The sequence below is a fragment of the Panthera onca genome, chromosome D2 (genome assembly GCF_046562875.1).
Source record: "Panthera onca isolate mPanOnc1 chromosome D2, mPanOnc1 haplotype 2, whole genome shotgun sequence".
In the NCBI taxonomy this organism is placed as follows: Eukaryota; Metazoa; Chordata; class Mammalia; order Carnivora; family Felidae; genus Panthera; species Panthera onca.
In genome coordinates, this window is record NC_138349.1 from 67,569,618 (window position 1) to 67,641,706 (window position 72,089).

The 72,089-nt window shown below is 37.5% G+C and overlaps 1 protein-coding gene and 1 pseudogene across 2 annotated transcripts; one reads left to right on the plus strand and one right to left on the minus strand.

Moving 5' to 3' along the window:
* The first annotated feature begins 2,817 nt into the window (after positions 1–2,817).
* Positions 2,818–17,637, plus strand: LOC132676807 (dolichyl-diphosphooligosaccharide--protein glycosyltransferase subunit TMEM258 pseudogene; annotated as a pseudogene).
* Positions 17,638–52,927: 35,290 nt separating this feature from the next.
* Positions 52,928–67,858, minus strand: TFAM (transcription factor A, mitochondrial). 2 transcript variants are annotated; one of them, XM_060642756.3, is made up of 7 exons: positions 67,365–67,858; positions 66,443–66,561; positions 64,933–65,003; positions 64,099–64,248; positions 60,446–60,541; positions 54,450–54,506; positions 52,928–53,982 (listed from the first exon to the last, which is right to left on the minus strand). In XM_060642756.3, exons 1-7 carry the CDS (start codon positions 67,463–67,465, stop codon positions 53,836–53,838), a joined length of 741 nt encoding a protein of 246 aa, XP_060498739.3. In that variant the 5' UTR covers positions 67,466–67,858; the 3' UTR covers positions 52,928–53,835. The 2 variants fall into 2 exon arrangements, with proteins under 2 accessions (XP_060498739.3, XP_081646669.1); XM_081790543.1 differs by lacking the exon at positions 64,099–64,248.
* Between the last annotated feature and the right edge of the window lie 4,231 nt (positions 67,859–72,089).

Below are 72,089 nucleotides of genomic sequence, written 5' to 3' on the forward strand. Positions count from 1 at the left end.
ATGCCTCTGTCCCATTTCTTGTCAACATTGCCCTAAGGGTCCTAGCCAAAACTATAAAGCAAAATGAAGAAATATAATGTATAAGGGTTAAACACAAAATACAACTGTCATTATTTGCAAGTGTTATGATTGTGTTCCTAGAAATACAAAAATAATCTAGTGATAATTAATTCAGTTTAGCAAGGTTGCTAGATACAACATCAATATAAAATTTATTTCTATATATGAGCAACAAACATTTAAAAAACAAAAGTTAAAATAATATGCCATTTATTATATTATCAAAATTTAAGTAATTAGGAATAATTATAGCCTAAGATTTGTAAGGCGTATATGGCAAAAGACTACGAAATTTTAATAAAGAAAGTTAAAGGAGACCTAAACAAGTACAGAGACTAAGCACATGGATTTGGGGTCTCTCTATTATTAAATAACAGTTCTCCACAAATATATCTACAATTTCAATGCAATTGAATAAAAATCTCAATAGGTCTGAAGAAATAATAACAAGCCAATTCTAATATATATATATATATAATACAAAAAAAAACTAAACCAAGACTAGAATACACAAGAAACAATTATAGTAAGGACCTTGGCTCTACCAAAAATAAAGATATTACAGTACAGCACTTAAAAGAAGGTAGTGGAGAAAGAATGAAATCTGGCCGTTTGTAGCAATGTGGATGGAACTGGAGAGTGTTATGCTAAGTGAAATAAGTCAGAGAAAGACAGATAACATATGTTTTCACTCATATGCGGATCCTAAGAAACTTAACAGAAAACCATGGGGGAGGGGAAGGGGGAAAAAAAAGTTACAGAGAGGGAAGGAGGCAAACCATAAGAGACTTTTAAATACTGAGAACAAACAGGGTTGATGGGGGGTACAGGGGAGGGGAAAGTGGGTGATGGACATTGAGGAAGGCACCTGTTGGGATGAGCACTGGCTGTTGTATGGAAATCAATTTGACAATACATTATATTTTTAAAAACAAAAATAAATAAATAAAATAAAAGAAGGTAGTGGTGCAAGGACAGGTCAATAGACAAATCAAATAAAATATGTGTGCTCCAGAAACTGACCTACACGTATATGGGTACTTGACTTATGACAAGTCATAATAATAAGGTAGAGTAGTTAGAAGTGGGTGGTCTTTTCAGTACATAATGACAGGAATGTTGAGCATCCTTTTGGGGAAAAATGATATTGGAACACTTACTATGCAACGAAATCAAAATCAATTCCACCTAGCTCACGGCACTGAATAGGAAAGGCAAAATAATAAACCCTTTTAGAAGATAATATAGGTGAATATTTTCAGAACTTCAGGGTAAGGATATAGTCCCAAACAAAACACACAAAAAAATATAAGGCTAATATTAATAAAAATATTAATAAATTTGACAAAATTTGAACTAAATACTTCTGTTCATGAAATTACACCACCAAAATAAACAATGACACTCCAGGAGTAATGAATGCCCTTTGTATCTAGATTGTAATCTCATTATACTATTTCTCCAAAAAGAGAACCAGAGCACCTTTTAGTGATGGCAGTTCCAAATCTGTAACACCAAATGTACAGGATGAATCAGAGATATCTTGTCCAGCCTGAAAGCAAGAAAGTTATCAATGGCTACTAGTATCATACTGAAAGAACACAGGAGCCAATTAGAAGGGGCTCATACTGACCAAAGATGGGACAACTTAATCATCTAAAAAAATAATGGCTCCAATGAATTGAAGTATATCAAATATATACAAATCCATTTTTCATAATGATAGTCCAAAAATAAAAACTCAATTATCACTTTTAGAAGTTGCTACAGCAAGAAATCCTTATCCTAAAAATGATAAAAGGAAAGAATCAAGTTTTTATACTGCTTTCCCTGTACATTGCACTGCAGGTTAACAAAATAAATGACTAAGGAAATGTCTTCTTTATAAAAGAATCACAGGTAGTAAATTCAAGATTGATAGCATTAGAAAATCACCAGTTTACATCCCCCTAATGAAATAATTCATTTACGCAACATTAGTGGTTCAGAAATACTAACTGAAAGGTTGAAGGAGAACTTTTTAATGGAAAGATCATGTTGGTACTATCTCAACTCAAATCTAAGAATTACTATGAGTGGGAAAAACTGGCATTATGTGCCTCCAGACATGATGGAGAGGAACTATATAGCATTACACATATATACTGACAACAGAGATTTGGAAATTGACATTAAAGAGGATTACCACTTATGACAGCAACAAAAATAACAAATACTTATGGTGACCTTGGGTTAAGCAAAGATTTCTTAGATATGATGCCAAAAACAATTCATAACAAATTCATAAATTGGACTTAAACAAAATTTAAAACTTTTGCTCTGTAAAAATACACCATTTTTCTTTAAATGAAAGAATGAAAATTAAATAAAAGAATGAGAATGAAAAGGCAAGCGACATACTGGGAAAAATCTTTGCAAAGCATATATCTGATAAAAGACTTGTATCCAGATTATATAAAGAACACTCAAAGCTCAGTCATAAGAGAAAAAAACAAGACAATTAAAAATTAGGTAAAAGATTTAATCAGATATTTCACCAAAGAAGATCTATAAAGGGCACATGAAAATGAGTTCAATATCATTGGTCATTAGGGAAATGCAAATTAAAAGCACAATGAGGTACCACTAGAATGGCTAAAATTTAAAAGACAGACTTTATGAGTGTGGGTGGGATGTAGAAAACTGAAACTTTCCTACACTGCTGGTCTGCATGTAAAATGGCACAACCACATTGAAAAACATTTTGGCAGTTTCTTTAAAAGTTAAACATATACCGCTTCTGCCAATGTGTTATTCTGGTGGTGGTGGTGGATCACCCTTTGCCTGGCAAAATGGACACTGAGGCCATGAGCAGATACACCAACCCAATGAACTTTGGTTGTCCTCTCCCATCTGACTGTGGTGCTGTTGACCATTGGCATGTTCTTCATTGCCTGGTTCTTCATTTATGAGGTTACCTCCACTAAGTACATTTATCTACAAACAGCTTCTCATCTACTTGGTGGCCTTGCTTTTCATGGGCTTTGGAGTCCTCTTCCTGTTGCTCTGGGTTGTCATCTATGTATGGGCTCCCAATGGTTCCAACCAGGTGGCTTCACTGAATATCTTTTGCAAATTAATTTTTTTACTATTGCTGGAAGTGTCCCATTTGCTGCTCACAATAAAGGCAGATGTGTGACCAAAAAAAAAAGTTAAACTATACCTATAATATTATCCAGTCATTTAATTCCTAGGTATTTACCCAAGAGAAAGGGAGATACATGTCCACACAAAGACTTGCACATGAAGCATATGGCTTTATTTTTAATAGCCAAAAAGTGGAAACAACTCAAATGTCTATCAGCAGATGAATAGATAAATTGTGGTATATCCATACAATGGAAGGCTCAGCAATAACAGGGCAGGAACTAGTGATATAACAACATGAATGAATCTTAAATTACTTATGCTGAATGAAAGAGTATACACTGTGTGATTCCATTTACATAAAATTCTAGAAAATTCAAACTCATTTATAGAGATACATAGAAGATCAGTGGTCACGTAGGAAGAGTAAAATGGAGGGATTAACAAGGGTCATAAGGCTGGTCACAGGCCCATTGCATGGTGTCAGAGCACCAGTAAAATGATGACAGCGTAAAAGTGGGAGAGGAACGAGCAGCAGTGATGGGATTGCATAAAAGAAATTGATCAATTGGGTAAATATGTTAAGGATAATGGAATCAGTTTCCTGTTGGGAAAAAGGGAGTAAATGTGTGGAAAGAAGGAAAACTAGAATGAACCTTCTGGTGCTAAAATAAAATTAGAGTTGTCACTGTAGATTCATAGTTTTCAACACATAGATTGATAGGTAAATATAGATGTAAATGTGTATTGTTATATGTGAATATATTTTATTTTATTATTTTATTTTGTTTATTTAAATCCAAATTAGTTAACATATAGTATAATAATGGTTTTAGGAGTAGAATTTAGTGATTTATCACTTACATATAACAGTGCTTATCCCAAGTGCCCTTCTTAATGTCCATCACCCATTTAACCCATCCCCCCATCTAACACCCCTCCAGCAACCATCAGTTTGTTCTCTGTATTTAAGAGTCTCTTAGGGTTTCTCTCTCTGTTTTATGATATGTTAAATAAGCCAGTCAGAGAAAGACAAATATCATATGATTTCACTCATATGTAGAATTTAAGAAACTAAACAGATGAACATAGGGGAAGGGAAGGGAAGGGAAAATAAGATAAAAACAGAGAATGAATATTATATATATATGATATATATGATATATATGCATATATACATACATATATACATATAAATGTATACATACACATACATATATTCTCTAGCTATGTCCGCTAAGAGAACATGTGAGCAGTAATACCTTCAAAAGCAATAAGCACATCTAGTATCCAGATCTTATTCTCTAAATCCACTAAGTGGAATCTTGGAATTAAATTTCTTGGAGAAATAGTCAGTTTCAAGATAAGGTCAGGAAAAGTAGAACATGATCCTGGAATATTCTTTCTTTTTGTGCCAGAAAATAAGGAATGGCTTAAAGAATGATGGTGATATGTCAAAATGGCAAAGACTTGTCTTGAAGGGACTATCCCACACGTCTGGGATGATTTAAGCATCACAGTAAATCATATGTTAAAGCACTATAATCCTTTGAATAAAATTGGAAACCATGACTCAACATAAATTTAAAAATTAATAAGCTGAGTTTCATAAGATATTTAAATGAGGTACTTCAATATCATCAAAGAATCTCCCCACAAAATATCTGTTAATTATAAAGGACAAAAGAGTAAATTTGCAGCTGAGAAGGCTAGCAAACTTAACTACCTTAATCAAGTGATCAAAACTAACAACATCAATAACAGAACAAATAGAAATTATATGCCACCTGGTAGAATGCAATGAAAAGAACATAACATCACTTTTTTTTTAATTTTTAAAAAATCTTTATTTATTTTTGAGACAGAGAGAGACAGAGTGCGAGCAGGGGAGGGGCAGAGGGAGAGGAAGACACAGAATCCGAAGCAGGCTGCAGGCTCTGAGTTGTCAGCACTGAGCTCAATGTGGGGCTTGAACCCACTAACGGGGAGATCATGACCTGAGCTGATGTCGGACGCTTAACCAACTGAGCCACCCAGGCGCCCCGTGAACATAACATCACTTTTATAATTTTCTTGGCAAAGATGCATAAAGTAAATCTAATCAAGAGTAAATATCAGATAAGCTTAAATGGAGCGACATTTTACAAAATAATTGACCTATAATCTGCAAAAGCTTCATGGTTATGACTGTCAAAGAAAATTGGAGGAACTGTTTTGAATTGAATTGAAGAAGCCTCAAGAGTGTGTGATTCTGAACTGGAGGTTTTGAATTTTGGAATTGCAAATTAGGGAGTAGGTATAAAAGACAGTATTGAGACAATGTGCAAAACTTGAATGGAATCTAAGGATTAGATGGTATGGTACCAATGCTAATTTCCTGCTTTTGATAGTTGTATTGAGGTTATACAATAGAATGTTCTTGTTTATAAGAAACACATACTAATCTACTCCTGAAATCACTGGTTCACTATATGCTAACTAATTTGGATGTAAATTTTTAAAAATAAAAAATAAAATTAAAAAAAATAAATTTTTAAAGAAAAAAAAAGAAACACATACTAAAGTATCCCAGAAGTAAGGGGCATTATGGAGAATTATATGGGACATATTAGCAGTTTATTCTCGTATAGTGTAAAAAAATTATGTACCATATTTTCAACTTTTCTATAAATTTATTTCAGAGAAATTTTATTTTTTTTTAACGTTTATTTATTTTTGAGACAGAGAGAGACAGAGCATGAACAAGGGAGGGGCAAGAGAGAGGGAGACACAGAATCTGAAACAGGCCCCAGGCTCTGAGCTGTCAGCACAGAGCCCGACGCAGGGCTCGAACTCACAGACCGTGAGATCATGACCTGAGCCGAAGTCGGACACTTAACCAACTGAGTCACCCAGGCGCCCCAATTTCAGAGAAATTTTAAATGGAAAATTAAAGTCAGGCACTATATGTATGTATGTGTATATATATATGTATATATATATATATATATATATATATATATATATATATATATTATATATATGTATATAATATAAATATATATATTGTGAGTGTGATTTAATTTATCTAAAGTTAAAAAACAGACAAAACTATTTGTTTAGGGATGTGTAATTTGGTGGCAAAACTAAAATGAAAACCAAGGAAATTAATACATAAAAGTTAGGTTAGTGGTTACCACCAATGGCATGGGAGAGGATGATGATTGAGAAGGGAAATGCTTGGAGCTTCTTGGGTGCTGGGAATCTTGTACTATTTGACCTAGGTGATAGTTAAACACACGTTCATTTTACAAATATTCATTAAATTGTACACTTATGTTTTATGCACTTTCCTGTAAGTTTGTTGTATTTCATAGTATAAAATTGTGAAAAGGAATTTTAAGAAAGAAAACAAAATGAGACAATCACTTATCTTCAAATTTTAGATTTTTTCAGATTTTAGAAATATGGTGGATATGATATATTTTCTATAACTCCCCAAGTGGATCACTTGCTATAATCACTATAATCAAACACATCAAAATTTCTTTTTTTTTTTTTATTTTTTTTTATTTTTTAATATATGAAACTTACTGTCAAATTGGTTTCCATACAACACCCAGTGCTCATCCCAAAAGGTGCCCTCCTCAATACCCATCACCCACCCTGCCCTCCCTCCCACCCCCCATCAACCCTCAGTTTGTTCTCAGTTTTTAACAGTCTCTTATGCTTTGGCTCTCTCCCACTCTAACCTCTTTTTTTTTTTTTTTTTTTTTCCCTTCCCCTCCCCCATGGGTTTCTGTTACGTTTCTCAGGATCCACATAAGAGTGAAACCATATGGTATCTGTCTTTCTCTGTATGGCTTATTTCACTTAGCATCACACTCTCCAGTTCCATCCATGTTGCTACAAAAGGCCATATTTCATTTTTTCTCATTGCCACGTAGTATTCCATTGTGTATATAAACCACAATTTCTTTATCCATTCATCAGTTGATGGACATTTAGGCTCTTTCCATAATTTGGCTATTGTTGAGAGTGCCGCTATAAACATTGGGGTACAGGTGCCCCTATGCATCAGTACTCCTGTATCCCTTGGATAAATTCCTAGCAGTGCTATTGCTGGGTCATAGGGTAGGTCTATTTTTAATTTTCTGAGGAACCTCCACACTGCTTTCCAGAGCGGCTGCACCAATTTGCATTCCCACCAACAGTGCAAGAGGGTTCCTGTTTCTCCACATCCTCTCCAGCATCTATAGTCTCCTGATTTCTTCATTTTGGCCACTCTGACTGGCGTGAGGTGGTATCTGAGTGTGGTTTTGATTTGTATTTCCCTGATAAGGAGCGACGTTGAACATCTTTTCATGTGCCTGTTGGCCATCCGGATGTCTTCTTTAGAGAAGTGTCTATTCATGTTTTCTGCCCATTTCTTCACTGGGTTATTTGTTTTTCGGGTGTGGAGTTTGATGAGCTCTTTATAGATTTTGGATACTAGCCCTTTGTCCGATATGTCATTTGCAAATATCTTTTCCCATTCCGTTGGTTGCCTTTTAGTTTTGTTGGTTGTTTCCTTTGCTGTGCAGAAGCTTTTTATCTTCATAAGGTCCCAGTAATTCACTTTTGCTTTTAATTCCCTTGCCTTTGGGGATGTGCCGAGTAAGAGATTGCTACGGCTGAGGTCAGAGAGGTCTTTTCCTGCTTTCTCCTCTAAGGTTTTGATGGTTTCCTGTCTCACATTCAGGTCCTTTATCCATTTTGAGTTTATTTTTGTGAATGGTGTGAGAAAGTGGTCTAGTTTCAACCTTCTGCATGTTGCTGTCCAGTTCTCCCAGCACCATTTGTTAAAGAGACTGTCTTTTTTCCATTGGATGTTCTTTCCTGCTTTGTCAAAGATGAGTTGGCCATACGTCTGTGGGTCTAGTTCTGGGGTTTCTATTCTATTCCATTGGTCTATGTGTCTGTTTTTATGCCAATACCATGCTGTCTTGATGATGACAGCTTTGTAGTAGAGGCTAAAGTCTGGGATTGGGATGCCTCCTGCTTTGGTCTTCTTCTTCAAAATTACTTTGGCTATTCGGGGCCTTTTGTGGTTCCATATGAATTTTAGGATTGCTTGTTCTAGTTTCGAGAAGAATGCTGGTGCAATTTTGATTGGGATTGCATTGAATGTGTAGATAGCTTTGGGTAGTATTGACATTTTGACAATATTTATTCTTCCAATCCATGAGCACGGAATGTCTTTCCATTTCTTTATATCTTCTTCAATTACCTGCATAAGCTTTCTATAGTTTTCAGCATACAGATCTTTTACATCTTTGGTTAGATTTATTCCTAGGTATTTTATGCTTCTTGGTGCAATTGTGAATGGGATCAGTTTCTTCATTTGTCTTTCTGTTGCTTCATTGTTAGTGTATAAGAATGCAACTGATTTCTGCACATTGATTTTGTATCCTGCAACTTTGCTGAATTCATGTATCAGTTCTAGCAGACTTTTGGTGGAGTCTATCGGATTTTCCATGTATAATATCATGTCATCTGCAAAAAGCGAAAGCTTGACTTCATCTTTGCCAATTTTGATGCCTTTGATTTCCTTTTGTTGTCTGATTGCTGAAACACATCAAAATTTCTTCAGCAAAGCATCTAAATAATCACACCAGGTAGCATAAGTAAGAACTATAAGTAGCCAGATATGTTCAAATCAGATGTTGCTGTCAAATGAATTTTCTGCCAATGTAAAATTTTGTTTTATTTTGTTTTGGTTTTGGTCTTCAGAGCTTTTTGAATTTTGAAATTGTAAATTAAGGATTGTAGATGTGTATTAACTTTATAAAATGTACAGAAAAGGAATAGAAATCATCATATGCTATGCAGTTTAGCTATGAAAAGCACTTATATACTAAATGACATGCATAAACAGTGAAAATCATTCAACTGAAAACAATGGTATAACCATATTGCAAGATTGTACTGGGAAGTACACATTAATAATATAACTTTTATTTCCTGAAAATAGCTAGTCTGTATGTATGTAAAGAGAGATAAATCCCTACATAGATACCGCCTAAAACTGAAAAAAGAGGCAGCAATACAGGCATTATTTAGCAACATAGAGTTAAACACCAAGACATTCTAAAAAAGGTAAAAATGATTGTTTCTACATTCTGGAAAATGGGAGAGTGGTAAGAGAGAATCATAACTCTGTTACTTTTCATAAGCCTCAACAGTTTTATTTGGCTCTTTAAATTGTGTGGAAGAAATATGTAAACCTTTTTAAAAAAGTAATTGTTAAGTACCTAGTATGTTCAGGATACTGTACATAAGTAAGATATAAAAACCATTCTCAAAGTATTCTATTTCGGGTCAGCCATGTATCCATAAATAAAATGACCAGGACTACCAAATGTATATGATAACAGTCATTGGAGGTTTAGCCAACAGCAATTCAGAAGAGGGCAGAGAATGATTATTAAAGGAGTATGCCTGAGCTGAGACTTAAAAATGGGTAGAATCAATATTTGTGCTCATGTTACACCCTTGCTAACAAAAGGGCTTCCACTCTGGTCTGAGATTTGGATATCTGAAATGAAGACTTGGGGAAATGATATTGTTGATGGGGTCTTCAATTGGCAAAGAAATGGAAATGCCATTAAATAAAAGCCAAAGGGAAGGCAAAGAATCACAACAAAACAAAAGTATATCTTCTAACATTAATTCCAGAAATAGGTGGTTTCCACTTCATTCTACTAGAGCAGTGGTTCTCAACTGGGGGCTATTTTGTTGCCTTGAGTATATCTGACAATGTCTAAAGATGTTTTTCAGTGGAGAAGTGCTACTGGCAAAGTGGGTAAAGGCCAGAGATGCTACTAAACATCCTACAATGCACAGACAGCACACACAACAGAGAATAATCCCATGCAAAATGCCTGCAATGCTGAGATTGAGAAACTTTGTCCTAGATTATCCAATTCTGTTCCCTGTGCAGAGGTGGCCTTAGAAAGGGGGGAACAGGAATTGGCACAGGTATTATATCTTAAAAGATTCCAGGAAAACCTCCTAAGCACACTTGTCTCCACGGGTTGATTACTGGTACTCTAAAGTTTACCATTAAAAGTATCCCTTTGGGTTAAAATATTGCATATCTGGAAGTTCCCAATTAAAAGGAAGAAGTAACCCACTAAAGCAGCAATATCAAATGAGTTTCATCTTAAGACTGAATCTGACCAACTGGAAGGGGTTACCAAGAATACTATGTTAAAAAGATTCTGAAGACTCATTTGGGTTCTGTAGAGGAAAGGACCATGGCTGACTCATGATATGTAAACAGACACAGGAGAATGAGTGGGGACATGTCCTACATGTTTGCCTTTAACATCTTCTATTGAGTTCAATTATCAGGTCTGTTTTTCAGCTTTGTAGGGAATCATTGGAGAAATAAAATTCTTGACTGCAAAATTAAAGACGAGTATGGTAGATTAAAGACTCTAGAAAGATGTTCATGCCCTAATTTCCAGAACCTGTGAATAAGTTACGTTACACAGCAAGAGAGTGAAGACGAAAGAAGGAATTAAGGCTGACCTCAAAACAGGGAAATTATCCTGGGTTATTCAGGTGGGCCCAAAGTGATCACAGACATAAAAATTGAAAGTAAAAGGAGGAAAGTAAGAGTCAGAGTGAAATATGATGACAAAAGCAAAGTCAGAGAGATATATAAGAGAAAGCCTCCACCAGCCACTGCTGGCTTTGAAGATGGAAGGGCCATGAGGAAAGCACAGAAAAAGCAAGAAAATGGATTCTCTCCTAAAATCTCCAGGAAGGAATGCAGCCCTGCTGACACCCTGATTTTAACCCAATGACACCATTTCAGACTTCTGACCTTCAGGACTGTCTGATAATAAATTTGTGCTGTTTTAAGCCCTAAGATTGTGGTAACTTGTTGAAACAACAGTAAACTAATGTAGTGGGGAAGCAAAAAAATTGGGGAGAATTATCATTAGCAATATTGGGCCAAATAGGGAAAACCAAAGTAGGGCTTCAATGTGGTGAACTTTGAGCCTCTAGAGGGTAGCAATATAGTTCTGAGAACTGGCAGATAGACCCCAAGGGGAAAGGGTCCTGAGCGAAAACAGTTTATGACAAACCTGACTTGTTAATTGTGTTCCTAAATGCAAGGTCCCCAGGGAAAGATGGGAGTAGAGCAGGTTTTCCTTGTAGAGTCTGGCAGGTAGATTCCTGAAGGAGGAGTAGAGACTTGCTGAATAGCCCAAGGGAATCAGGTCACTTTATTTTTCCCAACAGGCACTCTAGTTTCCCTAACATAAGCCTGGCCAGCATCTTACCTGAATTAACATGAGGGACAGCCTTCCCAACCAGCTCACGAGTTACAAATCTGGGACATTTTTGAGGTTTGACTCGAAGTTATTCCTGCAATCCTTGAATAATTGCCATCTCCACTCAAGCCCAATGCATGTTTTATTTGTGTAAAAACTCTTAGCCAGAGTCCTTTATTACTTTCAGTTATATGACTGATTACCTTAAACCACACTAGCAGTAGCACAAAGGATCAAAAACAGAAAAATCTGCTTACGCAGTCTTTGGACCTGAGAACCAAGTGGAAACATTAATACCTTAAAGCTGAAAGCAGTTACTGGATAAAACTCCTAAGGAACCTTGAACAACCTATTCAACCCAAACAACATCCTGTCCCACAAATGTTTCAATTCACGTTGTGAAATAAAACAGACATTATGTTTTTACCCTTAGAACATAAAACATGGTATTGACCTTCCAGTGCTATGAAAGAGATATACAATTTCAGAAAGTAGAATAGGTCTACAGTTTTGTTGGAAAACAGTTATGGCTTCATGTTTGTTTTTTTCAGGTTGAACCTATTGCCAGATAATTATTTCAAAATGAATCTCTTTCCCAATCCTCTGAAAAAGAATGCCTGGCATGTTTTGATTGGTCAGTGTGCCATCATGCATTTTATGAGCTCTTCACTTAATCTGATGTTAATGTATGCTTTTTAGGCAAAGGAGAAAGACTATGCCCAGAGGTTATAGTAGTAACACCTGAATTACTCAACACATATTTACTTGGTTTAATATGCCAGAGAAAGGAAGGCAACTCTGTCTTTTTTTTTGTAAATCATATTCTTCTATAAAGCCTTCCCTGACTAGCTTGAAAAGCACCATGCACTTCTCCATCATAATTCTCACTGCATATATTCAATGTCTGAATGAGTAATAACCTATTCAATGTCTTCCCTGTTATATATTGTAAGTTCCAAGAGAGTAAAGACCATGTTGGTTTTATTCTATGTCCTACTTCTATTGCCTAATACTATGCTTTTACAGTAAATTTTATTTGAACTTATTCTGTTAATAAATGAACAAGCAATTACTTCCTTCCCTAAGAGCTGAGAAGTTTAATCCCAAGACATCTAGGTGCTCTCAAAATAGCTCTTTCTAGACAAATATAAATGACATGGAAATTTTCTCAATATAGTGTTTTTTGAGGAAACATTTTACTTATTCTGCCACACTATGAAAACACTCTTATCTGGCAATCTCTTCAGCACATTTACATTTAGTGTGTATTTGGTATTTCTTCTTTTCTAACTTTTTATTATGCTTATATCTTATCAAATCATATTGTTTATGTCTTTACTTTGCATGCTCTTAGACTCCCTCTCTGCCTGCTCTAGTTTTTGGATACATCAAGTAAAGCACTTTAGCTATCCTACTTCAGGTTCAATGTTAAATACTGGCCTTAGCCCATCCCAGCCCCTCAAGAAAAGTAGGTGAATTTACAAGGGGATGACTTACTGGTTTATGTTTTCAGGTTTCAAGAAATACAGCCTCCAGAGGAAAGGTGGGTCTAAGCAGAATTATATCTGTGCTCAAATTTGTTGTTCATTTTGTACCATTTCAACTCTTTCCTTCCTCCAGTCTTCAAAAAATGTGGATTTTGGTAACTGTCAACCTTGCCTCTTACTGCAAAAAAAAAATGTTTTGCCATTTAGTGACAGGAATATAGTCTGTTAAAAAATGCTCAAGTGGTGCCAAAAGCATTATTGTGTGAGAGTTCTCAACTTTGCCTCTCTGTGACTATGTGCTTACCTCCTGGCATTGGAAGATAATAGCCTGAGGATATTTATTTTTTAATCTTAAAAAGAGAAAAAAAAACCTTCTTTGTTGGGGGGGGGGGGGAGCCATGGGGGAGGCGGGGCGTGGAGACCAGAACTCTGAGTGTATATAGGGATGATAAATAGATTTGGTGGGCTGAGAGAGTCTTTGGAAAGAACTTTAGAGTGGGTAGGGAATGGGACGAGTGATGAAGTAATTTTAAGGAGTTCTCCTAGATATTATTTTGTCATTCTTTGAGAGTCTTGGCAAATATTCGAATTACCTTCTGATTAGTCTCTATTGTCAAACTTGTATTTATTTGAATGTGATGCATCATACAGACTGTATCAAATGGGGCCCAATGTTTAAATGGGATCTTTCTCCCTTGTTCCCCTCATCTCTAATTATAGGGAAACCACTATAAGTGGGACACAACCAATCAGAATTTTCTAAGCTAATTTAACCTTTATTTTCCCAGAGGACTCATAGGAGACACAAATAAGTGAAAGAGAGTTATTCTGTTAGAACAAGAAATTCTGTTAGAACACACATACACACAACTGTTGGAGGATAGATACATTTCAATCTTTAATACTTCCTCCATCTACAGCTCTAATCTATAAAAGATGAGCACTCAGCTCAAGCTCAGAATGATGACCCTGAGATACTATTAAAATCTCACTTTTTGTACATACTAAAGAAAGAAAAATAACCAGAAGAGATTTTGACATAAGACACAATCCTTTCTAGCCCTGAGTATTGTACTTAAGGGCAGTTTGCTGCACACCTGTTTGGCAACCTTAAAGACACAAACAATTCAAAAAGGGATCAGTGACTTGTGACCATATAGATGAGAATGAAATCCCACCTTAACACACCAATAATTTTTGTTCTGTTTCTTCTTTTCAAAAGATGGGACAATATGAGCAGCACCTCAAAGAAACACACTGGAACCTCTATGTCCTGAGGAAACTCTAAACCACTGAAGGGCAAAACCAGTAAACCTTTCTCTTTCCCACTGGAAACTTTTCCTCAAAATGACAAATTTCTACCAGTTTTATTTATACTTCCTGAACAAGGACAAAGAATCAGTCCCTCACACTCGCACAGCATTTATAGGCATTACTGTGGTCAGCTTTTTTGGCCTCCTTTCAATTCTGTTGAGAAGAAAACCCTGAATTCCAACCTCTGTTGATGGCTCTCATCCCAGGCCACACAATTGGCAAAACTCTGAGTCCCGAGACCTCCCAAAAAGATGCTTAGGAATCTGAAATAGGTACCCACTGCTTATTTTAGCAATAGAGATTTGTGTTTCATTTGCCACTGTTACTTAAACAATTCTTTAGACATGACTTTCAAGTCCCTCACTTGATCTTTTTTCCATTGACATATTTACCCCAATTCTCTCCTCCTCTTCTCAGGCTTTCACTCTTGACATCTCTGCTAGTACTGATATCAACACCATGGTTGTGTTTAGTCTCCCCCTAGTGCCAGGCTCACTGATGTGGTGAGTGGAGTTCTGGAAAGTGGAGCCGAGGGGGTTGAGTCATCAGTCAGCATCTCCTGTCTCCCTGGATCTGACCACAATGACAGAGGCTCATCTCACTCAAGTGTCACTGGGAGGCCACAGCCAGAAGGAGGTGGAGGACTTCTCCCATTGGACTGGAACCACTTTAAGAAAGGATACATTTTTGGCACAGCAATGGAGAGATGTTAGTACAGAAATATCAGTGCAGCTTCCACTCCCTGTTGTCCTTCAGGCCACAGCTTAAATGTGACTGTTTTTTTAATGTTTATTTGCTTGTTTGTTGTTTTTATTTATTTTGAGAGAAGGAGAGTGTGCACAAGCAGGGGAGGGACAGAGAGAGAAAGAGGAGATGAATCCATGCTGAGCATAGAGCCCAACGTGGGGCTCAATCCCAAGACCATGAGATCATGACCTGAGCTGAAATCAAAAGTTGGATGCTTAACCAACTGAGCCACCCAGGCACCCCTAAATGTGCCTGTTTCTAAATGCATAAACCATTTTAGAAAGCAACTAAATCTAAACATATATATATATATATGCCTATTCTGTGACCCAATGTTTCCACTTCTGACTACATATGTCTAGGTATATATATAATATGTTCACATTATATATTCAGGTTATATACCATATATTCAATAAACTATATATGCATATAAGTAATATAAATTTTTTCATGTGTTCACCAAAAGATATGCATAAAAATGTTCAGAACAGCACTATTTATAATACTAAAGACAAGAACTACCTAAGTATCCATCAATAGTTTAATGGATAAATTGTGATTCTGTTACATCAATAGAATATCAAAATATTCTTTGAAAGAATACTATAAAGGACTGAGAATTTTAAAAACTATAAATATGTACAATTAGGATGAATACTACCAAATATAATAAAAAAGAAAGCATATCAAAAATAGTAAATACTGTGTGGCTTCATAAGTTAAAAAGTAGGCAAAATTTATACTCTTAAAAGTTAGGATAGAGGTTACCACTGGGGGTTATGACTGGAAACGAGTACAAGGGGGTCTTCTGTAGCACTAGTAATTTTAGATTTTTTATCTAGGTGTTGCTTACCCTGATGCGTTTAAGTGGTGAAGGAGTTATCAACTTTTCTCTTTGTATGTGATACTTCAATTAAAAATTTTTTTAGGGGAACTACTGGGACCTCATCAAAATAAAAACCTTCTACACAGCAAAGGAAACAATCAGCAAAACTAAAAGGCAACCAACAGAATGGGAGAAGATATTTGCAAATGACATACCAGATAAAGGGTTAGTATCCAAAATCTATAAAGAACTTATCAAACTCAACACCCAAAAAACAAATAATCCACTGAAGAAATGGGCGAAAGACATGAAGAGATACTTCTCCAAAGAAGACATCCAGATGGCCAACCGACACATGAAAAAATGCTCAACATCACTCATCATCAGGGAAATACAAATCAAAACCACAATGAGATACCACCTAAACCTGTCAGAATGGCTAACATTCACAACTCAGGCAACAACAGATGTTGGCGAGGATGCGGAGAAAGAGGATCTCTTTTGCATTGTTGGTGGGAATGCAAGGTGGTGCAGCCACTCTGGAAAACAGTATGGAGGTTCCTCAAAAAACTAAAAATAGAACTACCCTATGACTCAGCAATTGCACTACTAGGCATTTATCCATGGGATACAGGTGTGCTGTTTCAAAGGGACACATGCACCCCCATGTTTATAGCAGCACTATCAACAATAGCCAAAGTATGGAAAGAGCCCAAATGTCCATCTATGGATGAATGGATAAAGAAGATGTAGTATATCTATACAATGGAGTATTACTTGGCAATCAAAAAGAATGAAACCTTGCCATTTGCAACTATGTGGATGGAACTGGAGGGTATTATGCTAAGTGAAATTAGTCAATCAGAGAAAGACAAAAATCATATGGCTTCACTCACGAGGACTTTAATATACAAAACAGATGAACATAAAGGCAGGGAAACAAAAATAAAAAAAAAACAGGGAGGGGGACAAAACAGAAGAGACTCACAAATATGGAGAACAAAATGAGGGTTACTGGAGGGGTTGTGGGAGGGGGGATGGGCTAAATGGATAGGGGGATTAAGAAATCTACTGAAATCATTGTTGCACTATATGCTAACTAATTTGGATGTAAATTTTAAAAAATAGAAAATAAAACAAGTTAAAATTAAAAAAAAAATTTTAAAGCCATCTTCTCACACACGCTATGACATGGATGAAACTTGAAGACATGCTGAGTGAAATAAGCCACTCACAGAAGGACAAATATTGTATGATTTCACTTCTATGAGGTACCTAGAATTGGCAAATTCATAGTAACAGAAAGTAGAATAGCAGTTACCAGAGGCTGAAGGGATGGAGAAATGGGGAGTTATTTTTTTTAATGGGCATAGAGTTTTGTTTGTGATGGTTCTCTGAGGCTCAGACTCCTCAGGAATTAGCTTTAGGGAAAAACCAACAGACAAGTCACTGAGGCCAGAGAAGTGGTAGCTAAGGAAGGGGAGGATTTAGAACGGTCACTGGAGGACGAAAGACAATGAATATCAGCTGGAAACTGTAACTTCTTCACTAGGAATGGAGGCTCATTAGAACCCTGGAGGAGCTGCTGCCAAGAAGCATGAAGGGTGGACTGTGGCAGCCATGGATGCTGACTGCTCAGAACTCCCTTCAAGAAAGAACTTGCCAGCAGCTTCAGCTATTAATGCTTTCAGGATCTGCCTTAACTTTCAAGTTGAAGCCACATTCTTCTAAGCCATTCCCGCCAATGACAACACAACAGAGACACTAGTGCCTCACCATTAATGCATACTCTAAAAAGCAATCTTTGCTTTAGACGTCCCCACCAGGTTGGCTGATGTTTTGTCAGATCTGAGGCTCTCCCTATCCATTCCTGTTTTCCATTTCTCTTCCTTTGCAGGTGTCAGAGCTGTATCATATTCTGAAGGCTCTCCCTGCCAAATCCCACTTCTTTCCCCTTTTGCCTGTCACAGATAGTATCTCCCAATAAACCTCTTGCACTTCCAACTTTGTCTCAGGGTCTGCTTACTCTAGGACCCAACTGACACAAATGGTTTTGAGTACAACTCCAAATTTAATGCCACAAGGGCAAACACAAAAATTATAAGCATTCATTCAGGAAAGGAAAACTTATTTACAAGCATCAAAAACTCTATGTGGTGGGCTCCAGGTATGTTTTTTATTTAATGATCATAAACAATTCCTTTGAGGAATGTAAGAGAGGCCATCCAGAAATAAAATCATAGTTGAAATCCATTGAAAAGTTACTATGCACCTAACTCTTGACATACAACTTTCCACCTATTTCTCACAATGCCTTATGAAGTGTGTAGTATTTTTATTATTCCCTTATACAAATGAAAACAAATGGAGGTTAGTTTTATTGCCCAATGACATAATTAGTAAGTTAAAAAAATCAGAATTTGTACCAAGGTAAGCTTAAGCTATTAACTTCTGTACTGTTTCAGCTACCCTGCATTGATTTGTATTGTTAATGACTGAAGAATCCTAACAGATAGGAATATGGATCCGGGGATCAAATTATAGGGTAGAGAGCCATAAGAGAATTGTGCACTCATAGAAACAAATTTAGCCCCATCTGAAAGTATCATCTCTGTATCCGAGCCAAGTAGCCTCAATATCTATTTCTAAAAAGATTGCTTTTTTTTTTTTGCTAGTTGAGTTTGCCAATTCCTGTGATGTTTTCAGAAATTTCTTTTGAAATATCCAGTTGTGCACATGACCACAGGGAAAAATAGGATGTGGTCCTAGTCCCTAGTCTCCTGACAGTAGATGTAGCATGAAGGGGATTATCAGCTTCCTCCTGAAAGAGAGCTTTCAGTGCAGCAAAAAATATAGTTTCTATAAACGAGAAAGACAGAAAGGCTTCCTTATGCAATGAAATTTCAGTGGTGGTGGTGGTGGTGTGTGTATGTGTTTTAAAGAGGGATTGGTTGCTTGGAAATCTTTGATTCCTTCTTCAACTCTTATAGTAATCTCAGCCCTATAGCTATAAGAGTTAGGGATTCTTATGGCATGCTGATCATAAAAAAATAAGGAATTTTAGTTTGTCTCCTTGAAAATAAAACCCTGAGTTTGATCTTCTAGATTATAGGTTGGATTTACAGTCTTGTCAATTCTCTTATATAAAAATCCTGGACATTTATTTTTAAAGAGTTCCCTTACCAGAGACTCTATTCAATATGCCCACTAGAGTATCATGTCATTAAGAGTGGCTGGTATACTGGGAATTCATGTAAAGGAATAGTTTAAATACCCCAATAGAAGCTGTTGGAAACATGAATAAGTAGAACATATTTGTTTAGGATCTATCTTGTGAGGTCAAATGGGTTTAGATATTTCTCATGCTAGCATGTGAATAGTGTCAGGGAACATATCCAAGCTATGCCTCATACAAAAGAAACGTATATAGAATAGCTGAGGAAGTTGGCAGGCATCCTTAGATATGTGGATTCCTCAAGCCAACTATATCAGTATCCTCCAGCCAATGTGTCTTTTGAGGGCCAGGGAAGCTACACTACGCTAACGTTAGGGTGGTTAGTTCCTGATAACCCTTTCTAAACTATCTTGCTGTCATCTGCTAGATAAATGTTTATTGAGTATGGCTGTGAGCTTAATTGCCAGCATGCAATCCAAGAGATCCTCACTTCAAATCCATTATGTTAGTGGCAGCAGTAGAATCATAGTAACTTACTTTAAAAGTGGGGCAAGACACATGGGAAGAATTTTTATTCCCTAGATTTCATGGTGGTATTTCAGTTCAGTTCACTGGATGGCTACAAAGATCATAGAAATATGATTGGTACTGTACTTGAGCTGGAACTTTTGCTTACCTCTAGGCAGTGCATCATTCAGGGGTCAGTTATAGAAAACAGAAACCACATTAGCTATTTTCAGCAGAAAGGAATGTAAGAAATGCAGAGAATTGGGTGTATATAAAATATTGGAAAAGATGGGGAAACAAATTTGAGGCAGGGCCTCCAGGAATGACTCCCAGAAGACAGAACTGGCCTGCCAAGAAACCAGCTACCATGGCATAATCAAAAAGGTAGAGAATCAGGAAACTGCCATGGAATTGAAATCACAATGCCCCACTGCTATAGCTCTTGTCTCTGAAGTTACACTGCTCCTGCTTGACCAGCATCAGCAAAACCTGCATGTCCAGTATCCCATGCCTTGAGCCCAATGGAGCTAGTGACTAGATATTGTGATGCTGCTACAGAAAGCCCAACCCCTCCACACCATGCTTGCCTGCAGAAACAGAAACAACAGCACTCCTCCATACTTATATCTGTCTTCCAAATATCCCACAAGTGCATCCCACAAGTGATTGGCCAAATTTAAATCACATTTGCAGCCCTAAACAGAGATACAGTTTTTGGTTTCCCAGCCTATGAGGTACAGACTAGCATCCTAAATGTAGGGGCAAAGGATGAACCTCAGCCAGCCGGCTCTGTCCATGGAGGAAGGAGAGAGCAGTGAGTAGTGAAAAGCCACAGGTGAAGGCATTTGCTGGCTTGCAAAGAGCAGAAATGGAATCAGAAGAGAAGAGAGAAAAGCATAGCTCAATGGAACATTCAGCCAGGTTTGATGTGGAGAATTTTTTCTGTGTTTCTGGAATACCTATCAAATGCTGCCCTCTGATGTTTGTGGAATAAACTACTCTTGAGAAACACTGAAATATAACCAGATGATGGAATGCATCTAGCTGTAGTTTTCTTGGATGAGTAGCTATAGATGTCTAAACTTCTTGGAAACTGGGAAAAACCCACTGGACACCAAAACTACTTCCAAATTATTTGGCCAATTAACATCCAAATCAAACTTTGCCAAGGTGTTACTGACTCAAACTTCTAGGTATAGGTTATTTTTCCCTTTATAATCAGAATGGAGAAATTTTATTCCTTTTGGTAAATTCAATGATCAGAAAAGCAGATGATCAATTAATTTATGAATGATTTATACAAATTATGGACCAAAGTGAAGACTTCCAGTAAAATAATTTAATTTATTGTCAGTGTCATTAATTTGACATTTCTTGGTTTGTAATCTATATTTACAAGGTCTTCCCAACCACAGTTAGGAAAAGAGTGACATCATTGATTTTCAGAATTTTAATTTAATTTTAATTTATTTTTATTTTTTATTATTCTTTTATTTTAGAAAGAGAGAGGGAATGTGGGAGGAGAGGGGCAGAGGGAGAAAGAGAATCTTAAGCAAACTCCACACTCAGCACGGAGCCTGACACAGGGCTCAATCCCAAGACCCTGGTATCATGACCTGAGCTAAAATCAAGAGTCAGCTGTTCAACCAACTGAGCCACCCAGGTGCCCCATGATTTTCAGAATTTTATATGCCAGTAGGAACAAGCATATGTCAACAGATGAAAACAGAATTCTGAATAAAGTATTGTTCAGTGCATCCAAAAAATGAAGGCTACTATATTTAAAATTATTAAATCCAAAGCCACCAACTGTAATCCAAAACACTTGCCAGAATCATAAATTAAATAAATCCATGGATCAGGGGCTGTCCCTTATACACACCAAGAATGCTCCTGCCTCAGTGCCTTTACTTTCTCCCTGCTTGGAGCCTGGTTTCCTCCAATATGGCATCCATAGGAGTGTGATTCTCTCATCTTCCTTCCAAGTTGATATAGATCCAGGGTCCATGTTCACAGGAAGTAAATTGTCATAACCTCCTCACTTCCCTCTTCTTTCCTTAGGGCCTTTTTGTGGCAAACCAGAACTATGGTTCGGGATCTTTGGGTGAAGTTACATTAGAATAGGTACTACCTAAAGGAAGCTTTAGAAAACTTTAGTTGTGTATATTGGGGTTGCGGGGTCAGAAGCACATTTATCAACCATGCGTTACTTTGTATTCCTTTGCTAACCTTTCTTCCTTGTATGTCTTTCTTGGCTATTCTTTGGTAAGATTTAAATCTTCATGGGTCTCTGGCTACAGTAATTTCTAGTATCATCTCTCTCTCACTCTGATTTCTAATTGGATCCAGACTAGAAGAGCCTAGGAGATTAATGACAAAAGGCCATCATGGCTGGAGTTGTAGCACTTTTTTCTGAGAACTGTTTCTACTCCAAGACCACCATCTCTGAGAACCTCTAAATATGTGGGAACTCTTTAACAAACAGTAAGAAACCATCCAAGTTTGAGGCTAGAGCTGAACTAAAATATGACAAGCTGGAGATGCTCAGCATAAACCACTTCTTATATTGCTTCATGCAGATTAACCTTCAGTTTCCAGGTGCCAGAGCTGTCCCCATTCCCACTTCTCTCTTCAGTCCTCTGGCACTAAAGGAAAGAAGTTGTTTGCAAACAAGTCACTGCAGAGATCAGAGCCATCTGCACAGCCTGGGGGACTAGCATCTTGCTCTTCCCACTCCACTGTTTGCTTTCCCACTGGGGAAGAGATGGACTGAAGGATGCAGGGATGAAAGGCTGCAGAAAACAACAAGCTTGAAGCTGTGTGGGGTCAGGGCTGTGTGTATTTAGTCAGTAAGGGGTCCTGATCTGCTGATATGCTTCAAAGCTTTGGAATTTAACTTAAGGGATGTCATCCTGCTGGGTTCACTGAAGAAATTCCCAGAGGCTAGGGTGAGGTCTGGCCACAAAAGTGAGATGTAGATGGAGAAGCACTTTGAAAAGACTTTGTAGGGCTGTTGTTAGGATAATGACAACAATAAGCACAAGGACCCTCCCAAGGCTGTCAAATCCCCCATGTTGATTAGTTTAGTCATAGTACTACAAAATAGTGTGGCTTTGAGATCAAAATGAATGTAAGCTAGAGAAACAAGTTCAATGCTCACAAACAAAAGACAGATTAAACAAATTATGGTAATCTCTACAGTCGAATAATAAGCAGTCATTAAAAAGTTATGCAGTGCTCACATACTGCTAGGGGTATGTAATTGGCACTACTTCTGTGGAAGGCAACTTGACACCACAGATCAAAATTACAAATGCATATACCTCCAATTGGCATTTTCACTTTAAGGAATTTATCTTATATATGTTCACAGAGGTGCTAAAAACATGTGTAAACATGTACAAGACTATTTATGGCAGCATTTTTTTTTTTTTTTTTTTTTTGTAACAGCTAAAGTTGAGAAACAATCAATCATTAGGGAATCTGGTTTTGGTTTTTTGTTTTGTTTTTTTTTTTAAGTTGTGGCTATAGCCATGCAATGGAATACAGCACAGGCTTAAAAACCAAAAAAAAAAACAAAAACAAAAAAAACAAAAACAAAAACAGAAGCAGTTCTCTATGCTTCTTTTTCTTTTAGATACACTGCTAATGTAAAACAGTAATAATAACAACAAAATCAAAAACAGTATGTATATTACACTACCATTTGAGGTTAACAGATTGAGTGAGAGAGCCTGGGAAGAATATATGCTGAATGAAACACAGCCAGAGCCCAATCCAGCTTGCTTCAGCCTCTATTGCCTTCAACCTCAGCCATCTGGGCACTGAGCTGTTCCTGAACGGAGCAGCCTGAGTTGAGAAAGCATATGTATGTATGCCAATGCAGTAGATTTTAAATTTTAGTAGGCATAAGAATCATCTGGATTGCTTGCAGAAAATGAAGATCCAAGTGGTCTTTCCTCAGAGATTGTGACTCTATAGGCCTGGGATTAGGTGCTGGAATTGGTGGGGTTTTTTATTTTGTAAACAGACTATTTTTTAGAACAGTTTTAGATTCAAAATTGAGAGGAAGGTACAGAGATTTCCAATATACCTCATGCCCCCACACAGCATAGCCTCCCCATTATCAACATCCCCCATCAGAGTAATACACTTGTACAAATTATTATCACTCAAAGTCCATAGTTCACATTACAGCTCACCTTTGTTGTACATACTATGGGTTTGGACAAAGGTATAATGACATATACCTACCATTATAATATCACCCAGAGTAGTTTCACTGACCTAAAAATCCTCTATATTCCACCCTATCATCCCTCTCTCTCCACCTACCTCTGAAAACCACTTATCTTTTTACTGTCTCTATAATTTTGCCTTTTCTAGAATGCCATACATGTAGTTGTAACCTTACAGTACATAGTCTTTTCTGATTAGTTTCTTTCACTTAATAATATGTATTTAAGTTCCTCCATGTCTTTTCACAGCTTGATAGCTCATTTCTTGTTTGAGCTAAATAATATTCCATTGTCTGGTTATACCACAATTTATTTATCCATTCACCTACTGAAGCACATCGTGGTTGCTTCCAGGTTTTTTTTTTTTTAATTTTTTAATGTTTTATTATTTATTTTTGAGAGAGAGACAGAGTGTGAGTGGGGGAGGGGCAGAGAGAAGGGAGACACAGAATCCAAAGCAGATCCAGGCTCTGAGCCATCAGCACAGAGCCCAACACGGGGCTCAAACCCACAAGCTGTGAGATCATGACCTGAGCCAAAGTCGGATGCTCAACCGACTGAGCCACCCAGGCACCCCGGTTGTTTCCAGGTTTTAGCAATTATGAATAAAGTAGCTGTGAACGTTCAAGTGCAGGTTTTTGTGTGGATGTAAGTTTTTAATTCCTTGGGGTAAATATGATTAATGGATTGTATGGTAAGAGTACGTTTATTTTGTAAGAAAATGTTAAATTGTCTTCCAAAGTAGCTGTACCATTTTGCATTCCCACCAGCAATCAATGGGAGTTCCTGCTATTCCACATCCTCACCAGCATTTAGTGTTGTCCATGTTCTAGATTTTAGCCTTTCTAATAGGTAGTAGTAGTAGTATCTTATTGTTGTTTTAATTTGTATTTTATTTATAGGATGAAAAGCACCTTTTCATGTGCTTATCTGCCATCTACAAATCTTTGATGAAGTGTTTCCTAAGATCTTTGGCCCATTTGGTATCTTTTTTATCAAGCACAACAGGTGATTCTGATTCAGCAGGTCCTTGGACCAGTCTTTGAGAAACAGTGTTAGAGTAACCACAGAACTCATATCTGGGGTGAAATAAGTCTTCTCACTAAGTTGAAGTCAGATCCAGGATCTATGAGAGGGCAAACCATTCCATTTAGCAAGCTCGGCCTCAAAAGGGCCCTGAAATTTGGCTAGTGTTCATGGGCAAATTTGTTCACAGAAGCAAGAAGTCCTCCACAAATATTCATATTTTGGTACTTTTGAGCTTGAGGCTATCTATATCATTTTCTAAGAACTATAATGGAAGTACAGTAAAGGTCATTCCTGGTCATCCAGAGTTATTCACAGATGGAAAGATGGATTTATGAGCACAAAACAATTGGCTACCCAGTTGATGACTTAAGAATGTTTTATCTACTTCAATTTATATGGTGACACTTTTCTTCTCAGAGAGCAACATGAGATAGACATCCTTTAAATGATAGTTCATACAATTTTATGCAATTATATGCATTATATATACTATGTGATCATATAGTTTATTTACACACTACAAAAGTATTGTAATTTCACTGGTCTGTCAATATTCTTGTAGTCTAACTATTAGTTGTCTTTTGCCACTTATTTTTCATTTACTTCGTTATTTTTAGATGTCATTCAGGTAAAGTAGAAGTGCAAATACATGTGTAACATTCATACATTTTTCTTATACCACTATTCTTTTCATCAGCTCTGCAATATTTTTCAAATCCATCAATATTCAGTTCCATTTGCAATTTTAAAAGTTTACTCAAGAAATTTCTAAATTTACGTTTTTTTCAGGAAGGTACAACATAACATTTGTTACATACTAGATGGGTGAGAACTTAGGCACTGTATTTTCACAGAATTATGTTCCATTATAAGACACATCTCCTGATAATGTAGTGCTTACTATGTAAGGTACTATTCTAAATGCAGTATAAACATCACTAATTTGATCTTCAAACAAGACTATAATGAAAGTGCTATTCTTACTGTACCATGCTGATTCTCAATATTGAGAAATTTTGTAAAAGTTAGTCTTCTGACCCTAATTGAAATTCATCTTTAATTGCAATCTCCCTATCCTACATAAATTCTAAGATTAAGGGGTCTCAAAAGGTGAATGCTCTGTGGCTTCCTCAGTGCTCTCAGAAGAGAGAGTTTTCCCTACATATTTTACTACTCCAGGTTAGTCCCCCAAACTGCAAGGTGTCTTGATAGTTTCTGCTTGAACTGGGGTCCTTGTTTGCACCCTGCCCTTCTTGCCATGTTGCCCAGCCTTTGTGCTAGAAACCTTCTCTTGTGTGTTTGCTTATCTCGCCTCATCCTGCTTCCTGAGGCATTACTTGTTTCTACTTACCTGAGCATTGCCTGTTGTTTACATTCCCTCTGAACACTGCACATTTCACCTTCACCCTACCCTTAATTAGGCCACGGGATTGGACATCCTAAAGACTATTGTCTTTTTGATCTACTTAACAGTTCAGTAAAAGCACTTCAAGCACTGACAATAATCCCACAACTGGGCCAGTTTCTCCTGACCCAGTTCTGACTTTCTAACTCCATTTCTTTGGGTGCTAAACGTATGTAGTACAGAAATCTACCTAAGCTATGACACTTTTGTGTCAAAAGTAGACATTCCTTTGAATTAGGAATGATAAAATCTCTGAGAAACTAGGTTTCAGTGATGTGACTGAAAGCATAAATCTCTGTCATACAAGAAGGTTGTTATACATGTTATACAAACTGTAAGTTTTTTGTTTTGATTTTTTATCAGAGTACCCTTATAGAAATCCCTAGAAGGGTTTAAAATGTTTAATGATGGATCTTAGTGACACAAATATATACCAACTTGAGAAGTCTTCAGTTTTAAGTCTACTTTCATTCATCTTTTATTCAACATTTACTGAGGGCTGAGCATATGCCAGGCACAGTTCTAGCTAGGTATGGCAGAGAACAAAACAAAGATTTCTGCCATCATGGAATTTACATCCAAAATGGCAATAAATCCTAATTATAATGAGTAAATTATATAGTGCTTAGAAGATGTTAAGGCCTATAGAATAAAGAAAGAGTGAAGTAGAAGAGATCAAAGTATAGTGAGGAAGATATAGGTTGCCATTTTATTTTTTTATTTATTTTTTTTCAATATATGACGTTTATTGTCAAATTGGTTTCCATACAACACCCAGTGCTCATCCCAAAAGGTGCCCTCCATACCCATCACCCACCCCCCTGCCTCCCCCCCTCCCCCCCTCCCCCCTCCCCCTCCCCCCTCCCCCTCCCCCTCCCTCCCCCCTCCCCCTCCCTCCCCCCTCCCCCTCCCTCCCCCCTCCCCCCTCCCCCCTCCCTCCCCCCTCCCCCCTCCCTCCCCCCTCCCCCCTCCCCCCCTCCCCCCTCCCCCTCCCTCCCCCCTCCCCCTCCCTCCCCCTCCCCCCTCCCTCCCCCCTCCCTCCCCCCTCCCCCCTCCCCCTCCCTCCCCCCTCCCCCTCCCCCTCCCTCCCCTCCCCCCTCCCCCCTCCCCTCCCCCTCCCCCCTCCCTCCCCCCTCCCTCCCCCCTCCCCCCTCCCCTCCCTCCCCCCCTCCCCCTCCCCCTCCCTCCCCTCCCCCCTCCCCCTCCCCTCCCCTCCCCCTCCCCCCCTCCCCCCCTCCCCCCTCCCCCCCTCCCCCCCCTCCCCCCCTCCCCCCTCCCCCCTCCCCCCCCTCCCCCCTCCCCCCTCCCCTCCCCCCTCCCCTCCCCCCTCCCCCCCTCCCCCCTCCCCCCTCCCCCCCTCCCCCCCCCCCCCTCCCCTCCCCCTCCCCCCCTCCCCCCCTCCCCCCCTGCCCCCTTCCCCCCCACCCCCCCATCAATTGTTCTCTGTTGTTTTTTTTTAATTTTTTTTTCAAAGTTTTATTTATTTTTGAGACAGGGAGAGACAGAGCATGAACAGGGGAGGGTCAGAGAGAGGGAGACACAGAATCTGAAACAGGCTCCAGGCTCTGAGCTGGCAGCACAGAGCCCGACGCGGGGCTCAAACTCACGGACCGCGAGATCATGACCTGAGCCGAAGTCGGGCCGCTTAACCGACTGAGCCACCCAGGCGCCCCTCAGTTTTTAAGAGTCTCTTATGCTTTGGCTCTCTTCCACTCTAACGTCTTTTTTTTTTTCCTTCCCCTCCCCCATGGGTTTCTGTTAAGTTTCTCAGGATCCACATAAGAGTGAAACCATATGGTATCTGTCTTTCCCTGTATTAGGTTGCCATTTTAAAGAATGTTCAGAATGGCCTTTAATAAAAGATGACATTTGAAGAAAGACTTGAAGAAAGTTATGGAGAGGAGCATGCCCCAGAAGTGGACCTATGGTCTGGTGGGGGAGAAGTGGGTGGAATGAGGTGAGTTATAGATAGAATAGGAGATGAAGTCAGATGATGAATTAATCACAGCAGCACTATTTGCTTTGGTTCAAAAGTGAGACAGACTTTACTACTTTGTGTAGGGATTTATTCTTCTGTATATTCCCAATAAAATTTTATTTTAATATTTATGAAAACTTTAAACATATTTTATCAACTATACGATATATAAACGGTACAATTCAATTAATTCTTTACATTACACCTATGAACTCATCACCATATGCAAGTTACAGAACATTTCCATCATCCTTATGAGCTTCCCTAAAACGCTTTGTAGTCCATCCCTCTCTTCACTGGCAGCCCCAGTCACTACCAGTCTGATTTGTGTCCATATAAATTGGTTTGTGTTTTCTAGAATTTTTATATAAATGGAATCATACAGAATATACTCTTTTATGTCTGGCTTCTTTCAATCAACACAATGCTTTTCAAATTCATTCATCCTAATGTATATATAAGTATGTCATTCGTTTTTGTTGCTGTGTATAAACATACCATATTGACTTTTGGGGAAGATGGCAGAGTAGGATAAGTCTAGGCTCACCTCATCCCACAGATACAACTAGAGAACACCCAATAGCAGTCTAAATAACTCAGAAAATGGCAGAATAAACTCCACAACTAACTGTGGAGAAGAGTGCACATGGAAAAGGGTAGGAGGGTGGAGACACAGTCAGGAGCTAAATGACTTAACACCTGAAATTAGAAAAAAAAAAAATCAGTGGGCTCAGCTTTGGGAGAGTAAGGAGGTTGAGAGGACACTGAGTCCTCCCGACCCCCTTAAAAAGCACAACAAACAGCTGGTGGATATACAGCATCTAAGCAGCAGTTTGAAAGGTGCCTGGGGCATATGGGAGGAAGAGTCATTTACTCATCTCAGAGAGTGTCTGGAGGCATAGAAATCACTGGGGAAGTCCTCTAGGAACAAAGGAACTGGCAGGCACCATTTTCCTTCCCTGTCCCCTACCTAACTTGCTAACACTGCCACCCTGCCTCTACATGCTGTGCTTCCACCAATCCACCCCTCTGGAAGGGCAGCTTTAGTCCAGTGTAACAGGGCCCCTTCTGCAATGAAACAGTCATGCACCACCCCCTTACCGCACTGCTGCCATGCACTGTGTTTCGGTGGAGACTGATGGGTACTTCAGTGCTGGTGCTACAGAGCCCCTCCCATGACCTACAAGCTTGAAGGCATCTCTCCTGCCCCCCCTTCGTGACACTACTGTGCCTCAAGGGAACCACCCTCTCCAAGGGGCACTCTTGAACACAGTTACAGGGCAATGCTGCGGGTTTGGCAGTGTGCAAGCAGCCCCTATGGTGGCCAGCACAACTCCAAAGTGACTCCTGCTCCAGAGAGAGGGAAAGATAATCACACACACCCATCAGACAGAGACGTCAGCAGTGGGCTGGAGGCACTACTAGTCTGACTGTAGGTCCCGTCCACCAATGAAAACTTCTCAGGGGATAACACAGGGAAAGCACCCAACAGTTTGGTGTTACTGAATCTCAAATAAATGCCTGGTCTGATTCAACTCAAGCCCAAGGAGTCCCCAGATTGGCCCACTAATACTGCAAGGAAGCCATTACAGATGACTGCACTGAAGGAAAAAGTGACCCAGCCATAATAGCAAGGCACATGCAACACACACAAGAGAACTTCCTGAAGCAACAGATTCTTGCAAACATGGGACACTACACAGCAGAGCACTACAAGACCCCTTCTCCATTAGGCCACTACTTTCCAGTGCAGGAGACATAGCTGATTTTTCTAACACACAGAAACAGACACATAACGTTAGACAAAATGAGGAGACAGAGGAACATGTCCTAAATGAAAGAACAGGACAGAACCACAGCAAGAGACTTAACCAAACAGTTATAAAAAATATGCCTGATAGAGAATTTAAAATAATGATCGCAAAGATACTCACTGCACTTGAGAAAATAGGGGAGGACATCAGTAAAATCCTTAACAAAGAGAAAGAAAAAAAATATCAGAATTGAAGAACACAATAAATTAAATTAAAAATACACTTGATGGAATACACAGCAGGCTAAAGAAAGCAGAGGAATGAATTAGTGATCTGGAAAACAGGGTAATGGAAATTAATCAAGCTGAGCAAATGGGGGAAAAAAAGAATTATGCAAAACAAGAATAGCCTTAGGGAACTCAGTGACTCCATCAATTGTAATGATTTTGCATTATAAGGATCCTAGAAAAAGAACAGAGTGAAAAAATGGCAGAAAATATGTTTGAAGACATAATAGCTGAAAACTTCCCTAATATGGGAAGGAAATAGATACTAAGATCCAGGAGGCACAGAGATTCCCCCCCAAAATCAAACCAAGGAGATCCACACCAAGATACATAGTAATTAAAATGCCAAAAAGTAGCAACAAAGAAAAATATTTAAAAGCAGCAAAAGAAAACAGTCACATACCAGGGAAACCCCATAAGGCTATCAGTGGATTTTTCAACAGGAATTTTACAGGCCAGAAGGAACTGGCATGATATATTCAAAGTGGTGAGAGGGAAAATCTGCAGCCAAGAATACTCTATCCAGCAAGGTTATCATTCAGAATAGAAGGAGAGATAGAGAAGTTGTTGGATAAACAAAACTAAAGGAATTCATGACCACTAAACCAGACTCACAAGAAATGTAAAGGGGATTCTATGAGTGAAAAGGAAAGACCATAAATGAGAGTATAAAAAATAAATATATATGTAAAAATCAGCCAAAAGATACACAAAATAAAAGAATGTAAAATATGACAACATATACCTAAAATGAAGGGAGGAGAGGAGTAAATAATGGGTTCAAACTTGAGCAACCATCAACTTAATATAGACTGAGATATGCAAAAAATGTTACATACAACCCTATTGATAACCACAAATCAAAAACCAGTAATAGATATGCAAAGAATAAAGAAAAAGGAATCCAAGTATATCACTAGAGAAAACCAGCAAACCATGAAACAGTACAAGAAAAGATCAAAGACAAACTATGGAAACAAAACAAGTAACAAAATGGCAAGAAATACATATCTATCAGTAATTACTTTGAATGTAAATGGACTCAACAATCCAATAAAAAAAATAGGATGACAGTATAGATTTTAAAAAAATCCATCTATCTGCTGCCTACAAGAGACTCATTTCAGACCAAAAGACACCCACAAACTGGAAGTGAAGGGATGTACAAACATTTATCATGCAAATGGATATCGAAAGAAAGCCAAGATAGGAAAACTTACATCGGATAAAATAGACTTAAAAAACAAAAAAAGACTGTAACAAGAGACAAAGAAGGACACTAATAATCAAAGGGACAATCCAACAAGAAGCTATAACAACTGTAAATATTTATGGAACCAATATGGAACATCTAAATACATGAAACAGTTAATAACAAACATAAAGGACTAATTGATAGCAATTCAATAATAATAAGGACTTTAACAGGCCACTTACATAAATGAAAAGATGATCCAAATAGAAATGGAACAAGGAAACAGTGGCTTTGAATAACACACTGGACCAGATGGATTTAACAGATATATTCAGAACATCCCATGCTAAGACAGCTGAATACAAATTCTTTTCAAGTGCATATGGAACATTCTCCACAATATCTCACATATTAGGGCACAAAACAAGCCTCAACAAACTCAAAGAGATTGAGGTCATGCCATGCATCTTTTCTGACCACAATGCTATAAAATTAGAAATCACCCACCATAAAAAAAAAAATCTGGAAAGACCACAAACACATGGAGTTTAAATAACATACTACTAAGTAATGACTAGGTCAGCCAGGAAATCAAAGAAGAAATAAAAAGTACATGGAAACAAATGAAAATGAAAACACAAGGATCCAAAACCTTTGGGATGCAGGAAAAGCAATTCTAAAAGAGAAGCTTATGGCAATACAGGCGTACCTCAAGAAGCAAGAAAAATCTCAAATAAACAATCTAACTCTACACCTAAAGGAGCTAGAAAAAGAACAAACAAAACCCAAAGCTAGCAGATGGAAAGAAATGAAGATTAGAGCAGAAATAAATGATATAGAAACTAAAAAAACAAAAGTACAGATCAATGAAACCAAGAGATGGTTCCTTGCAAATATCAACAAAATTGACAAACCTCTAGTTAGACTCATGAAAGAAAGAAAAGAGAGAAAAGATTCAAACATAACCACAAATGAAAGAGGAGAAATAACAACCAACACTACAGAATTACAAACAATTGTAACAAAATATTATGAAAAGCTGTATGTCAACAAACTGGACAACCCAGAGGAAATGGATAAATTCCTAGAAACATATAACCTAACAAAACTGAAGGAGGAAGAAATAGAAAATTTGAACAGATTGATTACTAGCAAGGAAATTCAATCAGTAATCAAAAAACTCCCAACAAAAAAAGTCTAGGACCAGACTGCTTCACAGGCAAATTCTACCAAAGATTTTAAGAATAGAACCTATTTTTCTCAAACTATTCCAAAAAACAGTAAAGGAAGGAAGCCTTCCAAATTCATTCTATCAGGCCAGCATCACCCTGATAACCAAACCAGTAAAGATGCCATAAAAGAAGAGAACTACAGGCCAGTATCTGACTAACACAGATGTGGAAATCTTCAACAAAATACTAGCAAAACAAATCCAACAATATATTAAAAATCATTCACCACAGTCAAGTGGGATTTATTCCCAGCATGCAAGAGTGGCTAAATATTTGCAAATCAATCAACATAATACATTTCATCCATTAAAGAAATGATAAAGCCATATGATCATTTCAATAGATGCAGAAAAAGCATTTGAAAAGTACAACATCCATTCATGATAAAAACCCTCAACAAAGTAGGTTTAGAGGCAACATAACTCAACATATTAAAGCGTATATATGAAAAACCCATGGCAAACATCATACTCAAAAGAAAAAACAAAAACAAAACTGAGAGCTTTCCTGTAAGGTCAGGAAAAGATAAGGATGTCCACTCTCACCACTTTTGTTCAAGATAGCACTGGAAGTCCTAGCCACAGCAACCAGACAACAAAAAGAAATTAAAAGGCATCCAAATTGGTAAGGAAGAAGTAAAACTTTCACTATTGGCAGATGACACGATACTATATAGAAAACCTGAAAGACTCTACCAAACAAAAAACAAACAAAACAAAACAAAACAAAACCCCCAAAACTGCTAGAACTGATCATGAATTCAGTAAAGTCACAGGAATACAAAATCTTTACAGAGATCAGTTGATTTCTATGTACTAATAATGAAGCAGCAGAAAGAGAAATTAAGAAAACAATCCCATTTAGGGACACCTGGGTGGCTCAGTCAGTTAAGCATCTGACTTCAGCCCAGGTCATGATCTCACAGTCCATGGGTTCAAGCCCCACATTGGGCTCTGTGCTAACAGCTCAGAGCCTGAAGCCTGCTTCTGATTCTGTCTCCCTCTCTCTCTATCCCTCCCCTTCTCGTGCTCTATCTCTCCCTCTCTCTCAAAATAAATAAACATTAAATTTTTTTAAGAAAAGAAAAAAATCACTTATAATTGCACCAAAAATGTAAAGTACCTAGGAATATACTCAACCAAAGAGATGAAAGACCTATACCCTGAAAACTATAAAGCATTGATAAAAGAAATGGAAGATGACACAAAGAAATGGAAACACATTCCATACTCCTGGATTGGAAGAACAAATATTGTTAAAATATCTATACTACCCAAAGCAATCTACACATTTAATGCAATCCTTATCAAAATATCAAAAGCAGCTTTCACAAAACTAGAAAAACAACCCTAAAATTTGTATGGAACCACAAAAGACCCCAAATAGCCAAATCAATCCTGAAAAAGAAAAGCAAATCTGGAGGCATCACAATTCCAGACTTCAAGTTATACTACAGAGCTGTAGTAATTAAAACATCATGGCACTGGTATCAAAATAGACACATAGATGAATGGAATAGAATAGAAAGTCCAGAAATAAATCTACAGTCACATGATCAATTAATCTTTGACAAAGGAGGAAAGAATATGAAATGGGAAAAAGTCTCCTCAACCAATAGTGTTGGGAAAACTGTAAAGTTATATGCAAAAGAATGAAACTGGAGCACTTTCTCACACCTTACACAAAAATAAATTCCAAATGGATTAGAGACCTAAATGTCCTGAAACCATAAATATTTGTGAAGAGAGCACAGGCAATAATATTTGTAACATTAGCTGTAGCAATATTTTTCTAGATACGTCTCCTGAGGCAAGGGAAAAAAAAGCAAAAATAAACTATTGGGACTACATCAAAATAAAAAGCTTCTGCACAGCAAAGGAAACAATCAACAAAACTCAAAGACAACTTACTGAGGGGCGCCTGGGTGGCTCAGTTGGTTAAGCATCCAACTTTGGCTCCGGTCATGATCTTGTGGCTCGTGAGTTCGAGCCCTGCATCAGACTTTGTGTGACAGCTCAGAGCCTGGACCCTGCTTCAGATTCTGTGTCTCCCTCTCTCTCTGCCACTCCCCTGCTCATGCTCTGTCTCTCTGTCTCTCATTAATAAAATAAACATTAAAAAAATTTATTAAAAAAAGACAATCTACTGAATGGAGAAAGTATTTGCAAATGATATATCCAATAAAGGGTTAGTACCCAAGATATGTAAGGAACTTCCACAACTACACACCCAAAAAACACATAAAACAATTTAAAAATGGGCAGAAGACATGAACAGACATTTCTCCAAAAAGACATCCAGATGGCCAACAGACTGATGAAAAAAATGCTGAATATCAGGGAAATGCAAATCAAAACTACAATGAGATATCACCTCACACCTGTCAGAATAGCTAAAATCAACAATACAAGAAACAACAGGTATTGGCGAGGATGTGGAGAAAAAAGGAACCCTCATGCATGTTGGTGGGAATGCAAATTGGTGCAGCCACTATGGAAAACAGTATGGAGATTCCTCAAAAAGTTAAAACTAGAACTACCCTATGATCTAGCAATCATGCTACTGGGTATTTACCCAAAAAATAAAAGAACATTAACTTAAAGGGATACGTGCATCCCTATATTTATAGCAACATTACTAATAAAAGCCAAAATATGAAAGCTACCCAAGTGTCCATCAATAGATGAATGGATAAAGAAGAAGATGTGGCATGTGTGTATACACACACACACACACACACACACACACACAAACACATTTACCAATGGAATATTATTAAGCCACAAAAAAGAATGAAATCTTGCCATTTGCAACATGGATGAAGCTATAAAGTATAATGCTAAGTAAAGTAAGTCAGTGAGAGAAAGATAAACACCATATGATTTCATTCATATGTGGAATTTAAGGAAAAAGAACCAAATAAGCAAAGAAAAAGAAAAGGAGAGACAAATCAAGAAATAGACTATTAACTATAGAGAACAAACTGATGGTTACCAGAGGGGAGGTAGGTGGGAGAGATGGGTGAAATAGGCGATAGGGATTAAGGAGTGTGCTTATCATGATGAGCACTGATGTATGGAATTGTTGAATCACTACTTTGTACATCTGAAATGGTGTTAACTATATAGGAATTAAAATTAAAATTTAATAAAAATTTTAAAAAGAAAATATTTGCCTTTTAAGCTTCACTAACATGGAATAACTGCAAAGACTGCCTATACCCATGAGATTACTTGTTCAGTGTTTGTTTTATCAAAACAAATCATGTGGTTCAAAAAAAAGGTATATATATACTTTTTAACATAAGAAGTATATATAATATATACATATATATATAATTCAGTTTATCCTTAATATATTGTTGCATTTATTAACTATATTCTAATAGAAATTATAATGATCCCACGATCCAGAAATTCTAAGTACTTAAAGTCTGTGGATACAGGAAATTTAAAAGCTCAATCCAAATTTATATCCATATTTTTGCTCTACAGAATTATGATAAGGTAATAAACAAAAGACATTTAAGGATGAGAATATATTACATTAGTAGGATAAAATTCTATGGAGGGTGTGGAATGGAAATAATGGGAAATTTCCCAGTGAAATGAAGTTATAATGTTACACTATGGTTTTTACCCCCCATTTTATCCATTTAAAGAAATGATGACTTATCTTTTTAAATCAATATTTATGATATGCTAGAAATTTAATACTTTACAACTCTTTAAACTCTAGCTTAAAGTATAGTATAAAATTCTATATACTAATTTTAAAATGTGAATGTGAAAATTAAAAAATAAAGCCAAAAAGTTTGAGTACCCCTTCTCTCAGGTCCCATCCCTAGAGGATGATCTTTAAGTAGCCTGGGGTGTGCAGGAACATCATGGGGTTTTTAAAGTTCCCCAGGTTATTCTAGTGTGTAGCCAAAATTGAGAAAAGCTGTAGTTTAAAAACAGTAGTCTCTCTCAATAAGATAACTCTGGACAAGAAGCAGAAAAAATGAAAGTTACATAGTTTATCACTTGCCTGAGAGTGTTAGTTGCCTGGCAAGTAATGATTTGCAAGGTTTATAAAAACATCAAATCAATTGTCCTTATAGAACTTAAACACAAAAATGTTAACTGGCAGCTGTGGCTGATAATTATGGTGCCTTGCAATGATGAAATGCTATTATTTGTAAGGCATTGTGCCAACTATTTTAAGTAAATGACATTATCTCCTCTGTAGATAATCCCAGGCCTAGAACACTGAACCATGGGAGGTGTGGTGACAGAAAACCCCCAGAAGGTAGTAATTCAATTGTACATAAACTAACCATTGCTCCTGGGTTCATCTATTAGCCTTTTTTTTCCACAGCAGTATTTAGTTTTGCTACTCTCCCAAATCTTGAGTCAGCAAATTAACTTTGTTTTCTACTTCCCTATTTCTCCTCTATTCTTGTTTTCTGCCTTAGCTTTTTTTTCTTCTCTTATTTCTTGTTATGATTTATTGTTAAACAATAAATGTATGTATATTGTTAAACAACGGGACTAGGATTTGGCCTCAAAGGCCAAATTCCACAATTCATTAGCCATGTAACCTAGTAAAATAATGCAAAATGAGGGTCATCATTACCCTGCACAGTGGGCTGAATGGTAGAGATTCCAGAAGAATATGTTCACATCCTAATCCCTAAGACCTGTGAATATCACCTTATGTGGCAAAAGATGTGATTAAGTTAAGGATCTTGAGAGGAGAATCTTATCCAGGGTTATCTGAGTGGAACCAAAATGCAATTACATGTATGCCTGAATGAGAAAGGCAGAGGGGGTTCTGAGACATATACACAGAAGAAAAGTGATGGGAAAACAGAGCAGAGAGAGAGATAGAGCTACCACAGCCAAGAAATGCCAACAACCACCAGAAAGCTGGAAAAAACAAAGATTCTCCCCTTCAGCCTTTGGAGGGATTATGGCCCTGCTGAACCATTGATTTCGGATTTCTGGTTCCCTATACTATTAGGGAAATAGTTTCTATTGTTTTAAGTCACTGAGTGGCAATTTGTTCCAGAAGCCATGCTGCTTACCTCCCAAGCCAAAGAACAAGCTAAGGAATGTACAAGTATTTTGTAAACTGAACTGCTATACAAATACAAGCTCTTCTCACTGGTCACTTTTACAAGGACCTCCAAGACCATGCAAATAACCATCATCATAAATCAGTCTTCATGGAACAGAGGTATGAAGAGTTCCTGGGGCTTATGTCTTTGTATACCCTTCCCTTTAATCCTTCTCTTCCCATAAGCCTAGTATTTCTTTTGGTGGTTGTGTGGATATTGCTAATGGTAGCAACTCCTAAAGAAAATAAATTAGAACTACCTTAGCTATGTCTCTTAAATCTTGCTAGCTATTGTTCTTCTCTTTATTCCAATATCTTATGATAGTCCAGAATTTAGAGCAGGTTTTCTCAACAGCAGCAAGATTGACACTTCGAACTAGACAATTCTTTGTTGTGGGGACTATCTTGCATATTGTATGTTTAGCAGCAGCCTTGTCCTCTATTCATTTAATGCTTGTAGTATTGCCCCCAGTTGCGGCAATCAAAATTCCTCCAGACAAAAAGGCCAAATATTCTGAGGGGCAAAATTGCCAGCCCTCCCTCCAATCCCCACCATATTAGAACCACTTATTTAAAGAATGATCACACAGTGCTCGCTTTGGCAGCACATATACTAAAGAATGATCACACAGACTGTCCAAAGATCTATCTGATATGGCTCTATTCTTGGTAGATTACCCCAATCTCCTTTCATAAAATATTAAGATCTGTTATAGGCCTAAAGAAAGGATGTATCTCCTAGTAGCCTGCTGATTCATCATTAAATTAATCTTTTAGATAATTTCATCAGTGTTTTTCAAAGTATAATCAATATTCGATTTCTGGCAGAATCATTTGAGCTTCTTGTTGATCTATTGAGATGCCCCCAAACTTGCATTACATGTTTTGCAGATGATTCTTACTTTAATTTGTTAAAGACTGATTTTGATGAACTTCAGATTCCAGGTGGGTGATGTACTTTATTCCTCTTTCTTGGTTCTAGAACATGACTCTGGTTCCCAAAATAAAGTCCTTCACACATGTGGTCAGTTGAACACCAGATTTCATACACTACAACCTAGCCTCTGCTTATTCAGACACCTCAGGTGATACATCAGTACTGTGAGTGAAGATATAGGATCTGCGTAGTATGATCTCCTTAGGTGTACTCTCAAATTTCCTCAGATACATACAAGGCTTGGTATTGAGAGTTTAGCTAAACTAGTCCCTAATATTGCTGCCTCAGCAACCAGCCTCAAGCTGACACTAGCCCCTCCCTTGAACTCTTGCCTTAGTTAACAGCCTTCAGAATTACAAGTAAATATAAGTTCCTGATATGACTCCCTCAACCACCCTCATAATAAACATTCTCCCCCACCTCCCAGGACCTTCATCTTGTGTGCCCTTCAGATAAGACCCCCAGAATTTTACCAAAATCCACATTTTCTGGTTTGAGTTGACCAATCTGAATTTAGCCTGGGAACCCCATAGCACTCCACCCAAGGACCCTAATAAAGGTATGTTCCCAGGACCTGTATTACTCTTTCTCTACCTGCACCCTGTGTTGACCTCCCTGAATGGCCCCTCCAGACATTTGGAGTACCTCCTTCAGGACCTGTGAGTAATATACATCTCTATTTCACTTTCTTTTCAAGTATTTTGTTGAACTTTGGCTTACTGACACCCCAGAGCTCTACTTAACACATGTTAAGTGAATAAAGTCACAACACTATGATTATCTCTATATAAATTAACCCTTAGCTTTATCCATTGTAACAATGTAGCAATGTAGCAATGTACCAATGTATCTCTCAATCCTCCCAACTTCACCATTTTTGTGTAAATGCCTACAATCTAAATCCTGGCCTTGTCCTGCCTCTTTGACTATGGAAACAATAACTTAGAGAGGTAAGAAATCCACAGATCTAGGCAGAGAAATGGCTAAGTTGAGGAACAAATTCTTCAGCATTCCCATCTTGGTTGCTCAAAGAAACTTGGGAATAATTTTTTAAATATGTTTCTCTGTTTCATCTCTCATATATCATCAATTACCAGGTCCTATGAATTCAACCTATTGAATATGTCTTGAACCAACCTAATTATCATCATCCCCAATATAAGGCTTTGGATGTGCTGTTTCCTCTGTCTTTCTACTACAGAAGACTACTAGCTACATACTGGCCACCTCACTGTTAGGTTAACCAATAATCATGCTCCAAAATTGTTCCAAGAACAAATTTATGCATCTGCCAAATGCAAGTTAACATAAAGATGTCACTGATAAGACAAAATAATAGAAATATCAAAAAACACCAATTTTACCACAGATTCGGTGCAATCCTTATCAGAATCCCAGCCAACTTCTTTGCATAAATTGCCAAGCTGATCCTAAAATTCACATGGAAAGAGAATCCAGAATAGCCAAAACAATCTTGAAAGTGCTGAGCAAAGTTGAAAAATTCACACTTCCCAGTTATAAAACTTACTACAAATCTACAGTAATTAAGACAGTGTGCTACTGGCAGAAAGACAGACATACAGATTAATCTATTAGAACTGAGACTTCAAAAATAGACCTGTATATTTGTGGCAAATTGATTTTTCACAAGGATATCAAGATAAGCCAATGGGCTAAAATAATCTTTTCAACAAATAGTGCTAGAACAACAGATATCCACAAGCAAAAGAATGAAGTTTGACTCCCACCTCACACCATACACAAAAATAAACTCCCTGTGTAACCTTAATACAAAAATTAAAAATGGATTATAGATCTAAATGTAAGAGCCAAACTATAAAACAGAAGAAAATAGAAGGTAAATCTTCATAAATTTAGATTTGGCAATTGTTTCACAGACATGACACCAAAACATAGGGGAAAAAAAGAAAAAATAAACTGGACATCATCAAAATTAAAACTTGTGCTGCAAGCAATATATTATCAATGAAGTAAAAGACAACCCCCAGAATGGGAGAAAATATTTGTGATTCACGTATCTCATAAGGGACTTAAATCTAGACTATAAAGAACTTTTTAAACTCTATAATAAAAAGATAACCCAGTCTTAAATATGTCAAAAAATCTGAATAGACATTTCTCTAAAGAAGATATACAAAATGACTAATAAACACATGAAAAAATGCTTGATATCTTTAGTCATTATGTAAAACACAAGTTAAAATCAAAAGGATGGCTATAATAAAAGATTAAAAACAAGTGTTATACAGAGAACAGATAGGTGATTATCAGAGGTGAGTGTTGGGCGGGTAGACAAAAGGGGTGAAAGTGGTGGGTAAAAGGTACAAATTTTAGTTATAAAATAAACAAGCCCTCAGGATGTAATGTACAGTATGGTGACTATAATTAACAATACTGCATTGCATATCTTCTGAGAATAGATCTTCATATCACAAGAGCAAAAATCTTTGTAACTGTGTATGGATGACAGACGTTAATTGGACTTATTTGGTGATCATTTTGCAAAGTATACAAACAATGAATCATTATGTTGTACATCTGAAAACAATGTAATAGCATATGTCAATTATATCTCAATAAAAAAAAAAGAAAAAGTGGTAGCAAGAATGTGGAGAGGTTAGAAAGAACCCTCATACATTGCTGGTGGAAATGTAAAGTGGTCATATAAGCCAGCACTTCCTAGGTACATACTCAAGAAAAAGAAACATAGACTGCTCACAATACCTGTAACATTTAGCACTCAATAATTAAAATGGAAGACAGTACATATAATTGTTAAGAGTCAGGTCAGTGTTTGAATCCTGGCCAACCTCCCAAGAGCCCTAGGAATATGAAATCTTATTCATAGTATTCTCTTTCTTTCCTCAAAATATCTGTGGGTGTTTTGGTTCTCTACTTAAAAAGGAGTTACGATGGCAGAGGAGTGGGAGACCCTAGGCTTGCTTCGGTCCTCAAACACAGCTAGATGAAAAACAAATCAGTTTGAACTCCCAATCGATCTGAGGACCAAGAGAAGAAAAATGCACAAGTAGAGGTGAAAAAACTGCCACATAGTGGAAGGTAGGAGTTGCAGAGAGTTGATGTAGGGGAGAGAAGAGCTGCGGGTTCTGTGGAGGAAAGGGAGATCTGATCGCAGAGAGGAGTGAGAGAGAAAAAGTGAAAGTACACAGGGGAATTGCACAAGAAAAACTCTTCCCCAAAACCACTGACTGGGAAAAGGAGAGGGACTGAATACCACAAGTTTTTATAAATAACAATGTAGATTCTGAAGTTTTGGAGGTCTGCACCATCACCAGGGTTGGGCTTAGTGGGCTTTAACAGTACTCCAGTGGGGAAGGAGGGCAGAGACCCTGGAGCCAGCAACATGTTCTGAGCTTCCCCTGAAATGCACAGGGAGAAGCAGTTCTCCTGCTTGGAGTGCATTTGGGAGAGGGCATGGCCTCTCCCAGGGGCAAAAGACCCAACAGACACCATTGAGCTAACCCATTCACTAACATAAAAATGGGACACTGGTTGAGGGCAGCATGACTTGGTACCAGCTTTCTGTTGCACTTTACCATAAACTCTGAACCTGCATTGTTGCACAACTGATTTCTGGGATAAGCAGGGATTGGCCACAGCACTGTGAGATCCTCCCCCAGAGACCAGTGTGGATGCACTGCACAGATCTCTAAAATTTGGAGTTTTGAAACCTAGCCTTGTGCCTGAGATAAAACACAGAACTGCTGTGCCACCTGGCTGGCAGGCAGACAGCTCAGATACAGGCAGGGTGAAGGTGGGGATCTGATGAAAGCCAGAGATACTAGAGAGGTGATTGTTTGCTCTTCTGTGAGGGCTTAGAGAGTGGTAGGCACGATCTCCCCACTGCAGGGACAAGAGAGAGGGGTGACATCATTTTCAGCGCACCCATCAGCACTGACCAACTTCAGTGAGCAAAACAGAACTACCAAGTGGAGGCCAGAGCAGCTTACACCAAGCATTGTCCCCCTGCTCCTGGAAGGTGCATCTCCACTAGGGCAAGTCCACCTGAAAATCAGTGAAGCAGGCCCGCCTCCAGAAGACTAGCACAAACCTCACACACACCAAATCTACTGATCGTACAGTGCTACAAAGTTTCGGTTCTAGGGGAAATAGGATCTAGCCTCTTTGGTTTGGGGGTTTGTTTGTTTTTCTCTTAGGATACAAAAGAGCCAATTTTTTTCAATTAATTAATTAATTAACTAAATGGATCTAGCTTCTTTTAAGAAGCAGACCAAAACACACATAGGATCAAGCTCTTTTGTTTGTTTGTTTGCCATGACAATATGACAAGATGGAGGAATTCACCCCAAAAGAAAGTACAGGAAGAAGTGACAGCCAGAGATTTAATCAATACAGATATATGATGTCTGAACTAGAATTTAAAACAATTATAAGGATAGTAGCTGGTCTTGAAAAAAGCATAGAAGACACTAGAGAATCCCTTACTGCAGAGACAGAAGAACTAAAAAGTAGTCAGGCAACGGGTGCCTGGGTGACTCAGTTGCTTAAGCATCCAACTCTTGATTTTGGCTCAGGTCATGAACTCATGGTTCATGAATTCGAGCCAGCACATCTGTGCTGACAGTTCAGAACCTACTTGGAATTCTCTTTCTTTTCTTTTGTCTCTGTCCCTCCTCCCACTCTCTGAAAATAAATAAATGAATGTTACAAAACAAAAACAAAAAAACTAGGGAGGCCAAAATTAAAAATGCTGTAACTGAGATGCAAACCCAAATGGATGACATGACAATGAAGATGGATGAAGCAAAGGAATGAATCAGTGATATAGAAGATAAAATTACACAAAATAATGAAGCTGAAAAGAAGAAGGGGGGGAAAAAGGTTTGGATCATAAATTAGACTTAAGGAATTCAGTGACTCTTTAAAGTGTAATAACATTCGTATCATAGAAGTCCCAGAAGATGAAGAGAGAGAAAAGGGGGGCAGAACGTTTTTTGAGCAAATTATAGCTGAAACCTTCCCTAATCTGGGAAGGAAACAGATACCAAATCCAAGAAGCACAGAGAACTCCCATTAAATTCATCACCAAGACACAGTCAAATTCACAAAATACACAGACAAAGAAACAATCCTGAAAGCAACAAGGGAAAAAAAATACTTAACTGACAAGGGTAGACAGATCACATTTGCAACAGATCTGTCCACAGAAACGTGGCGGGACAGAGGGAGTGGCACAATATATTCTATGTGCTGAATGGGAATAATATGCAGCCCAGAATACTTTGTCCAGCAAGCCTGTCATTAAGAATAGGAGAGACAAAGTTTTCCCAGACAAAACCTAAAGGAGTTCGTGACAACTAAACCAGCCCTGCAAGAAATATTAAAGGGAACTATTTAGTGGTGAAAAAAAAGGACCAAAAACAAAAAAAAAAAGACTAGAAAGGAACAGAGAACATCATCAGAAACATCACTTTACAAGTAACACAAAGGCACTAAGTTCATATTTATCAGTAATCATTCTGAATGTAAATGAACTAAATGCTCCAATCAAAAGACATAGGGTATCAGAATGGATAAAAAAAAAAAAAAAAAAAAAAAAGACCAAATCTATATGCTCCCTACAAGAGACTCATTTTAGACCTAAAGACACCTGCAGATTGAAAGTAAAGGGATGGAGAACCATCTACCATGGTAACGGACCTCAAAAGAAAGCTAGAAGAGCAGTACTTATATCAGACAAACTAGATTTTAAAATTTTTTTAATGTTTATTTATTTTTGAGAGAGACAGAGCATGAGCGAGGTAGGATAGAGAGAGAGAGGGAGACATAGAATCCTAAGCAGGCTCCAAGCTCTGAGCTGTCAGCACAGAGCCCAAGGTGGGGCTTGAACCCACAAACCGTGAGATCATGACCTGAGCCAAAGTCGGATGCTTAACTGACTGAGCCACCCAGGTGCTCCCAGAAAAACTAGATTTTAAACAAAAGACTGTAAAAAGAGATGAAGAAGGCCATTATGTCAAAATTAAGGGGTCTACCCACCAAGATCTAAAATTGTAAACATCTGTGCCCCAAACATGAGAACACCCAAATATATAAATCCATTAATCACAAACATAAAGAAACTCACTGATAATAATACCATAATAGTAGGGGACTTCAATACCTCACAGACAACAATGGACACATCATATAAGCAGAAAATCAGCAAGGAAACAATGATTTTGAATGACATACTGGACTAGATGGACTTAACAGATATATTCAGAACATTTCATCCAAAAGCAGCAGAATACACATTCTTCTCAAGTGCACATGGAACGTTCTCCAGAATAGCTCACATACTGGGACACAAATCAGCCTTCAACATGTACAAAAAGATTGAGATCATACCATGCATGTTTTCAGACCACAACACTATGAAACTTGAAATCAACCACAAGAAAAAATTTGGAAAGATTGGTGGAAAGACCACGAATACTTGGAGATTAAAGAACATCCTATTAAAGAATGAATGGTTTAACCAAGAAATTAAAGAGGAAATTAAAAAGTACATGGAAGCCAATGAAAATGAAAACACAACCCAAAACCTCTGGGATGCAGCAAAGGGGATCATAAGAGGAAAATATATAGCAATCCAGGCCTTCCTAAAGAAGGAAGAAAGGTCTCAGATATACAACCTAAACTTACACCTTAAAGAGCTGAAAAAAGAACAGCAAATAAAGCCCTAAACCAGCAGAATACAGAAAATAATAAACATTAGAACAGAAATCAATGATACAGAAACTAACAAATAAACAAAAACAGTAGGACAGATAAAAAAAACTAAGAGCTGGTTCTTTGAAAAAAATTAATAAAATTGAGAAACTGCTGGCCAGACTATCAAAAAGAGACCCAAATAAATAAATATCCCAAATGAAAGAGGAGATCACAACCAACATCACAGAAATCCAAACAATTATAAGAGAATATGATAAAAAATTATATGCCAACAAACTGGGCAATCTAGAAGAAATGGACAAATTCCTACAAATATACAAACTACCATAACTGAAATAGGAAGAAATAGAAAATTTGAACAGACCTATAACCAGCAAAGCAATTGAATCAGTAAGCAAAGACCTCCCAACAAACAAAAGTCCAAGCTGATGGCTTCCCAGGGGAATTCTACCAGACATTTAAAGATGAATTAATACCTATTCTTCTCAAACTGTTCCAGAAAATAGAAATGGAAGGAAAACTTCCTAATTCATTTTATGGGGCCAGCATTACCTTGATTCCAAAAACAAAGAACTCACTAAAAAGGCCAATATCTCTGATGAACATGGATGCAAAATTTCTCAACAAGACACTAGCAAATCGAATTCAACAATACATTAAAAGAAATATTCACCACAATCAAGTGGTATTTATTCCTGGGCTGCAGAGGTTGTTCAATATTTGCAAATCAATCATTGTGATACACCACATTAAAAAAAAAAAAAAGGATAAAAACAATATGATTCTCTCAATAGATGGAGAAAAAGCATTTGACCAAAATACAGCATGTATTCTTGATAAAAACCCTCAACGAAGTAGGGATAGATGGAACATACCTCAACACCATAAAGGCCATATATGAAAGGACCACAGGTAATATCATCCACAACAGGAAAAAATGGAGAGCTTTTCTCCTAACTTCAGGAACAGACAGGATGTCCACTCTTACCATTACCATTTAATATAGTGTTGGAAGTCTTAGCCTCAGCAATCAGACAACAACAACAACAACAAAACCAAAAGGCCTCCAACATGGCAAGGAAGAAGTCAAACTTTCACTCTTTGCAGGCAATATGATACTCTGTAGAAAACCCAAAAGACTCCACCCAAAAATTGCTAGAACAGATACACGAATTCAGTAAAGTTGCAGAATATAAAAATAGCGTACAAAAATCTATTACATTTCTATACACCAATAATGAAGCAGCAGAAAAAGAAATCAAGGTATCGATACCATTTAAAATTGTTCCAAATACCATAGATACCTCAGAATAAACCTAACCAAAGAAGTAAAAGATCTACACTCCGAAAACTATAGAACACTTATGAAAGAAATTGAAGAGGACACAGAAACAGGAAAACATTCCATGCTCATGGACTGTAAGAAAAAATATTGTTAAAATGTCTATACTACCCAAAGGAATCTATACATTTAATGCAATCCCTATCAAAATACAACTAGCATTTTTCTCAGAGCTAGAACAAATAACCCTAAAATTTGTATGGAAAACACAAAAGACCCCAAGTAGCCACAGTAATCCTGAAAAAGAAAAGCGAAACTGGAGGCATCACAATTCCGGACTTCAAGATACATTACAAAGTTGTAGTCATTAAGACAGTATGGTATTGGCATAAAAACAGACACATAAATCAATGGAACAAAATAGAAAACTCAGAAATGAACCCACAACTATATGTTCAACTAATCTTTGACAAAGTAGGAAAGAATATCCAATGGGGAAAAAAAAAAAAAAGAGTCTCTTCAACAAATGGTATTGGGAAGACTGGACAGCAACATGCAGATGAATGAAATTGGACCACTTTATGACACCATACCCAAAAATAAGTTCCAAATGGATGAAATACCTAAATGTGAGACAGGAAACCATCAAAATCCTAGAGAACACAGGCAGCAAATTGTTTGACCTCAGCCATAGCAACGTCTTACTACACAAGTCGCTGGAGGCAAGGGAAACATGCAAAAATGAACTATTGAGACTTCGTCAAGATAAAATCTTCTGCATAGCATAGGTAACAATCAACAAAACTAAAACGTAGCCTATGGAATGGGACAAGAATTTCCAAATGGCTTATTTGATAAAGAGTTAGTATCCAAAATCTATAAAGAACTTATAAAACTCACCCAAAAACCAAATAATCCAGTTAAGAAATGGGTGGAAGACATGAATACACAGTTTTGTAAAAAAGACATCCAGAAGGCTAACAGACAGATGAAACTGTTCAACATCACTCATCATCAGGGAAATACAAATCAAAACCATGATGAGATACCACCTCACACTTGTCAGAATGGCTAAAACACAAGAAACAAATGTTGACAAGGTTGCAGAGAAAGGGGAACTCTCTTTTACTGTTGGTGGGAATGCAAACTGGTGCAGCCACTCTGGAAAACAGTATGGAGGTTCCTCAGAAAGTTAAAAATAGAACTATTATACAACCCAGCAATTGCACTACTAGGTATCTACCCAAAGGATTCAAAAATACGGATTCGAAAGGGTACATGTACCCTGATTATATAGAAGCATTATCAACAATAGCCAAAGTATGCAAAGAGCCCAAATGTCCATCAACTGATGGATAAAGATGTGCTATATATGTACAATGGAATATTACTCAGCCATCAAAAGGAATGAAATCTTGCCATTTGCAATGACGTGGATGGAGCTAGAGTTTATTATGCTAAGTGAAAGAAGTCAGAGAAAGGCAAATACCGTATGATTTCACTCGTGTGTGGAATTTAACAAAACAGATGAACATACGGGAAGGAGAAGAAAAACAAATGCGAGAGAGAGAAACAAACCGTTAAGAGGCTCTTAACTATAGAAAACAGGAGTGCCTGGGTGGCTCAGTCAGTTAAGTGTCCTACTTTAGGTCCAGTCATGATCTCACAGTTCCTGAGTTCAAGCCCCAAGTCGGGCTCTGTGCTGACAGCTTGGAGCCTGGAGCCTGCTTGGGATTCTGTATCTCCCTCTCTCTGTCCCTCTCCCCACTCATATGCAAACTGAGGGTTGATGGAGGAAGTTAGGCAGAATGGGCCAGATGGGTTTTAAGGAGGGCTCTTGTGTTATATGTGATTGATCACTAAATTCTACTCCTGAAAAAAGTATTACTCTACATGTTAACCAATTAGAATTTAAATAAAAACAAAGTCCATCAACAATCAATTCCCATTTTCCATTTAAAAAGGAACACTTCACATCTGAATCCAAGATAATACTGTCAGTAATAGTATTAGCTAAAGGTTATGACATCTCACCATTCAGTCAAATTGTCATTCAGGCTCTTATTACAGAGGACAAGTAGGAGCTTTGCAAAAGTAAAAACTGAGGATGGAGATAACTTTTGGGGAAATATCCTGAGTTGTTTAGGTCTAATTTATATTTGATACTAAGCTTACACATAATCAGATTTATTAATGTCAAAATTAAGAGAAAACTGCTATGTTTTTAACAAATCTCCACTCCCCCCACCTAAGTAGTCTTGTAGTCAGGGTATAAACCTTAGTTACACAACTACTAAGGTCCTGTTCTGATGGGTGAATGAGGAAAAAAAAAATCCAAAATTCATAGAAAATGCTCATAATGCTTCAATAATTTCTGAAGGATTAATAAACAAATTTGGATCCCTCCTCTCATCATTAATCCCACCTAATTCAATGCAGTAAATTTCCAGTTTAAACAAGTAATTTAAATAGGACCTTGAGATGGGTACAACCAAATCAAGTTTTCTAATGTGAAGGCTGGTAGTTGGCAGCCTGTATAATAAAAGGTCACTGTGTCAAAACCATGCACTCCCTTTCTTCTGTCCATATTTTATACATGATTTGGGGCAGGAGGAGAAATGAAATTGGATAAATTCTAAATTCAGCAAAAAAGAATTAACTCAAGTATCTTCTTGTACATCACATATGTAAATCAGAAACCATTTTATATAAAATATTTCGAATGATGTTAAGGTGAGAAAAATGTTTAGCTTATTCAAAATTCTTGTTTAGGGTCAATTTTAGGATTTAGATCCTTATCCAGTAAATTTTTTTAATATTTTAAATGTATTAGAAAAAGGTTTTGCATTTTATGTATTTTCCATTAAATGCAATCAATGATTTAATCAATTGTCAGAAGTATTCTATTTGTGAAAAATGTGAGAGACTGATAATAGCAGCTTTGTATAATTTTACTTTCTGTTTGGAGTTTTACAAGTTCAAAATAATAAATGTTTATTTTCTTATTCTTTCCAAAGCTTCAATTTAGAAAAGAATATTACTGCTTTAAAATTGCAAAACACACAGAATCTGTGCTTAATAACATTTTCAAATTTGTCTGTAAGAGCTTGGTGCTATGAAGAAAAGAGTGGTAGAGAATAAAAAAGTAAGGAAGAGAATTTTCTTAAAGTGAATATTGATAACATTAAGAGAAATAATGGATACCATCAGTTAACTATACTAAAACTTCCTGCTGTTTTAGCACAACCTGGTGGTGATTAATTTTAGGTGCAGCAAATGTCAGAAAAAAATCAAAATTTTCTGGTTACTTTAAATCCACTTATAGTAATACCTTTTTAATTTACAAATTAAATATACACATTTAGAGCCATTATAAAAACATAAGGCTTATCTTCTAAAATGGCATTTCCAAAAAAGGAGTTAGCCAAAAACAATAGCAAAACTACACAATTACAGTAGGCTGAATGTGCACACAATATCCTTTTTTTTTTTTTTTTTTTCAAGGTTTTTTATTTATTTTTGGGACAGAGAGAGACAGAGCATGAACAGGGGAGGGGCAGAGAGAGAGGGAGACACAGAATCGGAAACAGGCTCCAGGCTCCGAGCCATCAGCCCAGAGCCTGACGCGGGGCTCGAACTCACAGACCGCGAGATCGTGACCTGGCTGAAGTCGGACGCTTAACCGACTGCGCCACCCAGGCGCCCCCACAATATCCTTTAAGTAAATGTCAGAAAGTAATCACACCGCCCCCTCTCCTGTCATCAAATTATTTCAAGAACCCAACATTGGTACTCCAATGAACAAAAGTACAAAAATCTCTTTATGACTAACTGCTTAGAACAGCATAAACACTACTTTGTTTCATTTCTTCAGCATCTTTCCCTCTAGCACTTTCTGTACCTCCTACAGCAAATACTTTGTTGGGGCAACTTAAGAAAAGCCCCAAAAGTAAGGCTTTTTATGAGTGGCCACTGGTTATTGACCAGTAAGATCCTGTTCTTTATAATAGAAACTTTGTGGAGCACTTGGGTCGCTCAGTTGGTTAAGCGCCCGACTTCGACTCAGGTCACGCATGATCTCACGGTTTGTGAGCTTGAGACCTGCATGGGGCTGTCTGCTGTGAGCAAAGAGCCCACTTCGGATCCTCTGTCCCTCTTTCTCTCCCCCTCCCCCACTTGCTCTCTCCTTCTCTAAAAATAAAAAAAAATTAAAAGTTATAACAGAAACTGTGTATACTGTGAATCTAGATTGCATTTGGTATATGGCATTCCAGTCTTCCGCATGTACTGAAGTTTATTAAGGTGTGGACTCAGATATTCCAATATTTAAAGTATTAACAATAACATTCTTTTAGAAATGAAGAAAACCCAATAAATTATCATTATTTTATAATGATACCCAACTTTATCAATACCCAATAAAGTATTATCATAATGTGGTTCGGCTCTAGCCACTGTTTCATACTTTTTCCAATATGAGAGTGTAACTACTTGAGAACTTACCGGATACTGGATTTCCCAATATACTTGGAAAGATATGATTTGAATGTGTTCTGTATAAAATACCATACATAGGTAGTTAAATGTTAAAAGCGCCCAGAAGGTAATTGTGAAGATATGTTTTGTACTACATTTGTCCAGGCAGATGTTTACAAAATTCATTTCTCTATCTTACCCATTCTACAATGAATATTGTACTATTAACACGGACTCGTATGTGCTCCTTGGGCTCATGCGAAGCACAGAACACAGCAAATTATTTCACTGATGACTTTCTCCATTCTCAAGATGGTACATAATCAGTACCTTTCTAGATGCCACAGGGAATGAGGGCTTAATTCTTTCCTGGAAACCCTGATGATAAAGACTGATAGACACTAGTAGTGTACCTCCTCTTCTTTCCCCAAATCCTTCTAGCTTCAGAATCACGCTATATCTATTTTTTTTTCATGGCATATCCATTTAACTAATGGCAGACCATCCTGTATTTGTAACCACAGGGAAACTTTGAAAACACCCAACTTTATATGTTTAAATCTTATTCTTCCTCTTAAGTTCTATTTTTCTCTTCAGTCCCTACTTTTGTCAAGCTTATTATATACAAGTTATCTTTTCATGACTTTGTACTGATTTTCTATATAGAAACTACAAAAATCTTCAGTTTTTCTGGAGATTTAGAAGCTACAATTTTTCTCCATATTTAGCATAAAATTAAGTGCATATAAATTTTGAGTTATCCTGTTCCTGTGAACTGATGGTGAAAAGATGAATGATTTTAATCAAAAGGTGGTATAGATTTTGAAAACCTTTGCTTGACTCCCCAGAGAGGATAAACAAATGCTAAAAGTTGATAAGGTATGTGGTATATACTAACTGGAAAGCTCATGAAGCTTTTACTAAGCCATAACAAATAATTTAAAAGAATCTCATCCTACACTACACGGACCTTTTTTATTATACTAATATAATTTGAAACTAAAGAGTATTTTCCTTGCTAACACTGTGGAGCAACTTTGCTTAGCTTCTTCAGTGATTTGACTTCTTTCCTCTTAAGATAATGGTGACAAAGATTCTAAAACAAGAACCTCTGAAAAGAGTTTTATAGAACTATTACTAACAATTATACACTGGACACTAGTAGTTTACACATAGAACACTAGTCACACTAGTCTATACTAAAGGCCACAGGTTGACAAACTTTCTTTGTAAAGGGTCAGATAGTAAATATTTTAGGCAGGCTTTAGGCAGGCTACACAGTCTCTGAAATAACTATTCAACAGTGTTCCACAAAAGTAGCCATAAACCATGAGGAAAAAAGTACAACTGTGTTCCAATAAAATTTCATTTATGGACACCAAATCTCTTTTAATTTTTGTGTGTTTTGAAAAATTGTTTTTAACCACTTAAAACTGTAAACACAATCCTTAGCCCACAGGCCATGAAAAGCAGGCATTGGGCTGGATTTGGCCCACAGACCAGAGTTGGCTATACCTTATATGGGCTTCTATATGTTACACAAAATGTTTAAATTCCAAGTCTAAAGACATTGGAGACTTTTGTTTTTTAGATCTCTCATTTTAAAACTTATACTAGACAAGTTGTCTACTTCCTGGATAAATACACTCATGTGAGACAGAGAAAATAATTCAGAATACATATCCCTACTTAAAAAAGAAGACAGGAAAAATTTTTGCAAAATGAATCTTTCACCCTAAAACATATAATTAGGAAACATTTAAAATTTTTATTCTATGCAATATAAAACAATATGCATAGATTTGGTACACAATTTCTTGGTTTTTACTTTAGGAAACAAGGCAATAAGGAAAAGGTTTATAAATCTCTCCATCCCTTTTATAAAAAGTTGCAACTGAAACCAGCAATTCCTTGCAAGTACAACTATCAATTCTGAATATATGAATTATACCTGGGAATTGGCATTTACATAGATGAGTACTGGGTGCTCTTTTATTTTGAGAGAGAAAGAGAGAGGGTATGAGCGGGGAGGGTCAGAGAGAGAGAACAGGTGAGGGAAGGGGGGGGGGGGTGGGGGAGAATCCCAAACAGGCTCCACACCATCAGAGCAAAGCTGGATGCAGGGCTCAAACTCATGAACTGTGAGACCATGACCCGAGCCGAAACCAAGATCAGATGTAAAACCGACTGAGCCACCCAGGCACCCCTCTTTTAAACATGTACAACTGTATCATAAAACACCATGACTTCTACAATTTGGGGCACTTTTGAATATGAAACTCCTGCCTCCATATATATATAAGGAAACAAGAATACTCTTTCCAGTCATCAAGTATGAAAAACTTCACAGTCTGATTTACCTTTATCAAAGGTAAAATGATTCACTACTGCATTTCATGGATTATTGTGATTCTCAGTAGTTCCTTAACACAAAGTAAATTTCACATGAACTTTTTATCTGTTTGGGTTTTCCAAAGCAAGATACTAATACAAAATGTATTGAACTGGCAGAAGTCCATGGGCTAAAGAAAAAGGAATTAAATATAAAATGTTCACCAACTTTATCCTTTCTAATTTTCAACAGCATCAGATATGGAGACCTAATTGGTTTCTTGTGTCTATCCATTATGAACATAACTCAATCTTCTATTTTAATACTCTTCAATGCCATTTTTTGCTTGGTGCTTTACTGTGCGACGTAGAAGATCATTTCGTCCAACTTCAAGCATCTGTTCTTCCCAAGATTTCATTTCATTATAATAACGAATTTTATCATCATTAGCAAGTTGAATATACACCTGAGAAAAAGTGTAATTGTTAAAATAATTTCTTTTAGAAGAATCTTTACAATTAATTTCTGGAATGCTTCCATATACTCTAGAAATCACCTTACTATTATTCTACATGTATAATGGGGGACTAAGGAAGGAATTTTTTTTTGATATAAAAGATGAGAAAAAGGCTAAGAGTTAAAGATAATTAAGTTGTTACAATTTCAGGGTTTGGGATGTGGGAAAGGAGCTGAGGCAAGGTGAGATTGTCACTGGATAGAGTGAACACTTTATGAGTGACATTGTTTTTTATTTGTAGTTAAAAACTACCAAAAGAAAAAAGCTGAACTGGTCCTAAAGATATAAAAATAATTTTAAAATACTTTGTGATACTAGTGATATAAAGTTGTTTTCACATGAATAAAGCCTCGCCCTAATATATTCTCTCACAGATATTCCAACTAGACACTTGAGACTAAAACCATACTACTTACTTGCTTTTGAGAACTGGAGAGATTTTTCCAGTTTTCATTTATAGTCTTCAGCTTTACCTGTAAAACACATATGTTTAAGTACCAGATACAGAGACTTCAGTGGTTAAAGAAAGATCTTTTTTAATTCTTGATTCCAATAATAAAATCTGATATCGAGAATCACAGGCAAAGTCTTATCAATTCCTTACCTCCATTTTAAAAAAATTTTTTTAATGTTTCTTTATTTTTGAGAGAGACAGATGACAAGTGGGGGAGGGCAGAGAGATGGGACACAGAATCTGAAGCAGGCTCCAAACTGTCAGCACAGAGCCTGAAGCAGGGCTCAAACCCACGAGCCATGAGCTCATGACCTGAGCCAGAGTCAGATGCTTAACTGACTGAGCCACCCAGGGGCTCCTTACCTTTCTTTCTAAAAAAAAAAAAAAAAAAAAAAAAAAATTTTTTTAATGTTTATCTTTATTTTTGAGACAGAGAGAGACAGAGCATGAGCGGGGGAAAGGCAGAGAGAGAGGGAGACACAGAATCTGAAGCAGGCTCCAGGCTCTGAGCTATAAGCACAGAGCCCAACGCGGGGCCCAAACCCGTCAACTGCGAGATCATGACCTGAGCTGAAGTCAGACGCTCAACCGACTGAGCCACCCAGGAGCCCCGTCTTTCTAAGTAAGAACTATTAAACTTAAAACACACAAAAAGTGAATAGAATGTAGATATTATCCTTTTTTATTGATATATAATCGACATATGACATTATTAATATCAGGTGTAAACTTGATTCATCATTTGTATATCCTGTGAAATGATCACCACCGTAAGTCTAGTTAACTAATCTGTCACAATACATAGTTACAAAATTTTTTTTTGTGACAAGAAGTTTTAAGATTTACTCCAGGCAACTTTCAAAAGTGTAATATGTCATTTAAAAAAAAATTTTTTTATGTTTATTCATTTTTGAAAGACAGAGAGAGACACAGCACAAGCAGGGGTGGGGCCGAGAGAGAGGGGGACACAGAATCTGAAGCAGACTCCAGGCTCTGAGCTGTCAGCACACGTGGGGCTTGAACTCACAAACCACAAGATCATGACCTGAGCCAAAGTCGGATGCTCAACCAACTGAGCCACCCAGGTGCCCCTCAAAAGTGCAATATATTATTTTTAACTATAGTCACCATGTTGTTGTTTTTTAGAGGGAGAGAGGAGAGAGAGAGCATGTGCACACACGTGAGTGGGGGAGGAAGAGACGAGAATCTTAAGCAGTCTCCACGCTCAGCACGAAGCTCACCTCACGACCCTGAGCCAAAATCAAGAGTAGTATGCTCAACCGATGAAGCCACCCAGGCACCCCTACAGTCACCATGCTGTACAATGTATCTTCAGGACTTATTTAAAATTAGAAACTGGTACACTTTGACCATTCTCACCCATTCTGCATCCCAACCCCAACCTCTAGCAACCACCAATCCATTCTATTTATGAACTTGGTTGTTTTGTTGTTGTTTTCAAGATTCCACATATAAGAGAGATCATACAGTTATTTGTCTATTTCTGACTTATTTCATTTAGCATAATGCTCTCAAAGACCATACATGTTGCTGCAAACAGCAAAATTTTCATTCTTTTTGATGGCTGAATAATGCATGCACACCAGTTTATTTATCCATCATCCATCAATGGACAGTTGGATAGCTTCCACATCTTGATTATTGTAAATAATGCCCAATGAACATGGGAGTGCAGATATCTTTTCAAGTTAGTGTTTTTGTTTCCTTTGGATAAATATCCAGAAGTAGAACTGCAGGATCATATGAAAATTCTATTAAGTTTTTGAGGAAACTCCATACCATTTTATACAGTGAGCTGCAATCTACATTCCCATCAACATATGCACAGCGATTCCCTTTACTCAGCATCTTTTTTTTTTTTTTAATTTTTTTTTTAACGTTTAATTTTTGAGACAGAGAGAGACAGAGCATGAACAGGGGAGGGGCAGAGAGAGAGGGAGTCACAGAATCTGAAACAGGCTCCAGGCTCTGAGCTGTCAGCACAGAGCCCGACGCGGGGCTCGAACTCACGGACCGTGAGATCATGACCTGAGCCGAAGTCGGACGCTTAACTGACCAAGCCACCCAGGCGCCCCCCTTTTCTCAGCATCTTTGCCACCACCTGTTATTTTCTTATCTTTTTGATAACAGCCATTCTAACAGATATGAGGTGATATCTCATTTGGTTTGCATTTGCCTGATTACTGGTGCTGAAAACCTTTTTATGTACATGTTAGTCATCTGTATTGTCTTCTTTGGAAAAATGTGTATTCAGATTTTCTCCCATTTTTTAAGTCAGCTTGTTTTTTTGCTACTGAGTTGTACAAGTTCTTTATATATTTTAGATATTAACCTTTTCATATATATGATTTTCAAATCTTTCCCCTCATTCAGTAGGTTGCTTTTTCACTTTGTTAATGGTTTCCTTTGCTGTGCAGATGTATCTTTTTTGATTCAACAATACTTATATTCAAGTATAAATCTATATTCCTATGATAGACTAACTTCAAAGACTTAAATGTTTTATTTCTTCCCTGTATCTTAATGTTTTATTCTAAAATTTGTACCTAAGTATTCAGGCATACTCATAGGAACAATACAACACTGGTCCTTAATTCTACTTAGCTGAACTTAAATTATATGACCTGGAAAAAGTCATTATTACCTCTCTTAGGCTTGGTTCTTCATTTATAAAATTAAAGGATGCAGGAAACCCAGGGATGGAGGAGAGTTAGAGAGGAGAGTCAGCACACCTCACACAGTATGTGCTGTTGCTCCCAGAAAGCAGAGACTGAGGCAATAAATGGGTGGGTGAAGAATGAGGGGCAGAGGGGTCGGAGAAGGCAAGTGTGAAGAAGGGAGGAAAATGGTCTGAAAAGAATCTATTTAAATCTAAGAGGAAGTCATCAGTGATTTTAAACAGAAGCAGAGTGAGAATAATGAACTTTACTGTTCTGACCAGAACTCTGTTATTTTATCCTACCAACAAAAATAGAGGTATAGACAGTATCTGAGACTACATAACCATCATGTTTTGGAACACTTTAATACTTAATACTTACCTTTGTAAACACATCTAATATATTCAGGGACATTTACTCACTAAATAATTGCTCTCTTAGCTCTGGAAGGAATTGCTTCAATCTTTCATAGCTAAGCTTTTTCCTTATGTTTAATCCATAAGCTTTTGTATTCACTGAGTTCAACAATAATTTATAAAGTTGCATGCATAAAAAAATCTGATCTTTCACCTTAATAAAGTAATTCATTAAAGAAAATTAAAGAGATGGAAAGATGTTTAGTTTTGCTCCTTCCTAAAACTCATTAAATAAGCCCTTCCACCATGTGAGGACACCGTGAGATGGTACCAGCTATGAACCAAGAGGGACCTCACTAGCAGACAACTATGACAGTGCCTTGATCTTGGACTTCCCAGCCTCCAGAACTGTGAACAATAAATTTCTATTGTTTATTTTTTTTAAGTAAATGAATAAACAACATTTTTTAAGGCATAAACCCACATGGACAAAGACAACAGGAGAGGAAACTACCAACACAAAATTTTAGCAGCTAAAAAGTAGGTGGAGAAATGGTAACTGAGTTACCTAACCAAGAAGGCAGATTCCCAACCTGGTACTGGGGAAAGCCGTAAAGCAAACCAATTTACAATGCAGAATTCCCAAGCAGCTCAGGAATTGGCAGCACCAGATAGGTAGAAAACGGTGGTGAAAGGTGTGCTTAAAACAGTAAGACTGACTGAAATTCTCTTGAAAAAGAGATTAAATCCCCACCATGGGCAGATTCTAGGACTTATCCCCTCAAAAGGGTAAAATAGAGCTACTCTGTGGATACTAGGTACAGTTGGGGCCAGTGGTACCACACTGAAAACAAGGAGATTAAGTAAAAATGTACGTATACAGTATCCCAGAAAGAAAAGCAAAAAAGGTTAAGAGAAAAACAATACAGAAAAGAAAATGAGAGGACCAGCTCAGAAGACACAAAAACAAGTATGAGGTCTTAAAGAGAACACAGCGGGGAAGGTGGGGGGGAGGGGAGAGAAGAAAAAAGAAACCAGATCACATTCAAAGGACCAATAATCAAAATGGCTTTATACTTCTCAAAAGCTATTAACAAGAGAAAGAAGCAATATTTTTAAAATTCTGAAAGAACATGATCTCTAGATTCTATGCTTAGAATTCTATGCCCAAACTATCAAGCAAATATAAGGTTAGAGATTATTTTCAGACAAGCAAAAATTCAAAAAATTGATCTTCCATGTACTCTCACTGGGGAGATGCTCCTATAATAAAATCAGTAAACCAAGAAAGACAACAGCAGAAGCAAAACCACCACAAAGATGAATGTCAACTGTGCACTAGCAATAAAAGGCTACAACCAAAGTGGAACAAAACAGAGGTTCCAGATTGAAACTGACAGAATAGCTAATGCATCTAAATGCACTGAAAGTTGGTAAATATTTAAGGGTTTGGGACTAAATTACTGATAATACATAAAAAACTAAGGAAACAAAAACATAAGACATACTGAACTTCAGTGAAAGTTTTGCAATTAAAAAAAAATAGTCATAGCAAATGGCATAGCAAATGGCATAGCAAATATCATACTCAATACTTCTCTAACCAAAATTGTAAGTATACTGAGAGGCAGGAAAATGGAAACATGAACAGTGGGATGAGAAAGTAATAAATGCTCATTTTAAATAATGGGAGATAATGCCTAAAATATAGGTAATGCTGAAAATTGAAAAAAAATCAAGAAGTAACAATATAAGGCTGTTATTTACAGAAATGAAGATAAACAGCACAAGAATGAGCTAACAATAAAAGGTATTCACTTATATGACAGGGCTGTGAAAACTGGTTATCTTTTATAACAAGTCTTATTTTGATTCTTTTAACTACAAGGATATATACCCAATATTTTTTAAATGAATAAAAATGATAGTTGCATTAATTTTAATATCCTGAGATAGGGTCCCTCAGCCATTAAGCTTTCTAGGTGATTCCAAGGTGCAGTCGAGTTGAGAACCACTGATTTAGAAGCATTCTCTAGCGTATAACCTTTTTACACTGATAAGAAAACTAAATCCAAAGTCATTCAATGACTGAGCAAATTCCAACTAAAAAAATAAACAAGCATATATTTTTAGTAATTTAAGGCCATAGAAACAATTTTAAAATCCCAAGGAGTAAATAAATGCAAGTATACAGCCAGGGAAGACCATATCACATATACATATTATTTAATCAAGTGTCAAACAGGACTTATGAAATGAACTACAGGATCCTAATAACCCAAAATGTGGCACAGTGGCAAAAACCTTCATCTCAAATTGACAAAAGTTAGAGATCTGAACGTATGCTCTTCTTACCCTATCATATTATAAAAGGAAAAATACAATTGCCAATTTGGAGCTTCTAACAAGGAAATAAGGAAAGAATAAGCCACGGCAGGAATGACACACTTCTTTTCTTCTTTGACATATTCATATGGTGATGCTCATGGGTGTAATACATTCCCATGGGCATAACCAAAATTTTATTAAAGGATATAATATGAAGCAAGGTTATACTCAAATCCCAGTACAAAGTATTATAATCCCACTCTCATTCTTTCCCAGTGATGGTAAAACAGTCCCAGGACTGACTGATAAGAAGTCCAGAACTTTAACACCCCTATAAATTTGAAAATGTTATTATTTTAAATTTAAAAAAGCTGACAATATATATATTGGCCGCTAAGTACTCAAATTGTATGTGGCAAGAAAATGTGTTTTCCTTTAAAAGATACAAGAGGGCATTATTTGTATAAAGTACTTATTTATAACAATTTACTACTTTTCTTCACATCCTAACATATGACACCCCTACAATTTTCTGTCTAAATATTTTAAAAATCAAAACAAAAATTTAAAAAACAAATCTAATTCTGTTTTACCTGTGATGTACCATCCTTATGTTCCTGGAACCTTTCAGCTATATAAATGTTGTAAGCTGAGCGAGGTCTTTTCGGTTTTCCAAGCATTGTTAACTCCTGAGTAACAAAAATGGAAGAGTTAGATATAGTTTTAACTTCTGTAAGACTTTACCTACAGAAACTTTATTCACTACTATGCATTACAGGAAGTTCCTATAAGTGAATGTTATGATTCTTTGTATATACAAAATGACTACTCACTCTTGGGATCAGAATTATTTTTGTGATAGCACTAAGTTTTGAAAATTATAAAAGGTTTTATGAGTTATTTTCCATATAAAAACTTTTCCCTTACATATTATTTTCATGGTCTCCATGAAGTGAATAACTGAGCACTTAGGTACAAAATCTTTTTTAAAGGTTAAAACAATTTCAGTTTCATCCTTCCAGAACACTACCATCTCCCAGCCACTATATGCCTCTACCACAACTCATAAACACTAGAGTATCTGTTTAATAATCTCTCATTTCATTTCCTTCCTTGGTATCTCTCAACTTTTAAACTTCAACAGATGTGTTAAATTCAATTCTTTTAACTAGGTACCAAAGGACAGAGGAGGCAAGAAATAGCAAATACATGTATCCCTTACTGTTTAAGTTAGTTTAGTTTCAAGGGGCACCTGGGTAGCTCAGTCAGTTAAGTGTTCGACTTCAGCTCAGGTCATGATCTCACAGCTCTTGAGTTCGGGCTCTGTGCTGACAGCTCAGAGCCTAGAGCCTGCTTCAGATTCTGTGTCTCCCTCTCACATTCTGCCCCTCCCCCACTCACACTCTGTCTCTCAAACATAAATAAAAACATTTTAAAAAAAATTTTTTAATGTTTACTTTCTGAGTTTCAGAGAATAAAGGATGCTGCACTATTCTATTTAGTTTTTGAATTTGGATAGTAGTACTTGTAATTCATAAATTATGTGGTTTTTAATGGCAATTTGGTTAAAGTCAATAAACCCAATTTTATTTCATAAATAAAGTACAGCCCCTGTGATTAACCTCATTCTTCCTGGACTTCTCAGACACAGAACAACTATAAAACTACTGCAGACTCCAGGTACTTCATAACGTAACTGTTTCCCCTTTTGTTTCTAGAGCTTGGAATTCATCATCCTTCCTAACAATAAGTATACAGCTGAACAGACTGAAAAATCAACAACCCTCTTGGATCCCTAAGGGAGAGAAGTTTGTTTCAAACTGCTGCCCCCTAGACTGGAGTGACACACAAGTAAATACAGGGAGTCGAAGCAACCCCTGCTGGAACCAGTGCTGGGGTACCAAAACCTCTACTGTAATTAATTAATTGCTGGATGTTCTGGCTTCAGGGGGAGCCAGTCATAAGAATGTCCTCACAGGACGCCTGGGTGGCTCAGTCAGTTAAGCATCCGCCTCTTGGTTTCAGCTCAGGTCACCATTAGTGAGTTTGAGCCCAGCATCAGGCTCTGCGATGACAGAGTGGGATTCTCTCTCTCTCTGCCTCTCCCCTGCTGGCTCTCTTGGCCTCTCAAAATAAATAAACTTAAATTAAAAAAAAAAAAAAGAAGATAGTCCTCACAGTATTGTGATATACTTCTAGGAGCTAAACCAGATTTCCACAATTAATACCAGAAAAAATATTTCCCCTGCTTCTGTAAGAAAGGAAGAGAGGAAAAGAAACTATTTTGAAATGCCTGAGCACTCAACTATTAACAAGGCCTGCCTTCAGGGGAAACTAGTTAACCAGAGCCTAACTTACCTGCATGAAGGGAAAACACCCAACTCCTGCACACTCTAGTCATTCTGACTCACACCTAATGGGGAGGGGGAGTGTGGAAGAGTGAACTGAGAAACTCTTGTGAAGTTCACAGACCAGTTGCATAGGCTCACTAAAAGATCGGGACCTAATTGTAGGACTACAGAATGCTTTTCTTGACCCCCACACCTCACCACCACATTGCTAAGGCCTATTTACAGCAGTTCCTTTTATTCAGTACATTATGTCCATCAATCAAGAAAAAACTTCCAAGGCAGACTAAAAGGCAAAAAACATAATATGAAGAGACAAAGCAAGCATCAGAACCAGATATGGGAGGGATGTTGAAATTATCAGACCGGGAATTTAAAACAACTAGATTAGTATGCTAAAGGCTCCAGATTGCATGTAAGAACAGATTGGCAATGTAAAACTCGGAGATGGAAATCCCAAGAAGTAACCAAAAAAAACCAAAAAACAAAAAAAGTTAGAGATCAAAAATGCTGTAACAGAGGCGCCTGGGTGGCTCAGTCAGTTAAGTATCTGACTCTTAATCTCAGCTCAGGAGACTGGGCTCCAAGCTGGGTATGGCACCTATTAAAAAAAAGAGAGAGAGAGAGGAGAGAAAGGAGAGAGAGAAGAGAGACAAGAATGTTGTAATGAAACGAAGAATGTCTTTAAGGGGTTTATTAGTAGACTGGACATGGCTGAAGAAAGAATCACTGGGCTAACGGATGTAATAATAGAATCCTCAAAAATCCAAAACAAAGAGAACAAAGACTGAAAAATAAACCAAAAACTGAAGACTATCCAAGGACTATAGGACAACTTAGAACAGGTGTAACCAACATAAAATGGGAATACTAGGAGGAGAAAGAGAAAAAGAAATATATGAAAGGGAAATCCCATATTACTGCCCAATCCTCATTTCTGGTCTCTCCACTCTTACATTGGATGGGTGCATTAAAAAGGAAGGGAGAATAAAGGAAGGAGAATAAACTTCAGTACCCACCCCTCCAAATACCCCTATGCAGACACTGTATTTCTATTGTCTTTTCTAGCTCCTTTTTACTAATTGGATCAGAAGACTAGATTGCTATCTAGATTACTGACTTAAAATGGGTGAGTCCTGAACTCTGGTGCTAGGAGAGCTCAACAAGAGTCAGGGAGACATATGTTGTCATCTCACATTAAAGTCTCAAATTTACTTTTTCAAAGAAATAGTTTTAACTCTGATGACCATTTTTTACAGTATATGTACTGGACCAGCAAGCTGACCATCTCATACCTAATACTGTTCCTACAGAAAAATGTAGTCTTTCAAGCAATAGTATTTATGTGGATCAATAACCTTAAACTGGGACCAGACTACAAATCTGAACCATGTGGGGTGTTTAATGAGGAAAAGTAGTTCATCCTATAGGACTTCTTATTTGACTAGATACAATAAAGGCATTTTTTCCTGATGTGTTAATGAAATCAGTCTATTTAGCAACATCCATAATGAAACTCATCCATAATCAAACTCACCATTACCTATAAAACAATTCAAATCAGCAGGTTATCCTAGACAAGACACAGACACAAAGATTCTTGCTATTCCTGATTTGGCTGTTTCATAACTCTGTTCCTTCAGCTTTCATTCTAGTCCTAACTACATATCTTAAATTTGGATACATTCAAAAGTAGTAACAAGGGGTTCCAAGACAGACTCAATGCCAAGTGGTCCTAGTGGCAGAAAAGAGTTATCCCATTTTTTCCTAACTGGGGTACTCCTGATGACATTCTACCATTTAGCCACATATATCAAAATAAGAAAAACTCCCAATATTCATTGTTCTATAAATTTCAGTTCTTTGCCAAAGGAAAAAAATATTTCACTGATACTCACTCTCTTTTTTATTAATGCTTTCTTTTTTAAACGTTTTTGCTGGATTTCTTTTTCCAAAGATACAATCTGACTTGGAGTTAACTGTTCTTGAATTCTGTTTATCTCTTCTTTGTATGCCTGCCAGTCTGCCCTGTAAGCATCTTCATATATCTATAAATAAAAACCCAAACATGAAGTCAATAAATTACTGCTGATAAATCAAACACAGCACACCCGCCAGGGAAAGACAATTGCATGACTTCAGATAAAGACAGACTAGGGGCACCTGGGTGGCTCAGTCAGTTGAGCGTCCGACTTCAGCTCAGGTCATGATCTCACAACTTGTGAGTTCGAGCCCCACATCGGGCTCTGTGCTGACAGCTCGGAGCCTGGAGCCTGCTTCTGATTCTGTGTCTCCCTCTCTCTCTGCCCCTCCCCCACTCATGCTCTGTCTCTCTCTGTCTCAGAAATAAATAAACATTAAAAAAAATTAAAAAAAAAATAAACATTAAAAATAAATAAAAATTAAAAAAAAATAAAAAGACAGACTAAACCACCAAGTGAAAAATGTGCTCTGGAATCACATGTATATGGACTAAAAACATGTTTTTTTCATAAAAATGTTAACAAAGGTGAGAGTCTAACAACTAGTCTTCAGTTTCAGATACTGCCAACCCTTTGTTGCCACTGCCATACATCCATTTTCTAATCATTATGAATCAGAAAGTATGAAGTTCCTTTATAGGTAACAGATATTAAAAAAATTTTTTTAATCATCTAGTCCCTTAAAGGACATGACTATTATTCTTAACTGCAGAATAACTGGTCAGCAATACTGAAAACCAATATGCTTACTTTTTTCTCTGAATCAGGAAGTTCCCTCCATAGCTGGGCAATTTTTCTAATTAGTTCTGAATTTTTCGCATCTATAGATTGAAATAAAATGAAAAAGTCACAATTTTATGTCTCAGGATTAATTTCTAAAGACTTCTAGGAAGTCTAGCTTTAGCTCTAAGTTTTATTACAGACACCTCTATACCACATATAATTTAATACAATGATTTAGGTTTTCTTTAATTTCATACTTTATCCAGAATTGTTAAAGTCTGTTACCTAATAATTAAGAAATATGTCACATACCCTCCCAAAATTATTAGTTTAAGCAGTTGGGTAATCACTGTCTTCAAGCTTTTTTACTTCATATTTCAAACAAAAATTTTTTTCCCATCTTTCAGGAATTATTAAGTTCATAAAACCTGACTCAACAATAAAATATAATCTTGATTCACGTAACACTGCCTTGTATTTCAGTTACAGAAACACTACTTGCAACAAGCTATTCTAAAATCAATTCATTATTCCCCATTTCCTTCCTCATCTTAACTGATCAAGTCATTATTCCCCATTTCCTTCCTCATCTTAACTGGAGTGGCATTTTAACAAACCACTTAGTTTGAACTACAACATTTTAAAACATGTGAGTACTTCTTAAACATGTCTCTTAAACCAATTCTTTATAATGTAGGAATTTTCATTACAGTTCATTTGGTTTTCACAAGTACCCTGTGAAAGGGCTCTAGAAATCATAAAGTTGACTATTCTTAATTTAGTTATTATCTTTACACTACTATAATCACAAATGAAGGCCCACAGCCTTTCTAGGGAGTCAACAAAAATCCTACCTGGAAATCTTTTTTTTTTTTCAGGAAGTCAACCGATTTCCAGTGAAAAAGCTCTTGGAATTAGCAATTTGTATAGAGCTTTACAGTTTACAGAACACATCCACATAAGTTATTTCATTGCAACTTCATTAACAATTCCCTGAAGCAGGAGCTAAAGCAAGTAATAAAATGATTCATCAATGGTGCTCCAGGCCAATGGCAACTAGACCCCCAAAATTCAGCTTTTTCATCTTCTTCCCTGGGTGCTTCCACTCCACATGCTGCTATTTTTAAAATACTTTTCATTAAACGAGTAAGTCAGGAGGATAAAGTCAATGGTATTGTAATAGTCTTGTATGGTGATTGATGGTAGCTACACTTGTGGTCAGCATAGCATAATGTATACAGTTGTCCAGTCACCACTATGTTGTACACCTGAAACTAGTGTAACACTGTGCTTCAACTATACTTCAATAAAATATACATAGTAATAAGAAATAAATAAAAATACCTTTCATTAGCTCAATTATTTATAAGGAATTTGTACTTGGTAAAAAATGTCATACTTTACAGACCACTAAACGTTAATGGTTATTTTTCCGCAGTCACTGGATGCTTTCAAAGTGCAAATCAAGTTTGAAGTAAAACTGTTTAGTGGCTTCTTTATTACATCAGAAAACAGTAAATGCTCCAAAACTCCTTACCTGGGTTCTGAGCTTTAAATATGGGTAGCTGTTCTTTAGAAAATCGAACGTATGAAGTCAGAGGCTTCTTTGGATAACTATTCACGGTGGATGAAAAACATCTCGGTACATATGCAAAACTACGTATAAAGAAAATAACCAATATCAAGTATTTAAGTGCCAATATTCACTTTTAGATGAACACAGATTCCCCCCAAAAAGACGCTATCAGAATGCTATATATGGCACGGTGTTAGTGACTTTTATTTATTTATTTATTTTTTTTTTTTTAACGTTTATTTATTTTTGAGATAGAAAGAGACAGAGCATGAACGGGGGAGGGTCAGAGAGAGGGAGACACAGAATCTGAAACAGGCTCCAGGCTCTGAGCTGTCAGCACAGAGCCCGACGCGGGGCTCGAACTCACGGACCGGGAGATCATGACCTGAGCCAAAGTCGGACGCTTAACCGACCGAGCCACCCAGGCGCCCCTGTTAGTGACTTTTAAAACCCTGTCCTAACCAGAGAAAAGACCTGCAAAACTGAACTCTCAAAGCTTCATCTATGCCTGTTAAGAAGGGCAGAGTGGAGGAAAGCATCTGCACTTCAGCTCCTGGACCCTGCCTTCTCAACGCCTCTACTGATGGAGGGAGACTCTTTGGCGCGCGACTTCGCAGAGAACTCTGAACGAGGGCTACAAGGTTGGACAGCGCGGAGCGGCGGGAAGGAAGAGGAAAGGTGGAGGGTGGCCGGAAAGTAAGACTGCTGGATAAGGCCTGGTCGCAAAACCACCAGCCCCTTCGCAAAGTCGCGGCATGATTCAAAGCGCCACGGTGGCCCGGACCACCTAGGAGACACAAAAAAGTGTACGAAAACGTCTACACTCCAACCCAGGCCGTCCTGAGCCGTGCCGCCTCCTGAAGTGCAGGCGAGAGGTCCTTACCTGAAGGGAGAGCGAAGTCGACTTCCACAACCCGCGCAGAGGTCCGCTCCGGACTTTCCCAGTGCACTCAGCACGCTCCACACGCCCCGGAAAAGCGCCATTGCACCAACTTACAAGGCAGCGACCAGGCGCCAACCTCCTACAGCCCCGCGGCACAACAGAACTCCAACAATGACGAACAGAACCCGCTGGTGACCCTCTGTAGTTTACTCTCATGCCCGCCACTCGCAAGGCACTATGGGAAATCGGCTAACATCCGGTCAGTAGCCGGGGAGCTAGGCAGGGCAGAATTCACGCAGGCGCTGTAGTAGCTTCCCGGTGGGTGAGGTTGCAAAGGAGGAGGGCTCGGGGGCGGAGAAGGAAACCGCAGCCCGGCTTGCCTGCGGAGAGCCCTGGCCTAGAGGAGGCGCAGCTGAGCCACCTCTGCCCCCGGCCCTCCCCTCCGCATTCGGTTCCTCCGCCCGGCCTGGAGGCTGATGGAGGCACTGTGGCCACCTCACCGCAACAGTGCGGGGCAGGCTGGCGTCCGCCTGTGACGACCGAAAGGGCCAGTACGTAACAGTTTTACCGCGAGGACGCGGGATAGCTGTGCGGCCTGCGCTGCTCCGAGGTCAAGCTGGAGGGTGCTGCGCGACCAGCAGAGCCGCTGAGTTCAGGCCGCAACTGGCGCTCAGTATCCAAAACACTGCTGGGGCGGGGGAAGTGGGGCACGTTTCAAACCTAAAAATGCAGATTTCCTGGACTTGCTGCAGTGCCTGATTCAGTATATCTGTGAGGCCCGTGACTCTGTTTTCAACAGGTTCCTCATTGTTTAACAATTTCTGATGCCAGTGGTCATAGGACCACATTTAAAGCAATACTGAACTAGACCCTCGTCCCCTCCACTGCAACTATCCCAGACCCAGTCTTCAACCCTGACATCCAACCGTGCTTAATTAGTAGGGAGGAAACTTTGGCTGATTAGTCGTGCAAAGACTCTATTCCCATTATTAACGTTAAAGTCTTGATCCGGAAATGTAGCATTCCCTAAGACTCACTTTCCCCCATTGCAGATGAGGATGTTAGACTAGATTAGTTTTTTCTAAGTCCTGAGAAAGTGTGACAAATACGCCTTGAGATATTGATCGATATGCTGTATAACCATTTTCTGTGTCGGCAATGGCATGAAAAAGATTGGGAAGACCTAAACTAAAGGTACATAAGGATCAGCTTTTATATTCCAATTATTTCCTTCTGAAACAGCCTCTATTGGGTAGCTATATTTGTTAGAAAATTCTTACCACTGTAATATTAAGCTGAGAGTCAACTGCTTTCTGTAGCTTTGAAACATTGGCCCTTGATGCAACAAAGGAAAAGCCCACTTTTAAGTGGTATGTAAACAACTATCACTACTCCCTTTTCTTAGTCTCTCAGGGTTGAAAGGAACTTTCCAGGTCATCTGTTCAAACTTCTCATCTTGACATGGAAAAACAGCTTTTTTTTCTGATTACATAACTACGTACAAGGCCCCAAACTTAGGTAAAAGACACAACCTTCCCCCACTCCCAATGAAGTCTGACAGAAGGAAATAAACAATTATAATGCACTAACAAGGCAGAGGTAAGTATAGAATATACTTCCTTATAACATTTTAGCTGGGTTCTGAAATAATTTGTTTTCTCTATATTTTCTAGAATATTTTTGTTCTTTCAGTTATTTGCTAAAAAAACTATTGCAGGTTCGGCTTATCACACTGGGGTCACCAATTGCAGGTTTAGCCTATCATCAATTGTGGGTTCAGCAGAAAAGATTATTCAAGACTCCATGCAAGTCAAGAGAGATGAGAGGGAGGCTAAGGGAAATCTCCCCGACCTGATCTCCAGCTCCTGTATATATTAAGCATACATTATAGGGAGAACATTGCACAATATGTCTTTGGCTATGTGCCAGTAAGATCTATAGAAAGTGTGCACAAAAAACAAGACATTCCCAAGACCACCAAAGAGCAGATGCAGAAAGCAGGATGGAGAACAAGATGAGATATTCCATAGATAACATGGTCTAAGGAATTCATGAGCACAGGAAAGACCCAACCCCTAAATATGCACTAACTAGATACTGGTCAGCTGTTTTCAGCAGGGCCAGAAAGCAGTGTAATGCATTCCCTATAATCTCCTTAACTAAGACATAGCTATTTGATTTCCCACAAAACTTCTTTTGGATATTTAAAAAATCTTTTTGTTTTTTTAGAGTGTCATTTTGATCTTACTGTAAAGGTCTTATAAATCTGATCTATAATATTTGTTTTCAGCAAATACCAATATTCCTTAACAGTCATTTACATTGCAGCAAAATTTTATTCCAAATGCAGCATTTACAAAGAAAATATAATTCTACCTGCTTACTCAAATTATCTTTGAGTTTCACTTATGAAACATGAAGACTTACCACAGCCCTTCCTAGGGTTCTGTTCTCTTATTTTGTTTTAAAAGTTTATCTACTCCCATGACTTCAGCTATCAGTTATATCCTCATGGTTCCCATATCTTATATTGAATCCATTTTAGTCCCAAATCTACATAAACACTGTCTTCTGGACATTTTTACCATCATGTCTCACAGATACTTCAATTTTTCATTAACAGAATTCACTATCTTTCTCCTGTTTTGAACAACTTCTCTTCTTAAGAAGCACCTGTATCCCATTTGAATCATCCAAGCTAATAACTTGATAAATCATTTTATAATATCTCCCATTGACACTGTAACTGAACTAACATGAGTTTGGTCTTTGGCGAGTCACAGATAGAAACTATACCAGATGGAATTGTGACACAAAGTAAACTTTTATTTGCAGCAAATAAGGAGATGATGGGGAATAAACTTCCAAAGCTATGACTCTCTGAGCAAGGGTGAATGAGTTCCTTTTATTTAGGGTTAGGATGAATATTTAGATAGGGAAGCTTTGTCATTGTATGTAGAGGTGGGCATAAGGTCATGCGTGCACCTTAAAGAAACATGCCTATACATACATCATATGTTATGTAAATGAGACTTGTGTTCTTCCTTGGATGGAGATTTTAGTATTATAATGAGGTAAAGGTAACTGTCAGTCATTCCATGGTCCATCTGTACAGGTGTGAGTTGGGGTTAATCTCAAATTAGTCTGGGCTGACTGAACTCTTTGCCCAGGCAGTTGTCATTGCTTGAGGGGTAGTTTCGGTTTCCTTCCCCTTGGGTCTTTTGCCTGAATTAAGAGAGAAGCTAGAAAGAAGAGCTTAAGGAAAAATGTGGGACAAAGGTCAGTAGGTACTAGCAGGTGAGCAGTAAAGGTCAGGGGTCTAGCTGGTGGCATAACTTCTTCCCCATCAACCAGCTAATGATAAGTGTTGATGATTCTACCTCATTAACCCCTCTAGTAAGTATTCCTTCTTCTCCAGCCCAATTGCTGCTGCTTTTGTTCAGGACAGTAATATGTTGGTAAGTCAGGTCTCAAAAAGAAAGCCCTAATTTGTGTTTGCTGAGGTCTGTGATATAGACACTCCTACGATGGCTGATTTCAAACTACCAACTTGGTATCATTACTCCTGAAGTTGGGAAGAGATATATATAATTGATTGTCCAGGCCAGTACCAACCAGCCCCTATGTGCCACTCACTGGTTCAGGCTCTGACATCTTTTCCCAAACTCTTACAAGTACTTTTCCTACTTTCAGGCTTACTTCCCTCCTAATCATATTCCACTCTGTCACCAAGTCAGTCTTTCTAAAAGGCAAATCTCATTTATTCACTTGTTTATTAAGACAGACTCCATGCCAGGCAATGATCATGCTTCTATATTTGAAACCTTCAGTGGCTTCTGATTGCCCATGGTATCAAGTTTAAGTTCTCATACATGGCATACAAGTCCTCCATGAACTGGCTTTTTTGTTTCCCCTATAGCTTCATTTCTCACTTCAACCTTGCTTAAAAATAATTTATTATTTAAACATCTATTTCTTCTGACTGAAACCACTTCATTTGGCTCTGAGTTTACCATTGCATGTTGTGTGATATGCCAAAGTTATGGAAATTACTGGATAAGAATACAGACTCAGAAGTTAGATCTAGGTTTGAATCCTGCTTTTGTTATTTACTAGCTGAGTGACCTTGCCAAATGACAATTTCTGTGACCCAGAGTTTTCCCTTCTGTGAAATGGGGATAATAATGTTTGATTCTTTGGATTGTTACAAAGATTAAATTAGAAAATGTACAAAAAGTTCTTAACAGAGTCCCTGGGACATAGTAAGAGGGTCAACAAACAGTGGCTATAATTATCCTTATATTACTCATAACAATTATTATTAGCTTTTAAATAATTATAGGTATAGTATGAATTTTCCCCAAAGTCAGATTTGCATCACAAACCTGTCATTACTTTGTCATTTTCTGTCTCTATTAAATTACATACACTAATTAGTAAGTTGTGAATGTGAAAACCTGGTCTTCCAATTCATTGTCTTAATGCTTCCCCCATTGTATAAGACTATCCCTCAGACTCATTCAACATACATTATTCCAGCCCCAAATATCTTCTTTGAATCTTCTATAGTGTGTGAGCTTGTATTATTTACTTGTGACATATACTGCTCTGGTGTTTAACCTTTTTTTATGTGCAGATGTTTTTTTTTTTTTTCCCTCAATAGATGGTAAGCTCTTGAAGAAAAGATCAAGTCTTATTCTTCTTCCTATCACTTATCAGTTGTAG

Bases quoted from the DNA above. Each gene is read 5' to 3' on its own strand.
- TFAM (XM_060642756.3), bottom strand. From the start codon at position 67,465: ATGGCGCTTTTCCGGGGCGTGTGGAGCGTGCTGAGTGCACTGGGAAAG. The intron at 65,004-66,442 runs GTAAGGAGTTTT...TTCAATCTATAG, and splicing joins ATTTAAAGCTCAGAACCCAG to ATGCGAAAAATTCAGAACTA. The intron at 54,507-60,445 runs GTAAAACAGAAT...TGTGTTTTACAG, and splicing joins ATAAGGATGGTACATCACAG to GTAAAGCTGAAGACTATAAA.